The 72,089-nt window shown below is 40.9% G+C and overlaps 1 protein-coding gene across 2 annotated transcripts; it reads right to left on the bottom strand.

Annotated features, from left to right (window-relative positions):
* Positions 1-32,360: 32,360 nt before the first annotated feature.
* Positions 32,361-38,632, bottom strand: LOC147437999 (uncharacterized). 2 transcript variants are annotated; one of them, XM_086487386.1, is made up of 17 exons: positions 38,530-38,632; positions 38,443-38,461; positions 37,272-37,386; positions 37,147-37,172; positions 37,040-37,073; positions 36,797-36,877; positions 36,602-36,700; positions 36,329-36,526; positions 36,051-36,155; positions 35,723-35,791; positions 35,567-35,633; positions 35,357-35,467; positions 34,347-35,271; positions 34,102-34,267; positions 33,833-33,997; positions 33,602-33,754; positions 32,361-33,013 (listed from the first exon to the last, which is right to left on the bottom strand). In XM_086487386.1, exons 1-17 carry the CDS (start codon positions 38,630-38,632, stop codon positions 32,780-32,782), a joined length of 2,670 nt encoding a protein of 889 aa, XP_086343512.1. In that variant the 3' UTR covers positions 32,361-32,779. The 2 variants fall into 2 exon arrangements, with proteins under 2 accessions (XP_086343512.1, XP_086343511.1); XM_086487385.1 differs by lacking the exon at positions 38,530-38,632 and having other exon boundaries at positions 37,040-37,181; positions 38,443-38,475.
* Positions 38,633-72,089: the final 33,457 nt, after the last annotated feature.

Below are 72,089 nucleotides of genomic sequence, written 5' to 3'. Positions count from 1 at the left end.
ACATGGATTAAGTGATGTAATTTGTGGTTGATCAAGGATCAGGGGGTCAGGCATTGCGATCCATGTTCAACAGCATTATGGGGTGTTCCTATAGCCTATTCTAGCACACTATAGAAGTTCTTTTCAAATTTAGACAAGTTTTTCTCTTTTTTACCCAAGTTCTCAAGGTATGGTCTAATTTGCCAGACTTCTCCATAAGTGTTAATGGGTGGCCCTTTTGGATCCCTGATTGTAACTAATCTACTTGCCCTTTGGCTTTGTTGATGATTTGGAGTTGACGGTGTACCCCCACCCCAGTTACCTGTCTAATGAGTTGTGTCTGATTTGAAGCTGTTTTGGATATTCTAGGATTTCCAGCAAGTTGGAGTCCATTGTCAAGCAGTTTTTTGACATAACAAGTTACCAAGTTCCCTTTATTGTTTCGACTTGCTCAAGCCCCTACATTCTGTACTCTGCCCTTGACCTTGATTTCCCTATCACATAAGGTCCTTTGAGATGATAAAACTATCAAAAATTGACACATTTCATACTTAGAACCATTGCAACAGTTTTGGACCAAAATTCTGGTTAAACTTTATCTGGGGGTTATGGATCGCGATCATGTTCAACCACCTTTTTGGACAAAACCTGTAGAGTTACTTCTAGATACATTTTTCAACCTGTTGATGCACTTTTTTGGGGGTTTGAATCAATTTTTTCCATTCATAGGTGGAAATGAACATTTGTAGACTAAAATTTCTTCTTTCCCTGGTTTTTACTGTTTGCACTGCTTATTCTATTCCAAACTTGAGTGGCGCCTTCTCCAATGCACCTTGAACCCAACTCTTCTAAAAACTTCCTTTTTAAAAAAATTGAAATGGGGACATGGATCGCGATCCATGTTTTACAATGTTTTTGCTATGTGATTCCATGAGTGTATTGGCGATTTTATCACAATACTTCTGCCCAAATTTTCTTTGCAAATGGATGATGGGGGTCATGTATCGCAATCCATGTTCCACCCAATATCCAAGCAATCTTTGCATGGTTTTATTCAGTCCATTGAGAGGGTTAGCCTGATAAGCTTATTTTTGGATTTGGCCCTGGTTAGCACCCTCAAAGTCCCTCTGCCAATTTGGGTGATTGCCACTTTTGATTTGATTGAAATAGTTGTTGTGGTAGATTTTGTGCAGTGTTGACTATACCAAGTTGTTCATGCTCTAATAAGGATCATACCTTTTGTTGAGCCAGCAGAGGATCACACCCACATTTTTGCTCACACTCATCATTTTTGTAACCATTGATTGTAATAAATGTCTTTCCGACATTGATTTTGAATTGAGCCATTCATTAAGTAACGGGACTCAATTGAGTTTCCAGCTTGTAATCCCGAAGTAATTTCACTTGCCAATGTAATTAGTTAGAGATGATCTCACCTCCAAGGCTGAGGTATATAAGCCAAAGTTTTGTAACCTAAGGGGGATTCAGATTATTAATCAAAGTGAGTTTTTGAGCGCCGTGACTGTGTCTGAGAGAGAGAGAGAGTCTTATCTACTTGCTACGCGAGCTACGGAGCCGCCATTGGAGAAGCGACACCACCATTGTGTTAGCAACGGCGAGAGCTACGCACAGATACCAAGAGTGCGCGCTATCGGCTTCTATGTGTGGTAAGTTCCTACGAGCTTCTGTGTGAGTTTTCTTTCAACTCGTGTGTCGGAATAGAGCATGCAGCATATCTATAGAACCACAACGAGTAGAGCTACACATTAGTACCATCGGGGTCAAGTTTCGATCACCTGTATTTTTCGGCCTGTCTTCATACGCGTTTACCGCACGGAGTGGTTATAGGTTGATTTTGCAATTCAAGTCTTTAGGGTGTTGTTCTTACCTAGTGTATAGACTTCCCCTTGAGTTTGAGATCGATTCAATGATTCTAGATCCTGTTTCGTATAGCATTCGTTCGTAGTACGGATTTCAGTCACTTGCGTATTTTAGAACTTAGATTTGATTTCCTTAGTAGTGATTGTCATTAGAAGGTCGAGTAGGTGATTTGACACCCACCTAGTTGTTTCCATGCGCCTACGGGTCAAGCTCCGTCCTCGTCTGACAAATTCTGTTGTTGGTTGAGTTCTCGCTATTTAGCTTCCGCTAGCGGCGTAACCGCCTTAACATTTGGCGCCGCTGCCGGGGACGAGAATCCTAAGTAGGTGACCTTAGACTAATCCTACGAGGTCAGTCGTATAAACTACTTTGTATATGTTAGTTAGAAAAGATCTAGGAGTGGTGGACTCCGAAGATCTCGAGAGATACTAGGAAGTGGGGTATTCCTGGGTCTCCCGTGTTGACAGTATTTTTAGATTAGCTTAGATTTGTTTATTGTTTTGTTGGTGTTGAGTAGTTGTTGATAGAAGAAGAATTTGCTAGTCCGTGAGTGGCAGTGGATCTCTTTAAAATCACAATTACCAAACCCATTTTATGATTAGGAATAGCTTAGGTAGGACTTCATTTGATCCTGATCTAGAGCTAGTAATCATTGGAGTATTTGCTTGATATGGTTGATTGCATGTTAGATCACTAAACCGTCGAGTTAGTAGTGAAACTTGCAATAAACAAAAGTCAGAGAAATTTTTTGTGTATCTGGGAGTTGCTGAGCACTAGAGAAAGCTTTAGGAAGGATTCTGTGCCAAAAAACTGGAAATCTGCAACTTTAGACATCATACGCGTATGATGTCTAAATAACCAAACAGAGACCAAAACAAAAATTTTGACTTTACCAGAGTGTTCAAAAGGGGGGTTATACCCTAATTTCAACTTAAAACAAGAGCATTAACACTCAAAGAAACCCAAAAAGACAAGTCAGAGTCCAAGAAACGCAAAGAAGAGGAAATTTTGGATTCAGATCTTGTTTTTACATTCAAACCTGACAAAAACACTTGAAACTCAATTATAAACATTGGAGAAGGCTTAAAACCAAGAATAGTCAAAATCTGGGACAAAAGACATCATACGCGTATAATGTCTTTTGGCACATCCACTGCTTATTTTTTATATCTGACCTGACAAGATTGTTACAAGCACTGTAGGAAGTATAAATATCAAGTTTTGACCCAAATTGATGAAAAAGACATCATACGCGTATGATGTCTTTTACCTAATTTTGGACATATTTTGATACTTTGCCAACACAGATCCATTGTAATAGCTGTCTAGAGGTTATATTTCAAGTTTCATCCCATTTGCATCACAATTGACCCAAAAAACAAGTTAAAAGCGGAAAATTACCGAGAAAAGCCTAAATTAGCCATAACTTGCTCAAACAGAGTTCAAACTGAATTTTGTGAGTGGACAGAGCATAAGGGGGCTACTGAGAGTGAGTATAACCAAAATTGTCCAAATCTGTGAAAAAAGACATCATACGCGTATAATGTCTTTTTCAGCATAACTGCAACAAAATTCTCACTTGATGAAACAGAAGTTGTCCAACTGACAAGATTAAACAATTGACCAAGTATCAATCAGTTTGGATCAATTCTGACCACAAAAACTAGGGGAAAACAAATTGCTGAGACGAAAAAGTTAAAGTCCTTTAGGGGAATTGATGAATTTGAGATCGGGCAGGAACCTCCAGAATAACCAACCAAAACAAGGGGAACCAGCAAGTGTCATATCAACCGAGGGAAGTGTAAACCAAAGTTGGGTGCAACCATTAGAGCCGATCTTTGAAGGAAGTGTCTCTGATACTTCTTCGGAGAGATCTTACGAGATTTTCACTGAACACTTGGAACACTTGAACCTGAACAACAGAGAAAATATGGCAGCAGGATCATCAAACCCTTCCGCCACAATGAAACTATTGTTCATAAAATACCAGTACGACAATGAGCAAGGTGCCAAGATCTACAAAGATGGAATGGACCGCTATTGTGTAAAGATAGAGGAGAGACCTAGTGAGTTCAAGGACTTAGTGCCTGTGAGCTATAGCGGAGATAGATATCTAGATGACGAGGGTACCATGTACTTGGTAGTCCTAAACCCTAACATTGTGGACAAGTGGGGATTGATGGGCACCAAAGCCAAAGTAGATGAAGAAATTGAGGAGAAAGCACCAATAATGAACTTCCCTGATGCGAGGTTAAGAAGAGAGAATGAAACTACAAGGATCAACACTGATAACATCTATGTGGGGCTATACAAATATAATAATGGGGAGCAAGATCTCTATTATAGATGTGAAGAACCCTACACCGGAGAGTTGACAGACCAAAAAAGACTTTATGTATTTACCTACACAGAGGGATCGGAAGTGAAAATTGCCGCTTACGACAAGTATGGCAGGCAATACTCAACAATGGGCAAGAAAGAATTAGAAGGATATACATACTTTGGGGGACCACTACATCAGTATTATGTTACTTCTAGCTCACAAAGACCAGCACCAACAAATGGAGGGCAAAACCCAATGACGACAGGAGGACAAAGAACTCAGGCTGCTGACTCTTTCAGTCAACCTCAGTACTCGAAGCCCGGACCAATGGGATCATTACATTCCAGAGAGTCAATGGATACAAATCGAGGTAGTGCAGTTCCAATCCCTACGTATATCACTCCAGGTCCAAGGTTCGAAGCGGAACCATCACATTTACCTCCTAGTAGTAGATTCAAGGCGGGGGAACCGACAAGGGTAACCCATGAAGTCCATGATGCTAGAGAAAGCTTTAGCCGGGACACAGGAGCAATGAGATTGGTAGCAGACCATAGACGTATGAGACCATCTCAAGTAGCGAAGTGTATGCCAAAGAAGTATGGTGGTTCGGGAGATCCGTATGCACATGTGTCACTCTTTAAGCAAGTCTTAAGAGCTGAGCAGATAACAGATTTCCATACACAATACGAGGGATTTGGTCTTACTCTAGAAGGTACGGCATTGACATGGTTTCAACCACTGAACATAGGGGGATTCCATGACATTGACCATTTGCTAAGAGAGTTTGCTGAGGAATTCTCAAAACGAGGGATTAAGCACAATACGGTCTCACAAATATATGCTTTTAAACAGAGAGAACACGAAAAAGTGAAGGAAGCTTCACTTCGCTTCAAACAATACATTGAGAGATGTCCAGTACGTGAACGACCACAAGATGACAGACTATCTGTTCTCTTTATTGAGGGATTGAGAAACGACACTCTCAAGAAGGACTTGCACTTGAAAGCTTGTACAAGTTTCGAGCAAGTAACGAGAGAAGCATTGTACTTAGTGGATAACTGTACGGTTTATGGAGAGGTGTCAGCGGATACAGATTTTGCATCCAGTAGCTCTTCCTCCGCAGCGAGCGAGACTACCACTAAAAAGAATGTTCAAACAACAACCATGCCAAATGTAGAGCAAATGATAGAAGATGCTCTAAAAAGGATGGCACCATACCAAAAACCATTGCCAAAAACACTGAAATGGTGTGCTATTGAACAAAAATTGACAAACCATCCAACAGAGGAGTGCTATTACAACAAAGGGTATGTAAGGGAGCGTCAGTATGCACCTCCTGCTCAATTAGCACCACCTCAAGTACATCCAGTACCTCGATACCCAACGGGAAATGTACCAGGACCTATGGGGATAGAAAGACCGCAACCAGTATTGGGACAACAACCACCTTTACCAGGAGCAAGACCAGTGGGCATTAGATATGCACCAACCTTAGAGAATCAGGAAGAACAAGCCTTAGTGCATGTTCAAGCCTATTATGAAGAATCTGGTGCACACATGTCTCCAACTGTGTATTACCCACCAGAAGAACCCAAACAACCAGAAGCATGGGGCATGATTGGGAATGTTGGAATACCAACAGTTATAAGTGCTTCTGATGAAGAGAGATACAATTTGGACGCAAGAACATTGATGTTCATAGCTCATGGAGGGTTAACAGGACAAAGACCATCCTATCCACAAAGGACGAATCAAATGGGACCAAGACCAACACTAGGACCCTGTTACAAGTGTGGAGGTGACCATCTGATGAATGTTTGTCCACATAGGGAAATCATTAGAATTAACGCTTATTGCACTGAGTGTGGGGTTACTCACTTCATTGAGGATTGTTCAAAAAATCCAAACAAAGTGCAAAAGACGACATTGAATATGCTAGAAACTATTCCTACCAGTAGTGGATCTGAAAATGAAACTCTGATACCAACGCAAGTTGTTACTAGAGCTCAAGCTAAGAAAACCACTAGAGAACCTGAGAATGGAAAGTTAGCGACTGAAGTGGTTAGTCAAGGACCGCGGAGTCAGAGAAACACATGGAAAGCTAGAAAAGCACGCATGAAGTTGAGAAAAGAACGTGAAGACGCTATTCTAGCTGAGGAACTAAAGCAAACGAAAGATAGATTAGAAAAACTTGAGAGTCAAAATGGGAAACGAGAGATGAGCCCTGAAAGAACGAAACAAAAGAGTATCAAAGAAACAACTAGCTTAAGCTCAGGGGTATCAGTGCTAGTCGACAAAGTACACGAACCATTGGACGCACTGATGAGAGCTTACGAAGCTAGGTTAAAGAACAACCAAACACAAGAACAGAGGTGGATGACATACCCAAACGCGGAATTGGAAAAGCAGAGACTTGAAATGTGCCAGAGAATGATCGAGACTGCACAAGCCTTATTAGAACCACCAAAAGAAACAATGAATTGTGGAACGGAAAACCCAATTCAGCAAGAGACTATCGTTTCACGGGTAGCTGAAAAGACTCCCAGTGCACAAAAGCCGGAAAATACACACAAGGATGACCGCATAGTATTAAACACAACCAATCAGGAGATAGAGAGTTTTCATCCAGTCATACAGAGGTCTTACGGAAGAGATGAGGATTACAATGAATTTTGGAAACAAGTGAGAGAGGCAAAGTTTGCAAACGAGCTAAGTTGCCAAGCTAATCTGACAAATTGGGAAAGGGACATCAGGAATCCTCCCATAGTGGAATTTGAGGCAAGATCTCAAGTGGACTTGGATCTTCAATCTTACTGGGGAGATGGGGGCTCTGTTAGAACAATGGAGAGCAAACCTCATTCACTGAATACCTTACCTTCATACTTAGGAGAGTATGAAGCAAAATCCGAGATTAGAGCACTTCCCTCACGAAGAATCTCATAAGAAAAAGTCATGGACTCGCAAGGATTGATAGAGATCTTGTCAACACCAGTAACATGCACTATCACTCTAGCTGAGCTTTTGAGGCTAAGACCAAATATGTGGACCACTGTAGAAAAATGCTTGGAGAAATTTGGGATAAAAGACCCAACATCGAGACTGCAAGAGGGAATACAAGAGCTGAGTAAACCATAGAATAACGCTAAGCCTGTACCCTTAAACAAGGTCGGAGAGTATTGTGAAGGTGAAGAGGGGAATACAACCTTACCAGTTGAATTCCAAGGAGTGAAGACGATGGCAATACTAGACAGCGGAGCTGGGGTAGCCATTGCTACAAAAGAAATCTGGAAAAAATGGGGGAAACCAGCAATAAGGAAGACTAGGTTGAAACTCCAATTAGCAGATGGACACATGGAGAAACCTATGGGGTTATTAGAGAAAGTTGTAGTGACTTCTTGCGGCATTGAATACGAACATACTTTTGCTATTGTCGATTTTGGCAAGGAGAATAACTATGATTCATACTGGGAATACCATTCATGAGACAGTTGAAAATGGTCCAGGATTGGGGCTACGATCACATATACCTGAGAAATATGGAAACCACTACACGTGTGAACCTGAAAGACCATAGCTACAAAGATGTGAACCGAACACCGGTGGAGGAGTTTGATTCTGCTACTTTGGCGGGATCCGAATTTCCAGCTTGGTTAGGTAAACCCAAGGAGTTATGGATGTGTGGAGCTTCGAAATGTGGAAGTCTGAAACGAGAAGAATGTGTTTTAGAAAGGGCTATCGAAGACGAAACTTATATAGGAGAACCCTTTCCAGAGGACACGCTTGAACCATTAGAATGGACACACATTCTAGCAACCCTAGATGTTTGTGCAATTCCGGATGGTCCCACAACAAAATTTTGCGACAAGGACGGGTACGACGTGGTTCCGTACTTCATGTTGAGAACTGTACTCGAAAAAGAAACTGAAAAGAACGATACACTGGAAAAGGAAGATGAAGAGGAGGTGTTTCACGACATTCCCGATCATCCTGAGTGGGGAAATGAAGCAGACAACGAGTCAACGGACAATTCAAGCGGAAACGAAGAAACTATAACGGATGTCCGATTTTATGATTTTCCGAACCAAACTAAACAACGCCAGAAACGCTATAGAGCAAAAAAAAAAACAAAGGGGGTTAGAACCAATCCGATGCCTAGAATAAGAGGAAAAAATCAATTCCTAATGCTAGTAAAGGCGAAAATTGTGTTAAGGACAAGATTTCTGGAAGAATGAGAGGCAATGATCAAAAGAGCTTACGAAAAGACAAAAGAGGCTCAAGAAATCAAGTTCAAAGGAATGGAACGAAAACAGAAACAGAAAAAAAAGAAAAGAACAAGCGCAACAGAGAACACACGGAGTCCAAGTTAGAACGTAGAAACAAGTACAGAGAGCTCAAGAAAACTCTGAAAGAAGTTTGGACGACAGAAATTGAGAGTGGAGAGGACGAAAACGCCAAAATCAAGGAAAACATGGATGTTCCCTCTCACTATAGGAAATTCACAATAGAGGATAGGAAGGTGGTATTAACCCAACCTATTCGAGAGAGAAAGGAGAACGAATCTTATGACGGACCGGAGGATGCAAAAAAAGTTGATTTAGCAGCTCCAGGTGAGCCACCTAGACCGGTGTACATAGCCACAGATTTGTCTCCAGGTGAGGAAGAGAGACTTTGGAGTCTTCTCAGAGAGTATAGGGATGTGTTTGCATGGTCTTATAAGGACTTAAAGGGAGTTGACCCATCGATATGCCAACACACAATCCCACTGAAACAAGACGCAAAGCCTAGCAGACAGAGACCATACACATATAATGATACGTTTGCTAAGCGAATCAAAGAAGAGATAGATAAGCTAATGGAAGCTGAATTCATATACGAGATTGAACACACCGATTGGGTATCTCCGATTGTGGTGGTACCCAAGAAGAACGGAAAACTCCGAGTGTGTGTCAACTTAAAGAAAGTGAATGCTGCAACAATCCGGGACAATTATCCCCTGCCGACAACTGATCATGTTCTAGAGCGTGTATCAGGAAAAACAGCATACTCTTTTCTTGATGGTTTTTCAGGATATAACCAGCTAGCCATAGCACTGGAAGATCAACATAAAACAGCTTTTGCAACGGAGTGGGGAATTTATGCTTATCGGGTTATGCCTTTTGGTCTAACCAATGCTCCCGCAACCTTCCAGAGGCTGATGACGCATGCTTTCAAAGAATACTTAAGGTTGTTTCTAGAAATATACATGGATGATTTATGTGTACATTCTCTTCTGAGAGATGAGCATCTAGATTACCTAAGAAAAGTATTTGAGAAATGTAGGACATATCGCATTTGTCTCAATCCTGAGAAATGTGTGTTTATGGTCCGACAGGGCAGAATTCTGGGACATATTGTCTCACAAAACGGAATATCCACGGATTTAGAGAAGATAAAAGTTATAGTGGATATGCCTAGACCAACCAATGCGAAACAAGTACAGAGCTTTATGGGACATTGCGGATATTATAGACGATTCATTTACATGTACGCTATAATAGGCCAACCACTTTACAGGCTAATAGTGAACTTTGAATGGACAGAGGAGTGTGAGGAATCGTTCAAGAAATTGAAAGAGGCACTCATTACTGCTCCAGTCTTGAAATCACCAGATTGGGAGAAGATATTCCATGTGCACATAGATGCTTCGGCATATGCAATAGGATGCATTCTGGCTCAGCCAGAAGAAGGAAACATGGATTTTCCTATCTGTTACGCCAGTCGACAGCTCAACAATGCAGAGAAGAATTACACCACAACAGAGCGAGAGGGATTAGGAATGATATATGCTGTGAAGAAATTTCGGCATTATCTTCTAGCCAACAAGTTTGTGTTTTTTACGGATCACCAAGCCTTGCTCTACCTAGTGAATAAACCATGCAATACCGGGAGAATAGTGAGATGGTTCATTATCTTACTGGAATTCGACTTCACGGTAGTAGTAAAGAAAGGAAAAACACATCTTAGAGCTGATCATCTTTCGCGATTGACGAATGGAGAAGACCCTATAGGAGTAGATGACGACATGCCAGACGCGTACTTGTTCAACATAGAAATGATACCGAAGTGGTCTCAAAATGTCGTTAACCTATTAACCTATGGAGGAGAGTTCGATAGAAGAGAATACAACCAGAAACATATTGCTATTCAGCAATCCAAGAATCTTCAATTGGTTGCAGGAAGGTTGTATCAATTGGGAAATGATCATGTTTTACGACTATGCATCAATCCTGAGGAATATAATATATATCTGCGCGAAGCACATGTTCAGGAATGTGCATTTCATTGTTCAAGAAGGAACACATATAGGAATTTGTTACAATTGGGAGTCTATTGGCCAGGAATGAAAGAAAGCGTACATGAATATGTCACTGTATGTATTGTATGTTCATCAAAACCGCCAGCAGAGTATTCGACATTATATCAGATAATGATCGCTCCAGAATGGAGTCAGTATATTGTTGAATATCTCACAAATAGAACTTTCCCAGAAGGAACGTCAAAAGCTCGTCAGAAATCTGTAGAGACAGAAGCTAGAGATTACGCTTTAATAGGAGATCAACTCTATAAGAGAGGTAAAGACAACCAGCTTAGGATTTGCGCATCAGAGTCTGAGTATGTGATAATCCTAGAGCAAGCTCATGGAGGAGTAGGTGGAGGCCATTTCTCAGGTGATAAGACAGCAAAACTTGTCTTAGCCGCAGGAATATGGTGGCCAACATTACATATGGACGCTGAGGAATACGTTAAACGGTGCGATGACTGTCAGCGGACCAAAGTACCACTTAAAAGAGATGATATGCCGCTTAGACCAATGATGGGGGCAAGAGCTTTTGCAAAATGGGGGATTGATTATGTCGGACCCATTTCACCTCCTGCATATAAGACTCATGCACAATACATCATTGTGGCTACAGACTATCTAACAAAGTGGGTCGAAGCAAAGGCAACTCAAAAAGCAGATCCCAGGACCACGGCACAATTTCTATATGAATACGTCTTTGTACGATATGGATTGCCAATAGAAATTGTGAGTGATCGAGGCACACATTTTATAAATGAAGTGATAGAGCTCCTTCTAGATGAATTCATGGTAATCCATAGGAAATCAACCCCGTATCATCCACAAGCAAACAGACAAGCTGAGACAACAAACAAAACCATATGCACGGTCCTTACGAAGATTGTATCTGAGTCGAGAACTGACTGGGACCAGAAGTTGCATTCAACATTATGGGCATATAGGGTAGCATATAAAACATCAATAGGAACGACCCCATATAACATGGTTTTTGGGCTAAATGCTATCTTACCAATAGAATTCTTGATTTCAAAATTAAGGGTGGCTAAGGACCTGGACAGGGCATGAGCTTTCTGATAGAATAGATGACCTGGAAAAGCTAGATGAGCTTCGCCTAAAAGCAGTAGCTTCTATCTACGCTCAAAAAAGGCGACAAAAGGAATTTTTTGATAAGCATGTGCGGACTAAAGAGTTTAAGGTTGGGGACTATGTCCTAGTTTACACTCTGAAACAGCATGCTAAGAAGCTTAAAAAGCGAGGGATGGGACCTCTGGTGATTAAAGATCTATCACCAAGTGGAGCCGTCAAGCTTGCTACATTAGACGGAGAAGAAATGCCCAATTGGATTAGTGGATGCAGAGTGAAAAAGTATCTTTTGCCGCTAACCCAAGACATGCTTCTCAAAATACATCAAGAAAAGTTGCGTGTCCTGAAAAAGAAAATGATTGTGGAGGAAGCGCAATCCGAGGCGAAGGAAAAAATGGAGAAAAGAAGACTACTGCGTCAGAAACAGCGCAATGAAGGAGCAATACGAATAAACGCAGTCAGTATAACAGAAATGGATAATGACAAAGAAGAACCCATCATTGAATGCAAAGTAGGAACCAACCAAATCAAAGCCAGAGCACTATTGGATTCAGGAGCTCAAGCTAACCTACTTTCACTCAGTTTGTATAGACAATTGACAAATGACACTAAACTACAAACTGCCAAGCAAGAGTTAAAGAGTTACTCTGAGAATTCAATCAAAACTGTCGGATGCACAGTTTTACATATACAGATTAACCAATATGTGTATCCTCATATGTTTTACGTGGTTGAAGACCAAGCTACACAACATCCATTATTGCTAGGACAACCATGGCAGAAGCAATACAATGCAATGATTGACTGGAGTTCTAAATCAGTGCTTATCAAATACGAAGGTGAAAGTCAATCAGTTAAGTTCACCAAAGGAAACAGAGCCAACTCCAAAGGAAGAATCCAAGACAAAGGTAAACAACAACCAGAGAAAAAGAAGAAGCAATGGCAACCAAAAGTTTCTATACAACCGGATTACTCTTCGACGAGGAATTCTCAACAGTGGATAAGGAAGACAAGCAATAATATAACAGCTCAACCTTGGGAAAAAACGGAGTCAAAGTTGGTATGGAGACCAAAAAAGGTTGTGCCAGAGAAAACAAAGGTGGAAAACAGAGTCTTCAATACCAGACAACAGAGTGATTCCAGACAATCAAGGACAGTGAAACAGATCTGGATTCCAAAGAAGTTCATGACGGCACAAAGCTATAGCAAGCAAATTTGGATCCCAAAGATTTGTAAACAGGAACTCCCTTCAGTACAATCAACGGAAACTCCTAGGTATTTCAAGGCGAGGAAATCAACACAAAGAACAAAGCAGGTTTGGGTCGCAAAGAGTTTGTGGCAAGCACAAGCAAAGCGGAAGCAGATTTGGATTGTGAAAAAGAACAACAAAGTAAAGAAGAATCCATCTACTGATTCTACTACCGAAGTGCCAAAACCAACCCAAAACCCGACCACCAATCCTTCAATCAAACAAAGAGCAGCTTTATTGGAAAGACTGTTGTATCATCGCTCTACAATTGCACTGGGAACTTATGACCAAAACAACTACAATGCTTCGCCCACAGACACTTCATAGTCGTCCGGGAGGACTCAGACTAGGAGGGGGGGAGGTATACAGGTATACAGGAGTTACAAAGCAGCCACAAGCGCCAAAAACAAAGAAAGACAAAAAAAAAATTATATTACAAGGGCAGTGTCTTACATGATTTTGCAATTTTTATGTTTGATTGCGGATATTGATAATATTTATGCCCTTATATACCTTGTTTTGCAACAAGAAGAGATCAAATGATGAATTTGGGTCTCTAGACGTGTAAATATCACTAAATAAGAGTGTTTTTGGAGCTATAAAGTGGAAAAAAGTGGTAATCCAAGTCCAAAAATCACAAATAAGTGTATATTCATATACACAGGGTTACCAGCTATTTATCGTGTATGTTTGGAATTTTTTGGCTTCAATTTGCTATTTTCCCTTATTTTTTATGATTTTCTTAATAAAAATAAAAGAAAAATAAAAAAGCAGGTGAAACGAGATCGGAAAAAAGAAAAGAATAGACGGTGATGGTCCTAATGACAAGGGCAACCCATGGTAAAAATTGGGTACAATTCTGAAAAAGTTGCGGAAAGCCCGAAATGACAGAATTTTGGCAAAGTGGACAGATTTCTCAGAAACAGGTCAAACGGAGTCCAAATTGAGAAATTTCAAATCCTAAAGTGCATTTCACGACGAGATAGGAGCACATGTCAAATTTGGTAACAAGTGATCCGGGAAGTCCGAAGTTAAGTATTTTTCACTTCACTTTCAAGCTCATTTCCACTATTACCTTCTTGGAGAGAGCAAAGAGCACACAGGAGCATCCGACCTTCTACCGCCTTCTACGACTGCTACGAGAGCTCAGAGGACACCAGACATGAGAGGTAGACTCGTTGCCATAAGCTTTTGATGCTTATCGTTAACTTTTGTCGCGAAAACTGACCAAAACCAAGAAACAAGAGCAGACGGGGAATGGGGAGGAACGCTAGGTAGGGGCACAACCGCCTAACCAAACCTTGCAAGAACTTAGAGGTGGGTTACCCTAACATAGAAGATGGGTTTCTAACACTCAAAGCTCGAGAAAGAACGACTTGAAAAACCCTAGGTCAACAGAGCCTGCAAGAGGCAAACAGGAAAAAGTTGTCGAAACGACACAAAACTTCTCAGGAAGCTTAACAACATCGAGGGCAATGCAACCATGGAGTATCTCCAGGTTTGGATCACCAAAAGTAGGTCGGAACAACCGATTCGGCTGCGGACACACAAAGCGTCATTTTGGCATAACGGCTAAAATTGACGACCAAATGACATGAAACTTCACAAGCAGCTTCAAATATACATGGATGACTTATGTTTGCAAGCAAAACCCAAAAGAAAGCTGATTCACTTACCGATGGTGAAAAAGACGCTTTCGGGCAACCAAATGGAGAAAGATGGAGAACGGGGAGCCAAAGTCAAGTTCAACCAAATAGGTGGCTTCACAACATATCCAATGAGCTGGAAATGCAACTCTCGAGAAAAAAGTTGAAGAAATTCAACTCCAAGGCAAAAAGACGACTTCGGAGACTGAAATGCCTATAAGGGGGCTTTTTAGCTAAACTGATGACTTTTTAAGTTGAAAACTAGTTAGCAGGGCTTAGGGCACTAGCACAAAGCATTCTTTGCACAAAAAGACCAACATTTCAAGAAAAGACATCATACGCGTATGATGTCTCACAGCATGATTTTCACATCCATTTCAACATTTGAGTGCATAGCCTCATTCCACATGTTAATCACATCCTATGAACCAAGTATCATGAGAATTGGAGTTAGAAAACCCAAGGAAAACCAAAAAGACGCAAAGTAGGCCATAAAATTGATTTTTGGTCCTAATTTTGTCAAAATAACTCCAAACTCATTGAAACTTTGTAGGATTGTTGATTAACACATCTACAAGCTATCTGGAACCAAAAAGCACCATTTTGACACAAAAGACATCATACGCGTATGATGTCTATTTGCACTTACAGAGCCAAAACTGCTCATTTGTCATCATACATCCATTATATATATCTAATACATGCTACATATGAAGTTTGGAACCATTTGGTCAAGTGGATCACCCCATTAGCCCAATTGAGGGAAAATCCTTCATCCAAAGCCTATTTTAGCCCAAATCCAACATACTCAAGTCCAAACCAAGATTTGAGTAGGGACAGTCCTTCACTAGTACATGGGGAGTCCACAGAACCAATCCCATGAAAAATTGATGAAAAAGACATCATACGCGTATGATGTCTCCAGAGCCATTTTTAGCCCAAAATCTATCCAAAATTCATAAATCCACTGAATAAGCCTATCTAAAGCCATAATCCAAGCTTATAGAGAAATTTGGTCCAAAAATACACTAAAAGACATCATACGCGTATGATGTCTCACTATGTGATTTTGGCACCTCAGGGCTTCAACCACCAAACAGAAGTGATCTACATGCCATTTGAAGGTGAACCACCAAGTTTTATCCAATTTGGATCATAAAATCCAATTCCCTTTCAAAAATTTTGCCAAGAGCCTGAACTGGACTAAACTGGCCAAAACTTGACCAAATGGGATCCAAACTCAAATCCAAGCATATGATACTCATGTATACACTATCAGCTACAAGCACAACCAATATGAAGTCATTTTGACACAAAAGACATCATACGCGTATGATGTCTCCAGCATGATTTTGAGCCCAGTTTGCATATTTTTTCACCTACCTTGCATCCTTAGGCCCTGAATAGCTCATGTTTCAATTTTCAAGTCATTTGAATAGTTAAAAGCTTCATTTCGGCTTTCAGTACTAAAAAGACGCTAACTTCTGAAATTGGAGTTACAGGATCCATGGATTCCGCCAAGTCATCGGCAACAAAGAGAAAAAGACCGACAATCAAAGATGCTCTTGCAAAGCAGAACCCTTTGACATTCCAGCAGAAACCCTCAAGCCAACCAAAACTTGGGTGGAGGAAGCAGTACTGGAACAAGAGGGAATAAAGATCTACCAGGGGACTTTCAGAGATCCTCAAGGGCAAGCGGTGGATATACCGATGATCCCACAAGAATTGGTGGATTATAGCAGGTCAGAGAACATCAGCAGGTACCTAGAAAGGGCAGACTTGCATAGATTCTTCACCTCGAGACCATCAGGTGTAGATACAAGAAGAGTGTATGAGTTGGCAACCTCCATTCAGAAGGATGGGAAAGCCACATTAACAGCAATAGATGGAGAGAAAGTAGAGGTACAGATCACTCCACAGCTCATTGCAGATGCATTGAAGCTGCATAACAAAGGGAGCTCTGTCAGGGAAAGAAGGGAGGCTATAGAGGTTTATGGGTCCAAGAAACATAATGCAACCTATGGAGATATGGCAGACCAAAGAGCGGCAATCCTTTGCCGACTGTACAACCAGTTTCTCCATATTTGCAGTAAAAGACCGCAAAAGTATACGACACCACCCCATGCCATTGTAACTACCATCACATGGGCATTGAAGAGCAATATGCCAAAGGAGGTGAATTACGCTCAACACATCCACGAGCAAGTAATTGCCATGCACAACGAGAAGCCAAAGTATATAGGAGGAGCTGAAGTTCTGACAAGAATAGCTTATGAAGCTATTGGAGCGAGAGATCAGTGGCCAAAGGTTCCCTCCCAAAATGAGTGGCTTAGAGAAGCCAATGAGGAGGAAGAACAGCCCGAAGTATCCAAAAGGGCGTCCACAAGAGCACGCAGGAAACTAGAAATAGTTTCAGAACCTGTAGAGGATGTGGATGAGCCGCTTATGAAGAAAGCAAAGAAGAAGGTTGCTCCCAAGCAAACCAAAAGTCAGAAAGTGGCAAGAATGGAAAGACTGGTGGAGCAGTTTAGAGCGGAAAGATCTCTAAAGGGGGACTTCGAAGAAAAGTGGGTTCCAGACCCCACTAAAGTCGGAACTAGCTCAGCCAGGCCACATGTTGATCAATATGATCAATATATTAGAGCTTATGAGGAGTCAAAGGCTATACTAGAGCAGCAACCTGTCGAGCCATACACTGAAGAGGAAGTACAGCTTTTAAAAGCTGAGCTGAAAAAGGACGACAAGGGGAAGAAGAAAGTAGATGAGTCTACTGAACCTCAAGAGAAAAACGGACAAGCAACCAAAGGGAAAGCCAAGATGATTGAGGACAATCAGCCTTCCTTTACTGATGTACCAAGCCCGAAGAAGACGGAAATCATTGTGGAAGAGACCACAGTAGAGATGGACACGGCTGGTATGGAAAAGCCGGAGGCCGGGACCAAGGAAAAGGAGATAGATCCAATTCAGCAAAAGAAAAACGATTATGAGGATCTGGTAGCGATAGGGTACACTGAAGAAGAGGCCCTTGAGGCGGTCTATGGAATCCACCTACAAAAACAAGATGATCTGAGAGGGAAAGAGGAAAAAATAAAGAGTACAAAAGAGAGTGAAGAGAAACTGGACGAGCACAACGTACTAGAAGAGCCGAAGCCAGTGGAGGTGGTGGCCGAAAAAGCTTTAGAGTTGACAGATGAAGATGAAAAAGACATGCACATGGTGCATGAACTGCTCAACAAGATCAAAGAAAGATCCAAGGCAAAGGAAGTGGAGATTGGGACAGCCAAACAAAGGGAAGCCGAGTTGCAGAGGAAATTAGAGGATGCTATGAATGAATCTGAAAGTCATAAAGCATCACTCTACGATGCGGAAAACGAGAGAGACGGCTTGATACTCCAGCTAGCCGAGGCTTCAAGAGAAGTAACAAGTGCACAGGAAGCAAGGGAGCGGATGGAAGACGACTTGGAGGCGGCTAAAGATGAGCTCATTGAGCTAAGGGAAAGAGTCACGCTCCAAGAAAGAACAATCACTAGACTCAGGACTACCCCTAGAGCTAGCAGAGCAGGAACCGAACAAGAGGGAGCTCTTGTACCAGCTCTGGAAGACCAGGTCCGAAGCTTACAAAGAGAGCTAACATTAGAGCAAGTGCAAAGGTTGCACATTGTGGAGGGATCATTGGCAGCAGAGGAGAGGCTCACTTTAGAAAATCAAACACTAAAAACAGAGAATAAGACCCTCCGCAAATAGCTCCAAGATCTACAAGAGCAACAAAGAAGAGAGACAGAGACACCACAAGAAGAATCAGGTGGAGCAGTCATAGAGCTACCAGAAACTGGAGAGGCAACCACAATTGAAGATCCAGCCCCAGTTCACGAGGTGGCCTCGACTTCAAGAATCTCTGAAGAAGAAGAACAAAGACTCCATGACCAAATAGCAAAGTCAACAGAGGAGAGTGCCAAGGCAGAAATGGAATGGGAGAGGAGACTCCTAATCTCCATTAGACTTCAGGGATTAGACACAAAAGTGCTCCATGAAGAGTGGATGCAACCCAGCCTGCCTTTCCCTTTGATGAAGTTTGAAGTGATAAAAACGAAAAAGAGAATAGAGGAGGAGCAGTATGTCGCTCTTTACGAAGGCGACATCACAAAAGAGGAACAATCAAAGAAGATTGTAGATTCGCAGCCTAGATGGAGGAAAGGTTGGCTGAACAAATACCCAGCCTACCTCATCTACTTGGTAGAGGCACCAAAGGAGATTCGGGAGGATGCAACCTTCTGCCCGGTGCCAAGAGTCAGAAGCTGGAAAGAGCATGGCAGGATTGCAGAAAAGAAGCAAATTGGCTTAATTACCCCAGGATGGCAGGAGAGAGAGAATAGGTAAAGCCTACATGGTGAAAACCCTAACGGCACCATCAAGCTCTTTACTGGCTCTCCTGACCTTTCGTGTCAGATGCTCAAGAAAATCTGCAGGACTCTCTTAGCTTGCATTGAAGTGTTCGCGCCAGATAAAGCCACGACCTCGAGTCTACTATCGACGGCCGACACAGTGACTGATATGATGTATGATCTTTCATTGCAGCCTTCTCCAAAAGTGTTGCACCTCCTATACCAGAGGATTATGTTTTTGCCTAGCTTCCACATGCAAACATTCGAAGAAGCTTTCTACACCGGCTTTTTCACCCACGAAAGCAAAATATTCGGCCCAACCTTGACCATCGGCAACCTACGATACGAATCACATTTGCAGATGCTCAAGACGACAGGACTTTATTGACCAAGCATAAAAGTCATGTCAGGGACGACATGAACGCGGAGGGGGGGAGTGTTGAGCCAGCAGAGGATCACACCCACATTTTTGCTCACACTCATCATTTTTGTAACCATTGATTGTAATAAATGTCTTTCCGACATTGATTTTGAATTGAGCCATTCATTAAGTAACGGGACTCAATTGAGTTTCCAGCTTGTAATCCCGAAGTAATTTCACTTGCCGATGTAATTAGTTAGAGATGATCTCACCTCCAAGGCTGAGGTATATAAGCCAAAGTTTTGTAACCTAAGGGGGATTCATATTATGAATCAAAGTGAGTTTTTGAGCGCCGTGACTGTGTCTGAGAGAGAGAGAGAGAGTCTTATCTACTTGCTACGCGAGCTACGGAGCCGCCATTGGAGAAGCGACACCACCATTGTGTTAGCAACGGCGAGAGCTACGCACAGATACCAAGAGTGCGCGCTATCGGCTTCTATGTGTGGTAAGTTCCTACGAGCTTCTGTGTGAGTTTTCTTCCAACTCGTGTGTTGGAATAGAGCATGCAGCATATCTATAGAACCACAACGAGTAGAGCAACACATTAGTACCATCGGGGTCAAGTTTCGATCACCTATATTTTTCGGACTGTCTTCATACGCGTTTACCGCACGGAGTGGTTATAGGTTGATTTTGCAGTTCAAGTCTTTAGGGTGTTGTTCTTACCTAGTGTATAGACTTCCCCTTGAGTTTGAGATCGATTCAATGATTCTAGATCCTGTTTCGTATAGCATTCGTTCGTAGTACGGATTTCAGTCACTTGCGTATTTTAGAACTTAGATTTGATTTCCTTAGTAGTGATTGTCATTAGAAGGTCGAGTAGGTGATTTGACACCCACCTAGTTGTTTCCATGCGCCTGCGGGTCAAGCTCCGTCCTCGTCTGACAAATTCTGTTGTTGGTTGAGTTCTCGCTATTTAGCTTCCGCTAGCGGCGTAACCGCCTTAACACCTTTGAAATATGGTAGTATGTGGAGTCTCGAGGTGGGTGTAGCAAGCAGAATGCAACACATACTCTAGGTCACCGCCGCTCTCTGTCTCTCTCTCAAAGTGCTAAATGAAAATGAAGTCTATTTTTCCCTTTTTGCCTATATATGTCCGATTTACCTCGAGTCCATCTTGTACACTTACCTTCTTTTGCCACTCTTGCCTTGGCATATCACGTGCGACTCAGGCGAATTGTCATTCAGATATATGTTCATCGTTGAATTTGCAATTTTGGCCTATTTGGATTGGACCCAAAATTGGAATTGCTCCAATTCACCTTATTTTTGTCATGCTTGAATCTCTTGCTTTGTGGGTTTGACATTTGTTTTTAGAACTTGATTCTGAACTTCTTAGCTTTGATTATTAAATTTTGATCATTATTATGTTAAAAAGCAAAGAAAATTATTGAAAAATACTATTAATTGGCCAAAAAATTTGCCAAAAATTATTCCCCGCATGCATATGTACATACTCTCACTCTAGATATCTGGTTTGTCAAAATTTTGTCAATATGGCTTACTACTTTCCAGATAAGAGTAGAAATCTGCCAAAGACTATGAAAAAACAAAGATTTAAAGCATCAGACACACTTTATACATTGTACACATGATCTCTCGATCTGTAGCAGCCTATTATCTTGCAATGTGCTACATTAGCTACTCTAAGTGTTGTTGGTACTCCCCCCTTCCCATCTTGAGTCATCTCGGAGGAATGTTTGTTCGATGTGCATGGGCAAAAACATCATGTCTATGCATGGCCGTGTAACTTGGCCCTATTATGGTTAAAGAATATATGGATTGGGTAGCACCATGTTGTGCAAGATGTGGGTACTGAACCAAGTGTTCAATGGCTATGTTTGTTGAGGTTGCCTACTTTTTTTATCATCCAAACAAAATGAACATGGGCCCCCCGTTCCAAAATAGTTGGTCGTTTTGGTTGTGCTTGAATGGGCTTCCTCGCCATTGTTTTATCAGATTTCATTTTGATCCACTTGGGGTTGTGGTTTGGAGATTGCGTCATGGTTTTTTTCTTGGGTGGTTTTGGTCTCCATACCCATGTGACCTTATTTGGCTGGATTGGATTATGGGTTTGGTCTTTTGGAAGCCATTTGTAGGCTTTTGATTCTTTAAAGTTCTTTTGTTGGTAATTGGTTTTTTCAATGTGGCATGTGTTGTGTTTTGAATTGAATAATTGGTTAGCCAACATTGTTTTTGGAATCCAAATTTGTCTTGGTTTTGATGCCATCACTAATTCCCTGATCCAAACTTTCTGTACCTTGCTCTGGAGTTTACTAATTATTAGTGTGGCTGTTGAATCAAGCAATTCATTGTTGTTTCAGAGTCACTTAAATCCTTTTGTGCATCCCATATGTGGTCTGTTTTCACGAATGGCATAACATAAGACTTATCACCTAGATAATACTAAAGTGTGTCATCCTTCCAATTTGGAATAGCTCTATAAGTGTGTATCCAAGAAACTCCCAAGATGATGTGCTCATTGAGATCTGTATCTACCATGATATGAAACTTGTGTGGGTAGTGGTTTCCATCAATGTTAATTGTGACGTTGGCCTGTCTCAAACTAGCCATGGTTTCTTTGTTTGCATCTTTGAGTTCAATCTTGGTTATCTCAATTACTGTATCTAATAATTTGAGGTATGTTAAATACTACATAGCATTTACACGTGCTCCGGTATCTACTAGTTCTCTTTTCATTATGCCATCCGCTAGCCATACATTGACCCAAACATCCATTCCACCAAGCCAAGTTTGTTTAACTTGAACCACATTGATAGGAGGTGATTGTAAGGTCTCTACTTTTGAATTTCACACAAGTTCTATTACGCATTTGAATTTTTTTTAACCATCACTCATTATTTAAGATATTCGAGTTCAAATTATGAATCGTAGGCTGAGAAAACCTAGAATTTAAAATTTACACTACAAAATTCTGACATGTTTAGCTATATGAATCACTAACTAACTTATTGCAAGACTTATTTATTGATTGTAGAATTTTCTTTTACTACTGTAAAGTTAATATAAGACTGTAAAGTTTAACTTAAAAATGTAAAGTAAATTATCATTAAGGAAATAAATAAAATAATTATAAAGACAAAAGAATACACAGGGATGACAAATGAAGGCACATGGACTCACCTGGACTCACATAGGAGGGGACAAAGTGGGACACACTGTCACATGAAAAGGAGAGGCTAGTCTTGACTAATCTTAATGAGGGGGGTTGTGTGGCCTTATCTTTTGATGATAATGACAAAGTGGTCAAGCTAATGGGTACCACAAGGGTACCAAAACGCGGGTATGATTTTTGAGGGAAAAAAAATTTTGGAAAAAAAAAATTGGACGTTTTCTTTTCTGCTATAAATAGAGCATCCATGATCACACTTTAGACATAGAGATTGCCTCTATAGCGCTCACGAAGTGCTGCCACTTCTCTTATGCCACTTCTCTTAGAGAGAAGGCGTCCACAAACCACTAAGAGAGCAAAAACTCTAGTGGACTAATAAGGTGCGTATTAATTAAGCATTTAATTAACTTTAGGAATGATGTATGTGTGCTATCTCTTACTCTAATCTCTTTAATAGATTAATAAAATTCAATTAGCTATGTGTGTGTGTGTGCTATCTCTTACTCTAATCTCTCTAATAGATTAGTAAGATTCAATTAGTTTTAAGAATGATATGTGTGTGTGTGTGTGCTATCTTTTACTCTAATCTCTCTAATAGATTAGTAAGATTCAATTAGTTTTAAGAAGGATATGTGTGTGTGTGTGTGCTCTCTTACTCTAATTTCTCTAATAGATTAGTAAGATTCAATTAGTTTTAAGAAGGATATGTGTATGTGTGTGCTATCTCTTACTCTAATCCCTCTAATAGATTAGTAAGATTCAATTAGCTGTGTGTGTGTGTGCTATCTCCTACTCTAATCTCTCTAATAGATTAGTAAGATTCAATTAGCTATGTGTGTGTGCGTGCTATCTCTTACTCTAATTTCTCTAATAGATTAGTAAGATTCAATTAGTTTTAAGAAGGATATGTGTGCGTGTGTGCTATCTCTTACTCTAATCTCTCTAATAGATTGGTGAGATTCAATTAGCTTTAGAAAAGGATGTGTGTGTGTTCTCTTTTACTCTAATCTTCTAATGGGTTAGTAAGATTCAATTAACTTTAGAAAAGATGTGTGTGTATGTTTTCTCTTACTCTAATCTCTCTAAGTATACCTACTCTCTTTAGTTAATACATCTTCACTATTAACTTATGCATAGTTAATTGAAAGTTAATTCATAAGAGAACTCATCATATTCTTATTATACATTATGAAATTATCATTCAACAATTTTATTGTCAATTAGATTAAGTAGAATTTTGAATAATACTAAAAATTGATTTAGTTGAAGTATAGAAATAGAAGTTAGAATTGGATTGGAAATGTCATGCATAAAAGTAATGCAGTCCTAAACTTTCACTCGTAGTTTACACGCTTAATTTTTGATTAATTACGATTAGAAAATATTTGATGTATAGAAATTAAATGTAGAACAACAACACTAAGTGTGAATCCGAGTTGGTGAGGGTTCAAATTACAGACTCTCTTTGGAAACAAGGAGACTACTAGAGAAATTGATCAATTTAAAGTTCTAAGTGTATAACATAAGTGTAGTACAAAAAAATGGCTCCAAAGCATGCTCGAACCCAAGGCGCTAATGATCATGAAGCCGGTACAAGTAACGGTGGAACTCTTGCGGAACATGTTGTCTCCACCAATCGGACCAATCGAAGCTATGGTACAGGTTAGTATTGCAGTTTCAAGTTATGCATCATTGCATATGCGAGACCATAGGAATATATTATTTACCTTATGAAAAGAAAACACGGACCGAAACCACGGGGCTTGACCCCAAGAAACTCGGCATATGTTTGACAAGTAAGAAAGAATGCCTGGTTAAATTGGTTGCTATAGGAAAGAATGTTTGTCCAAAACCTTCAGTATGGTTTCTCTCAAGTCTCTCTACTTATTAGCGCTAGCATTATGTGGCAGTTGCCGAGGCGTGAGATGATGCCCAGGATGGCACCACTGACACTGTGGTGGGAGTACACCCAGATTAGCCCAGCTGGATACTGCAGTTTTGTTTTGCCGTGGCGTGAGGATGACGCCCAGATTGGCACCATTGTTGTTGTGGCAGGAGTACGTCCAGATTAGCACAGTGAGTACTTGTCGAGCGGTATGGGACGCTCATGAGGACAAGGGTTTTTATAAATAATGTATACACTGATCGGACATAATAGTGCCAGTAGAGATTCTTAAGTGAACCTAATCCAAGGGTTGTTGGTTTAAAATTGGACGACTTCTTGTTTGACTATTGTTTGTAATACTGATTGAAGTGCTATTTTAACGAACCAGTATTATAAATAAAGTAAAGGAACATGTATGTTTAAACAGTGTGGTAGTAATTAGATAACAAAAGAAGGGTGAGTGCGGGGTGGAAAGTGGGAGAATGATACCCCGACGGTATCATTCTATGGACGGGTAGACCCGATGAGTCGGGTAACTTTCCAACGCTAGAAATTATTCTTTTAAGTCATAAATCTTAAAAGAGACAAACCTTGGCGGCTGTGCTTCTGAAACATGGGAAACAAAGCGCACAGGTTGGTCACTCTAAGATTTATACTTTTAGGTATAATTGATTATAGATAGTTTTTAGATAGGGTTATGGTGGTCACGCTCCGCCATAGCGAGATAAGACCAATCCTTCACTAACAGTTCATGTCCGTGGCTACGTAGTAGCTAAGGCAATGTCCGTTGGTTTTTCCTTCTCAGGATTGGAGACCTATCAAAGGTACTCCGCTCCTCTCGACAAGGGGCAGGGACCTCACAGTGATGGGAGCTGTTTATTCTTCATCTTCAAAATCTATAATTTTGCTTTCTTTTGTGTTTGGTCTTTGACTTCTTGAGCCTTTTTTTGGCGCTTCTTTGCTAAATATATCCTTTCTAGCATGTTTGCAATGAGAGGTTGGTTATACTTATTCATTTTGCATCAATTTATTGAGCTAGACATTACCTCTCCCTCTAATATTGCGAGTTGGACAGCTCCACTTGGAGATATATCGTTGATCACAAAGGGATCATCACCTTATTTTTTAAGTTTCTTGGAATGTTGTTTTAGGATATAGACTAATACATAGTCACCCTTTTGAAATTCCTTGTTTTTCACATGTTGGTCATGGAATTGTTTCAACTGTTATTTGTGTGAGTAAATAGTTATAACTTCTTGAAGTCTATCTCATCTAATTGCATCAGTTGGTTCAGTCTATCAGACAACTCATGTCCATTCTAGTCCAAGTTTTGAGCTACACGTAGTGTAGAATTAAGAACTCTTTTGGCAGAATAGCATTTATCCCAAACACTAATTTGAAAGGACTTGTATTTTGTGGTGTTTTAAATGCTACCCGATATGCCCAAATTGCCAAATGTAGTTTCAGTTCCCAATCTGTTCTAGATTCACTAACAATTTTTATTAGAACTGTGCACAAAACTTTGTTGGTGCTCTCAACCTATCCATTGGCTTGAGGATGATATGGTGCTGATTTAGAATGAATGATCATGAATTCATGCAACAAGAATTCAATCATGTCATTTATAAAATGCGCGCCTCGATCACTCATTATTTCGATATGAAGGCCATAGCACGTGAAAATGTTCTCATATAAGAATTGTGTTGTGGTCCAAGCATCATTTTTTGGTGCAGGTTGCAATGGTCTCGCCCCCATTTTGGTTTCTTCCTTGAAACTCACACTTTTGGTTCCCTCGGCCATGTGGAGATACCACCTTTTCAATGAAGTATTTGAAACACTTTCTTTTGAGATTGGCTCTAAGATGGGTATGGTCCCTTGGTTGAAGCTTCCCTCACTACGCACAATAATGGAACCTCTACCACTCATACCATCGTAAATTCAAAACCCTTAGTTCATGCAAAATCCACTGCATCAAATCTACCACCTTGCACAAATGTGGAGATCTTGCAACCTTCACCAATGGTGGCCTAACCTCCACAATTGGCTCTTGAAGACCCACAACCTTTGCAACCATTCAATGGGGAGGATCAAACAACCATGAGATAAATATTCAATAATCTTCCACCTTTAAATCATGTCGCCCGCACGTGTCGGATCCACTTCCTTTCTACTTGTAACTTTACAAACGGAAGGAAGAGCGGAGGAGGAAAGAAGGGCCTCTAAATTAGAATATCGGAGCCCTCCTCTTAATGTGGAAGTACCACCCACTGACCCATATCCTACAACTTAACCTACCACGCAGGTTATACTACAAAATTTTGGTGCACACATGAAGCAAAGGGTCAGGAAGGTCGTATCGAGTGACCCTCAATCCAAAGAAAGAGAGGCAAAGTGAATAAAGAGAGTCAAGGAGAAGTGGAGAAAAGAGGAGGCGGGAAATAATTCCTAAAGAAGATCGAGCGACGACAGAGGGAGCAAGAGGAGTGGGAAAAGGAAGAGGCTGAGAGCGCTTACCTTGCCCATTTACAAGTAAGAGTAGAGGTAGAGAAGAAGGCAAAGGAGGACAGAGCATGAGCTGCCTAGCAAGGTGCTTTTGGGAGCTCAAACCCCACCACATTTCCACAATGCAAAGAAATGTGCAAATAAGGAAAAAGGAAAGGTGACGCCCAAAGAATAGCAAGAACAAGAGAATGGGAGGAAAAAGTACAAACATGACCCTCTTGAATGGGCTTGGTGACCAACTCCATTGCCACCAACAACACAAAAGAAAGAAAGATGGAGGCCAAGAATAGTGGCTCTTAAAGAGATTAGAAAATACCAGGAGAGCACTGAGCCCATCATCCCTAAAGTGGTCTTCTCTCAAGTGGTTAGGAAAATAATGGAGGATTATAGTGATTTAGTTACAAGAATATAACATGCTATCCAAATGGCCTTACAATACGCTCCAAAAGATATACTAGTATCACTATTCCAAAATGGAATTTGAGTAGATTTTCAAGGAACAATGAGACAATCCTGTCCTGGATTGGAATTTTCAACCTTGGAACATTTGCCAATGTACTACCTCATTATACTAACACAGTCTCTTACAGACTCTCCTTGTTTTTGCTTAAAGTTGTAGATCTATGCTACTGCATTATGCTTGATTCCCATTTTTTAGCATACAACAAAAACTCTTTAAGCTAATGTTGGTAAATATGTAATGGATCCAAGAGGTATGTCTTAAAAACAAGTCAAAGTGTTACCTTCTAGGGTCATTCCAAATCCTTCAAACTAAGTATGGAAGTCAAATATTCTCTCAACCCGTAGCACTTGCCTAAAGCTCGCTAAGTGGTCATATGGATCCCTAGATCCAATGTATTTCTTGATCCATTTCTAAAAAGCAGTTGGTATGACTCTTCCATATTGCTCACAACATTCGCTTTTCTAGCCGGCGGTCCTCCATCTAGGCCTTCAAACTAGTTGCTTGCTGGTCCACTGAAAATTCAAAATCTCAATGATTTATTTTGATCACCTAAGATGGAATCCACACACAACCCCCTTACTCAAATAAGAGTTGGATCCTTGATCATATAATAACCTCACATTGTCAACTCCAAAGATAATGAGTGTGCCAGCCAAGTGGCCCAAATTCCTTGTGTGTAAGGGAAAGCACACACAAGATCTTTTGAACTGGATTAAGAGAATTTGAGAAGATCAAGTAATGGATCCAAACTCCTCCAAACTTTTCTCAAAAAACATTGTATAGATTCAAAAGTGACCATAAATTGTGTCAACAGATACATAACTCAAGAATTCAACCGCATACTTTTTCTTTGTTGGGGTATACTATAGGTCCAAGAATAATCCTTCTTTACCCTCCAAGAAACCTATGAAAGGACCCTCTAATCTCATTTTTAAATGCAGCAATGCATGTTATAATCATCTTTGTCGACATGATACATGGACCTCTATGACTCTCTTGCCACATAGTGATCATAGTCATGATTGTATTCTTCACTTACTTTTTAGCAGGCTTGTAGTTTTCTTCTCAAACATGGACTCTAGGTAGGATCCATTCTTTTGTCCTAAAGAGGCTATCAAATAGAAGACTTTGTCATTGGTTGTTTTTATCAACAAACTGCCTATCCAAGTATGGTGATTATGCATAATCTTGCTAAACTCCCAATCTTTTAGTGGCACATTCTCTGCCACTAAGAGCATTAGTTGGTAACAGCTTTAAGCTAATCAAAAGTAACTCGCTCTTGAAGAGGGGACATGGTGTTGGGGTAAAGGTGGCGTGTGCCTTGCCCCATGATTGGACATCCGGTCCCCCCGATGCCCACCAACTTCACTGCCCACCACTGACCTTATTCTTTCTACATAAAAGAATAAGGGGGCTCACTCATTAGTAGTGAGTACTCCACCCACACACAGCCTATCACTCTACACTCATTGCATGTGCACCCCCACCACACAGCTTCCACGCTAGTGTACTCTTCAACTGGTATCACAAAAAAGGGGGAGTGGTGATAGAAACCTTGACCTTGCATCACGTAGAGCAAAGAAAAAACATGAAAAAATGTTTTTTGCAGCTCGATTTTGTCATTTTTGGGCTCTAAAACCCCATTTTTTACATATCACAAGCAATAGGAGTAAGGTGGATATGATCCAAGAGTCTAGATTGGGATTTTGGCATGTTCTAGCACAATGAAAATGTTTAATTTCTAATTCTATTCAAAATTATAGTAGGTACAGCAACTAATTTGTTCTACACTTTTGGGCCACAAAACACTATTTTGCCATATCTTTCACACTCGGATTCAAATCTCTCACACGTTTGAGTCTACCGCAAGGTTTATCAATTTTTTAGACACATTGGCAATATCATGATTTTGAACTTTGAACACCAATTTTTTTTGTAGCAACCTTCAATAGTTTCTACATATGTCAGACTATTTGACAATTGGACTGATCCTACAATGTAGAGTATTATGTAGCTTGCATCTTTGGATATGTATGTCACATTGTAGTGTTGTTTGAGAGATGTTTTACATTTCATTTGTGTATGCAAGTGTTGTTTTGGGATGTGGCTTTTGGATTGATAACACATCCAGATGCGGTTTTGTGCACATTGAGATTGTGTGGGATTTTAGAGAGGTTGCAACACTTGATTTAGTGCTTCTCAATTATGTATACCATTTGTAGATACATGTGAGCCAATTACAACTCACAAGTGATATAGATCCATAGGTATACGTGTTGCGGATAGGTAGAGTTTTCTGGAGAGCTATTTGAGTGGGTGTGAGCTTTGTTGCCATAGTTTTCCACTCGCTTTACACCCTCGGGTGTGAAGATTTACATTGCAATTCATGCACCTTTAAAAAATTAATCCTCATAAGATTCCCCTCCTTCCCTCGAGACTAAAGAACACGCGGTCTTAAATTACCCTCCAGATGGGATCCATGGAGGAGAAGTTCAGGCACAAAAGCAGAGACACTTGGGGCCGTCTGATTTGGGAAAAAGTAAACTCGAACAAATTTTATAAACTCGGACATCCGGAGAGTAAACTCAAACAAGCGTCAGTAAATGTAAACACACCCACTTTTTTATGAAATGTACATGCGCGCCCGGTCAGGGCATTGAGATGCCACAGTACCCCTCTAAATTCGAATCGGGGGGGAGGGAGGGGGTCGCTGCCAAATTTTTGCTTCGTTTAATTGTCCGCCGTCGATCCCATGACGGGGACTTCATTAAAGATCGTGTGCCATTTAGTCGTGACGCCTCCCTTTCCCCTCCCCCTACCCTACAAAGCTCTCATGTGTGTCGTGCTCTGTGCTAAAGGTCTTCGTCGACTCTCCACCCAACCCGCCTTCTCTATCTCCTCCACGTACATCTCCTGCACTATTGTTATTTAGCAGCTCACACACACAGGAAGGAAGGAGAGAGAGAGAGAGAGAGAGAGAGAGAAGGTAATTGAGCTTCACTACTATTTAAACACTTAAAAAAGGAAGCACCTCACTAAAAATTGTCAAGATATTTTAGAAATAAAACTTGCAAGTTTTCCAAGATGCTTTTTTACTTAATTGCCAAAGACACTTGAACAGTTACATGAGTATATGGAGAGGAGAAACAAGTACTCCAAGCAATACAATAAAAGGGAGAAAGCTTTTGTTACCTACCACCATCACCAAAAAAAAAAACATGACAATGTTAATGTTTAAAGGTGGAAGACAGGTGAAGCCACATGGAATTTACTCCAAAAAAGGTATTTAGTAATATAAGGGTGGAGAGAGTGTGTAGGCCCATCAATAAGATAGAGGGAGAGTGGGGGATTTTGTAGGAATAAAGATATCCCACTTCTCCTATGAGGGCTTACAAGTTTAAAAAGATTCTTTTATTAGCATAAGTCTTTTTTGGGGGCTTAGACTTAAGAAAATGTGAGTGAGAGATATAGATGGAGGAAGAGAGGCCCTCCACCACCCACACTAGGACAATATGATATGCCATTATTGGGGGGATTAGACACCCCAATAGGGGTCCTAGTGCCCTCCAATTCGAATTAAATCCAAAATGATTTGGGGGTTACAAAAATAAGCTAAGAAAATGTGAGTGAGAGATATAGATGGAGGAAGAGAGGCCCTCCACCACCCACACTACGACTATATGATATGCCATTATTGGGGGCATTAGACACCCGAATAGGGGTCTTAGTGCCCTCCAATTCGAATTAAATCCAAAATGATTTGGGGGTTACAAAAATAAGATGAAGGAGAGCAATCTCTAAGTAACTCTCTAATGATTCTCCATAGCTTTGCTCTTTCAAAGCCATTTTGGTAAAAAGCGTTAACTAGTTAATTTATATTGTTTGTAACATCTTTACAAAAGAGGATAGGTTTCAACTGGGACAAACTGATTTTATGGGCCCAACCTGATGGTCTATCACTCGACCTTTTTAGAAATTTTATCAAGGTCCAAAGAAGGCTACTTTCTTTATTGGCCAGAGATGGAGAGCTGAAGGTTAAAAAAAGTAGTGAAGGAACCTTCTATTTTCTCAATCAAGAGGCATTATGCTCGAAGGAGTGGAGGTTGCACCAGGGTTAGAAAAAAATTGGGGTACATTGTATTTGAACCGGCTAAAATCATAACATCCCAGTTAGATTTTGAGCTTGCCTTGAAGATCGAGACAAATTTTTACAAGTTTTAGTGTAAATACCGGCGAAAGCTTCAAATTCTGATCTGAGAATGGGTAGCATTTCAAGTTTGCACTTATTTTCTTAGGTTAAGGAAAATATATTTTTCTAACCCTAGGTTGCACCATAAAGGGGAGCATGCAAACCGCATAGGTATCCAGTGGGTTTGTTGAGAGACAATCCCAAAACATTGCACTAAAATGTTTTGGATGAGCCAAGTATTAACCTAATAAGCTCTACGACCTCTCTTACTAAAAAGGACAAACCTGATGATTTGTAAGGATGATTTGACCAAGAACCTTCCATGCATTTGGAGGGTAGCTTTTTGAAAGAGAGATAGAGAGAGAAGAAGAAGAAGAAGCGTTTTAACGTCGTAGGAAACTATCCCAAGTGAGAGAAGCTCATCCACTGTCGCCATTCACTTCATGCGTGATCCATGGCTTCGAGCAATTCGCACGCACATAGAGAGAGAGAGAGAGAGAGAGAGAGAGAGAGAGAGAGAGAGAGAAAAGCTCATCCACTGTCGTCATTCACTTCATGCGTGATCCATAGCTATGGAGCAACTCGCGCGCGCACACACACACACACACAGAGAGAGAGAGAGAGAGAGAGAGAGAGAGAGAGAAACTCCTTCCCTGCATCACGTCTACGTATTGCGAAGCCATAGGCATTCAAGATGAAAGCATAGGCGATTGCATATGAGAAAGGCCTTAACTTTGCATCCGCCCGGCATGTGGACTGCCGCCCAAAGAGACACATTTAGAGAGGATTGTCATGCAAAAAGAGAATGTCGCCATGCAAAAGGACTGCCCCGGGGGGGGGGGGGGGAGAGAGAGAGAGAGAGAGAGAGAGAAAGCGCATATGAATAGATTCTCGTGTTTCATTTTTCAAAATGGTAGGCACAATTCCTTTACAATGATAATTGTGAATAGGTGGTCGGAGGGGGTTTCATTAAAATCTACAAGAAATGTTAGCCAAAAATTGCCTCAACGGTCGCAATGGTGTCATAACCTAAGGGATAATTACAAAATTGGTCTAGGATTCCACTTGTTCCTTCAAGGTCTTTACCAGATGCATACCTTCAGGTAACAGACAAGCTCAATGAGATTTGCCTTCTTGGCCTTGATCATTCATTCTTTAAGGCTTTCGCAAAGAATGGAAGAAAGTATCACGGGCCTGCGCCCGAAGGTGCCTTGATGAACTTTGATATCTTTAATTCTTCATCAAGGAACCTCTATTATATAAAGTGGGTCAATTGGTTTTCCTATGTATTTTTGTTAGAGGACTACTTGGCAAGCTCTGACCAGAAGCTGGAAGGATAACCCTCCATTTCAAGAGCCAACTGAGAAGACAACTGCTCAGCTCTTTCGTCAAGCCCACCTGCAAAATTATGAACCCTGAATGCAAACAGAAACGCCTTGTACAGCATTTGGAAAGTGCCCTTTAGCTTATTCATGTCCTTGGTGCACGAGTACCCACCCCCACCCATCTTCACATTTGATGTGATCCTTTGGCTCTCCTGCAAATCAATAAAATGGAAATATCACATAATCCATTTGTGTGGTATACATGAGTGACATGAAAATTTGATCATTGGACAATGATGATACTCAGGTTTTGGGTCCACCCTAAGGGCAAAGGCCATAGCATTGCTTATCCTTTTTGGCTTAACTCAAATTCTAATCAAACTTGTCTACTTTCTACATGATTATATATTGATTGGTAAAAAATGAATCAAATAAATAGTGGGTTTCACCAGTGGACATTTATTATGTCCATAAAGACAGAAAATGTGGATCTAACACCCAATGCATTTGGATGTTCAGCGGGTGCACATTCATTGTGTTTGGAAGTTTCATGAATAGACATTGAGTTGATAAGTGATGCAAATTCTCTTTGCAGCTTGCTCGTAGTTTATCTCTTGGCAGGCCTCGTGATTTGATCACTTTTCTTTTTCCTGTCAAGAGTTTCAGTAGGATCTAACACGCTTTTAGTTCTGAAAGGAAAGATGGTCATCATTTTTTAATAACACCATAGTAGTCTGTTTTTAAGTCGATGTATTCTATTTCAGAGCTTGACTCTGCATATATGAGAAAGTATTACTTACTGCCAGGGCTGAAGCTAAACATTGAGAACATATGCCAACAATTGCCTCTTTGATAGAAATGATTGTCTCGAAACTGAATTGAACCTTGTGGCAGCTGAAGCGCTGACAGTCCTCATCTTTTGTCCTTTCAATTGCTTCTACTTCTGATTTCACCTGGAAACAAGAATACTCTCCAGTAAACAAAGAATTTTATACCCAAGAATGAGTACAACGAAATGCACATCTTCATACTTTGTCAAAGAAAGCGTTGACTTTCTCGAGCTGATCAGACATGGGAGGCTCAACAGACCATTTGTCAATCTGCTGAATCAAGGAGGTCAACTTGAGATGTAGAGATGCTGCAGCTCTTACAGTTTCAAGTTTTTTAATTGGAAACCCTTCAAAACGAGCCAAGACCTGCACAAAAGCACATGCCATATTTTCGACATGAGTGTCAATCCTTACCGGATTATCAAAATAAGTCTTAAACAGTATTGGAAACTCTTGGATAGTTTCAACACCTGAGATTCGTCCGTGAGTTGCTCTAGGTGAGCTTCTATCTCACCATGGAACTGCAGTAAATCATGCATATTGAGGGCCTCAAATGTCTCCAGTTTGGATTTTACTATAAGTATGGATTTTGCATGCTTATGCACATCATCTTCTATTTTTCTGAAGTAAGCAGATCTGAAAGACAGGTTGACAAAGAAATCATTAGGACTTGATTGTTTTAATAAGAAACACAACCCAATAATCAAAAACTTGCCTTCTGGTAATCTCTGCTAGAGCTTCAGCCATGCTCTGGCGAGAACCATTTCCTGTTCGACGCTGCACAGCAACATCTGTGCAGGGTGATTGACTAGATGCCATTCCTTCCATCTTTCTCTTCATCTCAAGATAGAGTCTGCTTATAGTAGGTGATTTCCTAAGTTTTTTTGATTTACTGGTTTGAAATGTTCTGCCTCTTGATGAATGGGATGGTGGCGGTGGTGGTGGTGGTGGAGGAGGAGGATGAGTACGTGATGGCAGCAACAGTAGTGGTGGCGGTGGAGGTGGAGGTGGAGGTGGAGGTGGAGACATTGGTGCAACGGACGGGATCTGTGCAGGTGGATGTGTATTGGCTTTTGAGCTTGGGGATAAAGTTTTCCCATTGACTGCAGTTGTTGGTGACCTAGGACAGGGAAAGCCTTGTTTACCCCTGATAAGTTTGTTATCAGCTGACAGCAGATCTAATAACCTGTTTGTTTTAGCACTTGCTTGAGCATCTTCTCGACACTGGAGCTCAATAGATGAAAACAAACTTGATAGCATGTTTGGTTTCACACTTGCTGCTAGGCTTTGGTTCTCAACATTTGGCTCTCTAAATCTGCGGTCATGCAAGTCGCTTGCATATTGGGCTGCCCAACAAGTATCAAGATTTTCTGATTGATCTTCACTATAATAGCCAGGTGTGGGTGTGAAAACTGTTGATTCTGGTATGATAGAAGTTGGTGTTGTTGAGACATTACTGGGCGAAAGTGGCAATGAGAGCGATTTACATCTTAGGTCTTTAGGTGTTGCAGTGTGTTTTGAAGATGGAGAATTCATTGCCCTTGAGCATGGCAAAAGAGGACTGGAAACCTCACCCACAGACTGGCTCGTTGATTTTGTTTGCCTGTTGATCTTTTCAAGTTTTCTTAGTATCTTATCAGCTGTAGCAGGTAAATAGCATAGGTAGGAAATTAAGATCAGAAGCTCAACTAAAAATACATTCAACAAAATGAAAAAGCCACTTACTGAGTTGATCTAGAGCCGAGGCTTCATCACTCAATTTCGTATGCCCGTTTTCCATGGCTTTCAATCTGATCTTTGAGCTTGAAGATTTAGTGCTCCATCTCAAAGAACTATCTGGAGGCATGCTTTACATGTTAGATTTACGGCAAGACCTTCAGAACTTATCATAGTGTTCATCATAGAGAAAAAGAACAAGAGAAGCATTGAAGCAACCTTTTTCAAGACATTTTCGAAGAGGTGATTCAGAGAATTGAGGAAAGTTAGGCATCTTCTGTGCATCCTGCTTACTATATTTCATTAGTTTACCAATTCAGAGCATTAAAGTGCCGAGCTTACATTAATGACATTTAGAAGAGCTAAAGTGTTTACCTTGGTAACTAAAGAGTGCACCCACATATCCTCAATGGCACAAAGTGTGTGATAAAAATGATGCATCCTCTGTTTAGAAAAGAATCCAAGTAAGGTTTTTGTAGTACACCATTGGAGAACAATTTAGTGTGCAAAGCTTACTTTTCCAATGATACTACTGACTGCTACTTAATACGCAAAGATGTCATTAATGGAGAAGCATTAAGTGCAATAACCATATCAGCAAACACTCAAGTACGATGATAATGTAAATCAGATATCTGTATTCAACCCAACCAGGTGATTGAAATATGAATACATGAAAAGGAGAACACATACAAACACAAACCTGAAAGATGGGCTTTTGTCTAGTTTTTGACAATGTGATTGTTGGAACCAAGGTCATTTTACTTGGACATAAATTATAAAGGTCTTCAGTTGTGCGAGCAAGCATCTGTGCCAAAACCCAATACCGATGTTAAAAACATGGTGAGACAGACAAGTTCCATAACATTATAAGAGGTAAAGGTTACAGTGTATATTAGTTGCACATGCGTTTTCACATGTGCTGGTTTGTGTAGATTTATCAAAAAACAGACCCCAAAAAAATGGTTATATGTGAATTACCTCATCAAGGTCTGCACTTTTACAAGGTGGAAGCTTTAACATTTCTCTGAATGCTACAATCCTGTGACGGAGCTTTACTAAGACAAGCAGTCCTCCAATCCAGCCATACTCGGTAATGCCAACGCTTTCCATGGCCTTCAGATGAGTTGTATTTATGTTCAATCGGGTCTGTAGAGGCAAATGCTGTGATGCTATTACCTGTCATATTGTAACATTTGGATTAGTTCACTTCAATCAAGGTGCCTTTCAGCTTTAAACTTTGAGTTTACACACCTCAAAAGCACTGGGTCCAAGCAGCTCTTTCAGTTGAGTCTCACTTTTGGCCACCATGTCTTCCAAATCTGCTTTCCTCCTTATATTTTCTTCTATTGCCTGACAGTAAACATGAGCAAACCATATAAATTGCTTAAACAGCGTGCAATTTTTAAACGCATAGGCTGTGCAGTACAAATGAAGCTCTCTGATCACCCTTTCATAAATGTTGTGTACAGCTACCGACACTGATTGCTGAAGCTGTTCGAGCCTCTTACTCTTATCATCTCCAATCTCCTGGCCAAAAAGAGAGGCATAGTCACAGTTTGTTAGTTCAGACAGTAAACTGCAGATTTAATGAACGTAAACAAAGCAATAATTTGCAAAGCAGGCCCCCCTTGTGAACATATTGACTAATTTAATCTCTTGAAGCAGTCCTGAACCAACAGTGTTTCTTACCTCCCAGACGAGCTGAAGCTCAGCTTGCCGATCCCTATGGATGCTTGAGGCATCATCCCAATACCTCAGTGAGCTGAAAATTGACTTGAAACTGAGTATTCTAGGACCACATTGTCCCATCATTGCTGCACACCTGCAAATTCTAAACGAGTATGACAGTGTTCAACACATCAGCATCCAACATACAATTAACGTCTCCTAGCATGACACTGTTTGAAAGAAGTTGCCACACCTTTTTCAAAAGGCAATCGAATGACTTGCATAAGGGTATTCTAACGATCGACAGTATTCCAACTTGCATCAGAGGGCTTTTTTGTTTGTAAGATGGAAACGAAGCTCTCTTCACTCTGGTTCAAGCCAATAGCCCAAAGTTCCCATTAGATTTACCATAAAAAAAGAGTATGTATCTTTACAAGAAAGAGCCATTGTGTGCAGCATGGTCCATGGTACAGCCTAAATAGACCACTACCTCGTGAGAAAATAACAGCTGTGACAAAAAGGGCTTAATACCTGCAGCCAACTAAAATGATGTTCTTGAATTAGGTGTAGATCTGACATACCACACATAATCCAGAAAATTTATTGGATATGGCGTTATTGAAAGGAAAAATAAGCATAAGCTTTATATAAGGTTTCAATCCTGAAGGAAAATGCCTCTTTTGTTGTGCGAGCTACAGAAACTCGAGCCTTAGCAATGCTCAGCGTGAAGACACTCACTGACCTTTGAAAAACGAGATGTGTTCTCCTTCCAGTAACTTTGGCAAAATTTCACCACTTTATAAATCTTATCAAAGATAAATTCTTTTCAGTTGCCTACGTCTGATCAGAAATTGGATCGCATTATGAGGAACGCACCTCATAGTCTCTCAGCACATAGATGCTCTCTCTCTCTCTCTCTCTCTCTCTCTCTCTCTCTCTCTCTCTCTCTCTCTCTCTCTCTCTCTCTCTCTCTCTCTCTCTCTCTCTCTCTCTCTCTCTCTCTCTCTCTCTCTCTCTCTCTAAAAAAAAATCCTATTCCGCTGCCTCCATTGCTCAATAGTGTCTATTCTGTACCAACATTGTAGGCTACAACAAGAAGAACGGCAATTAAACAGTAACAGCTACTAATCCGTTTCAGAAATGCATTCTACCATAGCATGAGAGAGATCTCAGAGAAGAATTCAAGGTTCTTATTAGCAGTATGATCAAGCAGTTAGCAACAATTCATCAGGCTATATGTGAGTAGCCTAATTTCTTCACGATGGAAGTCGGCAATGCCAGGAAAATGCTATTTATGAAGGAACGGCGGAGAGCTCCTGGAAATTTCATGTACACTACAATAGGCTCTATGGAAATGCTTTCGTTGCAAAAAGCCTTTCAGAATCGAGTTCGTTCGCCAATGCTGCTAGCGCAAAGACTCTTACCTCTTTCGCAAACGGTATCCTGCTGGAAGAGAAAAACGCCATAGCCGGAGCTACAATTTTAAGCGTGTCGCACCTCCTGCTGCGTACTGTTAGCGTCTATCTGGCTGCTCCTCCTACTCGCCCTGTCAAAGCTTTGCTTTGAATTCAAAAGTTCAGGCGCTAGGCGGGCTAAATCCGGAAGGTGGACCATTCGCTTTCAAATCTGGTCCTTCAGACCGGACTCGAACTTTTTGCCTTTACAAATTAAACTTTGTGGAGAGAGAGAAAGATCAAACTCTGTGAGTGAGAGAGAGAGAGAGAGAGAGAGAGCAGAATTTTTACCATTCTCATGGTAACACACTTCAACTAGAGTGCTTCAGCCTTCAAGCTATAGGTACATCCATTCAGCTAAACTAAGGGTGGGTTCAAACGAGCCTCGTAACAGCAAGTGGATGCTCTTTTCACCTGCCTCCGCAAGTGGGTGCACAGAAGACTGCCTCTTCCAAGGGGAGGGGGCTCGTCCAAGATGTGGTGGGTCCAGAAATGAAGTATCTCTTTCTGCACCGATAGGCATGTGCCAACATAGTGAATAAGGAGCTGCACATTGTTGTTACAAAGAGCTCCATAGACAACATGTGCCTCTCTCCTCTTGCTCTTCATGCACGCATTTCGTATTGGTGCCTTCAAGGGATGATAGCTGACAGTTGGCAAAGATGGTCTTTGGGATTGCAAACTCGAAGATTGGAGCTATGGAGCAATAGTGTAGAATGCAAAAAACTTTTTAGCATTTGTGTACCTTTTGTGGATTATGGAGCTAAAGCTCAACACAAATTTGAAAATTGTGTGTGTGTGCGTGTGCGTGTGCGTGTGTGTGTGTGTGTGTGTGTGTGTGTGTGTGTGTGTGTGAGAGAGAGAGAGAGAGAGATTACATAGCAGGTGCATTAGGTAGACCTTGTAAAGCAATTACACTATAGGAGGTCAGGTGGTTATTACTACAAGTTACTAACTTAAAAAGGCACCACACTAGAATTGCTCAACAACTCTATTAAAATCATAAAGCTTGCAATAGAAATGGTAGTGTTGGTTATCAAGACGAGTGTGTGACTCATCATCCGGACGGTGGGGGTGACGAGCATAGATATGCGAGTAAGCGGGAACAACAGTGAGTAAGAGAGACAAAGAGGTAGAGAGGGAGTGCATTGCTAGCTAGCTTTTCAGCTTGCCAACTGAACACTTTTAAGTAGTAATCCATCTTTGTAAAAAGATAAAAACTTAAGAAATGTAGTAATACATTACATGATCTTGGAGATGGCCCAGGAGCAACCTCTTTTGGAAATCACATTCTAAAGGCATTTACCATGCATTAATGCATGAGGCTAATTGGTCTAGCCCCCTCAACAAATTATGGAAGAGGCACTGGATGGAAAAACGGTGGGTGGGGGAGTCATGGAGAACATCTGGAAGCCAAGGTGGCCTCAGTATATGAAGATATTTCTGTGGAAAGTGATGTGGGGTGCGGTGCTCTGCCAACAGGCGTAAAGATACAAGAAAGAGGAATCGGGTCCAATCGTTGCTCGGGGTGCATAATAGCTAGTGAAGACCTAGCCCACCTTTTCACGGGATGCCAGGCAATCAGTGGCATGGCTGGGAAAATATGCAAGTGGATTCAAAGGACATGGAAAATTAAGTTCTTCAAGACTGATCTGTTCTTTGGTAGTCACAGGTTGGGAAGTCCTGCTCTTCTTGTCTGCACTCAAATAATCAGGTACTACTTCTTTCACCAAATTTGGCAAGCAAGGAACCACCGTGTGTTTGAGGGGGATCTAGCTATGGCAAAGAGAGCAGAGTGATAATCCACATGATCGGAGACAAACAAGCCTCAGAGGACTGGTCTAGAACAATACATGTCATGATGACATCTGGTAATAAGTAAAGCCTAGGAGTAGTTGTGGTTTCTCTATCGAGCAGAAAACTTGTAATCCTTTGACCCTCAAGGCTCGGTCTGAGCTCGAGGTTGGTGTATATTTCTGATGTTCTTAATACTATCCACTCACAATTGTGAGTTTTGCACACAAAAAAAGTAATACATTACATGAACTCAAAGCAAAGTACACTCAATCGACAAATGTGTAGTCATGACTCAAATATTGCATGCAAAGGAGCAAAGATGCTTAGAGAGATGTAAGGACGACGGGGGGAGGGGGCGCCTTTTTTGTGGTGGGCCGGGAGGGGAGGGGGGACGCAACGGCAAGAGAGAAAAAAAGAGAGTGAGGGAGTGTATCGCTAGGTAAGTTCTGGACTACCCTTGAAGAAAATTTATAAAACTTTCATAATTAAAGAAAGAAATAATTGTTTAGCTTTATTAATCAAATTGAATCAAATAAATGTACATGTACAAAATAATTACAAAAGGGAATGATCTATTTGGGTTTGTTGTATAATTTTTCCTCTAGTTCTTTCTTCCAATTCTAAAGGTTTGCATAGTTCGCAACTTCTATTTCGATCACATATTTCACAAGGCATGCTTGGTTCTCACATTTAAAGTTTGGTAAGCCCCTGAGTTTAAACCTAGTAATTTGAAAATTAAATTTAAAACTTTGAACCAATGCAACCAATGTACGGTGACTTTTACCATGTCACAAGGCCAAACATGTGCTATTGGGTTTTTAAAAAAATTATATGTTAAAAAAAGTTCCATCTTGGTAGATATTGTGATTTCATTCTACTTTTGAAGCACTATCTGAGGATAGATCACATGAAGGGGTTTTAGTTCAAGCAAAATTACCACATTATAAAATGGGAATGTGCATTATCCACTATATATGTCTAGTATAATATAAACTTCTCTATATTTGAATTGACAAAGTTTCACTCTACCACATTGCTGGCCTTGAGTTGTTAGGGTCTCTTTTTTAATGTGTGTTTATAAAAGTTCAAACTTGATAAAAATTATACATTTGCATTCTACTTTCAAAGCACTGTCCAATGAGAGGTTACATAAGGGGGTTTAGAATTAACAACCATGATAACACATTATTATTTTGGGATATGCCAAGAGAACACCTCTAAGAACTAATCCATCTTCTAAGAAGATAAAAACTTCATAAATGTGCCAATGCATTATATGAGTGCAAGTCAAGTACATTCAATTGACATTTGTATATTCTTGACTCAAGTATTGAATTCAAAGGAGCAAAGATGTTTATCAAGATATGAGGTGCACATTACAAAGATGTTTATTGAGATATGAGGAGCACATTACAAAGATGACACGTGTTGTTTAGTAGATTAACTTTGTGTATTCGTAGTCCTACAAAAAATTGTTCCAATCACTATGCATCCCAATGATGAAAATACTTGTTGCTTAGTTTTGACTCCATCCATTCATAATCCCACCAAAAAGTCACACAATCTTAAGACTACTTTGAGAACATAGAGGGTGATCTTAATTTGCGGTAGCAACATAACCATTATACTTAATTAACTTGGCATGAACAATAGTTTTACAAGAGAGAGAATTAGAGAACTTGACAACAATTGACAACAATTGAGAATTAGAGAACTTGACAACAATTGAGGATCAGATTTATGTGGAGCCGATCCCCCCTCCAAAAGCCTTTTGTATTATAACTTCTCCCATAAATAGAGACTTGATACAATACAAGCTTTGTGTTCCTTGAGACCTTGATGGTACAATGAAGATAGAGACCTTCATGCACCACAATTATGTCCATAATTTAGCTAATGGAAACCATTAACTTATCCTCGGCCTTAGTACCAAGACCTCAAACACCTTCGAAGGTGGAGAGAGCTAGCAAGGAATGAGGGTATGGAAGAGGAAGAAGAAACACTCATATGAGAAAGAAATAGTTCCTCACTTCACTCTTCTTGCTTAGCATAGTAATGAAGATGGAGAATATGGCAAGCTTAAGCATTGAAGCATGGCTCTTGGTTGGATCCGCATTCCATAGCCAAGAGTGTTGATGTAGGCTCTCAACTTCTCAACAAGCTTGGAGAAGGAGATGGAGTTCTTGCACTTTCACCAAGTGAGAATGAGCATGCGAGTGTGTGTGAGAGAGAGTACGCCCCCCAAGGACACCCCCAAATTGCTTTAGTCAACCCCTCCTTGTAGCTCATGCTTGCATTTGATTGGACCCCTGCAATCCTAGCCAATCACATGCATAGTGCATATCGAGCAACCATGGTAGCATTTGGACAAGTGTCCTCCTTTCCCTTTGAGAGAGTGGGCTTGAAAAATTCTTTAAACAATTAATTAAATAACTAAATTCTCATTGGACCCCTTTAGAGGTCAAACAATAGACTTTAGGTACCTTATGAGAGCAACATGGGGAGGAACTTGACATGTGTCCTTGTTGCCTCTTTATTGGCTTGCATGGAGTGAGTGTGCGTGTGTTCTCTCTCACACCCCTACTTGTAGGACTTGCCCACCCTTGTGTAGGGATGTGTTTGACTTTTGGAACACCTCAAGCCTAGTCATGAAGCACCTTAGTCATTAAGCACCTCAAGTACCTTAGTCAGCAAGCACGACAAGCACCTCAAGCTTGGGAATTCCGATCTCGAGCACAGCCGTAGCTTGCCTAAGGTCTGAGGTCTAAGGACTTTTAACACTAACCTTTGGAGGTCTTTAATGAAGATAACCCTAAGGTCTTTCAAGCTCCATTAGCTAGCATTGCTCTGTGACAGACCATCTCTCATTTGGACCCATTGACTTTGGCCCCGTGTCAACATAGATCCATAACACATGTCTAAATTCTAACTCTTGTTCATTGTTTATTCTCCCACATTAAATGATCAGTTTAATATGATAAAATCATTTGGGTTAGTTAGATATTAGATTTTATGACACTAAAAAACAATTTTCATATTCTCAAAAGTCCTCCAGAGAATCAATGCCCACATACACATAATCCTAACATAGAATCACATCTATATCTAAGCTGAAAAGGTGTAGGAAGAAAAACGTGCACTACCATTTATACAACCACTTTGTATACAATATTTTGAATAAGAATTAATCCATCTCTACATCATTATTGATGTTGTTTCAATTGCATGGACTGTAGACGACGGAGATGTTACCATATACATGTGGTAGTGATGTGTGTGAACACACTAGGACCGCCGGGGCATTTTTTCCCTCTTTAGGAGGTTTTTTCCCCCGTGCATTGTATATACGCCCATCACTCTAGGGCTATCTATCTTTCCATTGCGCACTAAGTAACACACTCTCTATTGTGTGCCTTGAGCTTCCTTCGTCTTCTCCAAGCTGTGTGTGTTTCTCTGCAACCCTAATTCCAACAATTGGTATCAGAGCAGGTCACGTCCTCCCGGGCTTAGTCGCCAGCTGCTCCAGCACACGCCTGCTCACTTTCTCCGATTTCAGTGAGCTTTGGCGAGCGTTCGCAGGTCGACAAATATTTTGGGGGAGCTCGAAGAGCTTGGTCTGCTCAGAATTTTGATTTGGGCTCATTTCGGCCTCCGTTTCCACTACGGGCAGTACTGCACAGGCTATTTCGTCATTTTGTGCAGATTTTCTGTCAGTGCCGTTTTCTGCATAACAGGTGCCTTATAGTCTTCTACGGTTTGTGCTATATAGCACAAGTTGTTCCCGCTCCATTTCTCCTATTTTCGGGCAGTTTTCACATCAGGTGCAGCATTTACCATGGCTGACAACAACAACACAGATGTGTTCAAGATGTTTGCTGCTGAGGACAGGTTGGATGGGGACAACTACCCTATGTGGGCTTATATGATGCAACATGTTCTTGTGTCAAAAGGTGTCTGGAACATTGTGCAGGGCATTGATGTACGTCCTGGTTCTGAAGATGTAGGCGATGTTGAGGGATGTTGCAGGTCTTGCTGCAAGGATTGCAGCTGTTAGAGTTGTTTTGCCTACAGCAGAACAAGCTCGTTGGGATGTTAAGGATGCGCAGGCTCATGCATTGATTGCGTTGTCTGTGAAGCGCACCATTGTTCCTCACATCCGTTCAGCAAAATCTGCAAAACAGGCTTGGGATATTCTAGCAGGTCTTTATGCAAGCCGCAATGAGGCTAAAATTGCTTTGCTGCGTAAAGAGCTAGAGTCGAAGATTATGCATGAGGAAGATGATATGGACACTTTCCTTGCTAGTGTCAAGGATATCAATGAGCAACTTATTTCTGCAGGTGAAGTCATTTCAGACAGTTCCCTTGTGCAGACTGTTCTTGATGCCTTACCAGATTCCTACCAGACTTTTGCTAGTACTTGGAGACTGATGACCCAAGGAAATCCTGAAGTTGTCAAGTTTGATGCATTATGCACATTGCTGTTGCAAGAGTCACTTTCTAGAAAAAACAGGACTAGGCAGCGTGCAGTTGAACAGGCTTTTATTGCTTCTCAAAGAAAGGGTGGTAACAGTAATGCAGCCACTTCTTATGGTTCTGCTGCGAGTGGCAAAAATTCTGTTCCTAATGCTTCTGCTGGCAGCACTTCGTCTGGCAATTCTGGTGATAAGGGCAAAAAGAAGATGCGTTGCCATTATTGTAAAGCCAATGATCACTTGATCAAGTCGTGTCCTAAGTTGAAGGCCAAAGAGGCTAAGAAGAAAGAGGGTGGTTCCACTGCAAATGCTGGTTCCACTACAAATGCAGCCATTGTTGAGTCTTCTGTGAAAGGAGACTGTGATGCTGATGTTGATGCAGAATGGGCTTTTAGCGCAGAGTGCACTTACAATCCTGCTGTCCATGATGCATGCTTGTCAGTTGCTGCAGATTCACATGTGTGGTATTTCGACAGTGGTGCTACAAAGCACATTACCTCACATCGTGAATTGTTTACCTCTCTCGAGTCTGTCCCTCATGGGAATTCAGTCACTTGTGCCAACAACGCCTCTTATCCAGTTCAGGGAGTTGGAAAGATTGTGCTCACTGCTGCTAATGGCAGTTCCTTCACACTTGTTGATGCACTTTATGTACCTGGGATCAAGAAGAATCTCTTGTCTGTATCCGCACTTGCTAGACTTGGACTTGTAGTCAAATTTGTGGATGACAGATGTACAGTTCATGATCTCAGTTTTGGTGATGAAATTGTTGCATCTGGGCTTTTGTGCCGTGGGCTGTATAAGCTCACTTTGTATGACAAGTGTGGACAAAATTTTGCAAATGCTGTTGCAGATTCAAGGGCTATTTCAGATGCAAAACTTTGGCATGCACGTTTTGGTCATCTGAATTTTGCCAGTTTGCTGCGTTTGCAGAAATCTGATATGGTTGCTTCTTTGCCGCCTCTTGAAGCACCTGTCAAACATGTTTGTGAAGGCTGTATTTTGGGTAAAATGCAGCGTTCTAAGTTTCCAAAGGATGGTTCAGTTAGGGCCACATGCAGGTTGCAGCTTGTGCATAGTGATGTTTGTGGGCCCATGCAAACTCCGTCCTTGGGCAATTACCTGTACTTCGTGACTTTCATTGATGATTACTCCAGGCATGCATGGGTATTTCCGCTTAAAGCGAAGTCCGAAGTTTTTATGTGCTTCAAACAATTTTTGGCTATGGCTGAAAATGTCTCAAAATGTACTATGGGCACCCTCCGTTCCGATCGAGGGGGGGAGTATATGTCTCATGAATTTAATGCATTTCTGGCTAGTCGTGGGATAAAACACCAATGTACAGTGCCTTATACACCTCAGCAAAATGGTGTTGCTGAGAGGAAAAACAGGTCACTAACGGAAATGGCACGATGTATGGTCAAAAGTCAAGCTTTGCCGCATTCTTTTTGGCTTGAGGCCATCATGTGTGCCACTTATGTACTTAACAGGTGTCCTACGAAAGCTTTGCAGTCTATTACTCCATATGAAGCATGGCATGATAGAAAACCTTCTATTGAGCACATGCGTGTTTTTGGCTGTTTGGCATATGCTTTGGTGCCACAAGTGCAGCGCAGAAAATTGGATGATAAGGCTGTCAAATGTATTTTTGTTGGTTATAGTGCTGAAAGCAAAGGTTACAGGTTGTATCATCCGCAAACAAAACGTATTCTGGTTTCACGGGATGTAGTGTTTGTGGAAGATTCTGTTCAGCCCTTGCTGTCATGTACTAGAGACAGTAATGTAAGCTCACAGGACATTTATGACACTTTGTTGCCTCTTTTCAGTGGTGGAAATACGAATGTAAGTTCCAATGAGGCAAATGTACAGCCTATGGGGGTTTCTGAAAATGTTTTAGAACAGCCTATTACTGATGCAGATGTACATGATGTACTTGATGAGGAAAGGGCTGAAAATGAGCAGGCTAGAGGTATGCCAAAATGGCTGGTGCACACTTTGCGTGACAGTAAATTGGATGCACCTTTATCTAGTCGTACTCGTTCAGGCTCTCGCCATGCATCTTATGCATCAGATTGTTATGCTTTGGCTGTGTCTAGTTTACATGATGTTGAGGAGCCTCTGTCTTTTGATGAAGCACAGAATTCAGAAATTGGATTGCTGCCATGAAATCAGAATATGATGCACTTATAGAGAATGACACATGGACTTTATGTGATTTGCCTCCTGGCAAAAAGGCCATTGGTACGAAGTGGGTTTACAAGTTGAAACGCAAGCCGGATGGTGAGATCGATCGCCATAAGGCTCGACTTGTTGCAAAGGGTTATGCACAACAAAAAGGCATAGATTATGAAGAGACTTTTGCTCCCACTTGTCGTATGACTACTGTGCGTTTTCTATGTGCATTGGCAGCTCATTTTGGTTGGGATGTACATCAATCAGACATTGTTACTGCTTTCTTGAATGGTGACATATTTGAGGAAGTTTATGTAACGCAGCCTCGCGGTTTTGTCATAAAAGGACAAGAGGACAAAGTGTGCAAATGTAAGAAGGCTTTGTATGGGTTGAAGCAATCTCCTCGTGCTTGGTATGAGAAAGCTGACACTCATTTGGTTAAACGAGGCTTTCGTAACAGTCCAACAGAAAGCACATTGTATGTAAAGCGTGAGGATGATGTATTTCTCATTGTGGTTCTTTATGTTGATGATTTGCTGATCACTGGACCAAATGAGAGACATATTGCTGAATTTAAGGCTGATTTGAATGCTACTTTCAAGATGAAAGATTTGGGGCTGTTGCATCATTACTTGGGTATACAGTTTAAGCAGTGTGATGGTGGTATTGCCTTGTGTCAGAAAAGTTACATAGAGACATTGCTATGTAAGTTTGGACTTGAGGATTGCAAACCTATTGCCACTCCCATGGAAACAGGTTTGAAGTTGAGTCTACATGATGCTGGCGATCCTGCTGATGTCACTCTTTACCAAACTGCTGTTGGCTGCCTCATTTATGTATGCAACACGAGGCCAGATATTCAGTTTGCAGTCTCGCAGGTCAGCAGATTTATGCATAGCCCAGGGTCTAAGCATTGGCAGGCTGTCAAGAGGATTTTCCGCTACCTTAGTGGCACTTTACATCTTGGCTTGTTTTATCCCAAGGGGGATCATTGCCGCCAGACTTACATGCTTTTTCGGACTCAGATTGGGCTGGTTGTTTTGACACGCGAGTGTCCACAAGTGGTTTTTGTTTCATGCTTGGCAGTTCATGTATATCATGGTTGAGCAAGAAGCAACCTACTGTGGCCACTTCGAGTTGTGAGGCTGAGTACAGGGCAGTCTTCACAGCTACGGTTGAGTGTGTATGGCTCAGACGCCTTATGGCTGACTTGGGTGTTGGACAGGACACTGCCAACACTATCTACACTGACAGTCAGAGCGCATTGGCAGTTGCGAGGAACCCAGTTTTTCATGCTCGCACAAAGCACATTGAGGTGCATTACCACTATGTCAGGGAGAGGCTCTCAGCAGGAGAGATCAGCTTGGCTTATGTGCCAACACAGGACAACCTTGCAGATCTTTTCACAAAGGCATTGTCTCGTGAGAAGCTTGAAGCTTTCCGCAAAGCTTTGGGCTTACTCCCCTTTGTGGACTGATCCTGTCCTCAGGGCATGGCACTTCCCTTTACTCATGTGCCAGCTCTCGTTCACCGCATCACTCCAGGGGGGATTTGTTACCATATACATGTGGTAGTGATGTGTGTGAACACACTAGGACCGCCGGGGCATTTTTTCCCTCTTTAGGAGGTTTTTTCCCCCGTGCATTGTATATACGCCCATCACTCTAGGGCTATCTATCTTTCCATTGCGCACTAAGTAACACACTCTCTATTGTGTGCCTTGAGCTTCCTTCGTCTTCTCCAAGCTGTGTGTGTTTCTCTGCAACCCTAATTCCAACAGGAGATAGTCTCAACAGGTGGGAATCATCTCCAAGAAGCCGAACAGCGGACCAGCCAATAATTACCATGGCGGTTACCACAGTAACCTCAAGAAGCTATAAATAGGACCCATTACATTGTAATCGGGTTGATTGTACTTTGGCACTGTTTGCACTCTTTGAATTCTTACTTCTAGTCTTTTGGTTCTAGTCTCTTCACTTGTAACTCTACTCTGTAATCATTAATACAGTGGTCCATCAATCTTCAATCTGTAATACCTTGTATCTATAAACTCTGAATCTGAATCTCAAACACTTTTTCAGTCATTCAGTCTGTTCCTAATTCCAGTAGAATATTTCAATTCAGAATTGTTCCAGCTCAGTTTCTATACTCCATTTCAATTTCATTAACTAAATTGACGACTTCCAGTAGCTGTAAATTCTAACACTGGAATCAGCTATCTGAAGAGATCAGCTCCAATTCCATTTTGGCGATAATGGTGGCTAGAGCTATTTGCGCATTGACCAAATCGCTTCTCCCAGTTTGAATTTTCAGCTGAAGATATGGCACCCAAACCTAGTCGTGGTCGAAAGCCATCCTACCGCGTTGACCCTATTCTTGAGGAGTCAGAAAGAGATTCTGATCTTAAGACTGAACCGAGGACTGAGACTGAGGCTTCGGAGGAGCATAGTCAAGCTGATGAGGCTAAGGGCTCTCAGCACTCCAGTCAAGCCCAGACGAAGGAGGACTGAAAGGGAAGAACGCAAGGCCATGAGTTCTCGGACCACACATGGGGATGAAGGAGCCAAAGGCAGTAAAGGTAGTCGTCACAGTTCCATCAAAAAAGCCAGGGAAGAGACAGAAACTGAGACTACAGAAGAAATTGATTGGGATGCAAATACAGATCATTACATGAAATCTTCAAAAAGGAGTTAGGTTCCTACGATGAGAAGAGGCAGAAACAATGCTGATCGACATGATTACACCTCTTCATTGAAAATTTCTTTTTCAGTATTCAAGGGTGGGAAGAGAGATGACCCAAATGTTCATATCCAAGCCTTCGAACAGTATGCTGAGTTGAAAAACATTGATGAAGATGATTGGGGGGAATACTTTCCTCAGACATTGAAGGAGGCAGCCAAGAAATGGTACTACCATTACCCAGCTTGCCAACTCAGATCATGTAACAAACTACTCAAAGCTTTCTGACTGGAATATTCAGATAACAGAGGAGATGAGGATATCCTCTGTGAACTAGATAAGATAAAGCAAAGGAAATTATCAGTTGGAAGCTATGTAGGGAAAATCAAGGAACTGACAAGGCAGCGACAAGAACCACCATCAAAAAAACGGTTCCATGCATGGTTTTTAAATGGTTTTCGTAGTAAGAAGCTGAGGGAACAGGAGGTACCTGCACCAATTAAGAAATTTAATGATCTGGTGTAGCGAGCCCTGAAGCTGGAACAACAGGCTAAGAAGGAAAGAAGTCATAAGAAAAGGAGGTCCAGTGATAGCAGTACTTCTACTGAAAACTCTGATTCCAGTAAGACCTCCAGTAGTTCTGAAAGTAGCTCAGATGAGAGGAGCAAAGACAAGACTAAGAAGGGGTCTTGGTCTAGGAAGATTGATGAGATGGCCAGTCAGATTGCTGAAATAAGCCAGACCAGACAATCAGTAAGAAGAGTGGAAACCTAGCGTTCAAAGTGTAAATCCAAAGACCATGTTTCCAATGAATGTCCACAGTATACTTACTGCAAAGCTTACGGCCATCTATGGAACAACTGTGGCATTCGTATTCATCATTTTAAGAAAAAAATCTAAGCTTCCTAAGTTCTGCAACACACACTTTTCGGATTGAACAGGTGCCATAAACTTGTGATGTAAAAGGAGAGAAGTTGGGTATTCAAAGCGGATGGACAAACAACACTTTGCTACTTTAGAATAGTTTTCCTCTTCAAGGATAGCAATAGGCTCTACAGTATCTTGATTACATTGCAATGCTATGTTCTCAGTTGTCCCAACATCCATGGCTTCAGAGTTTCCTTCATGTACATCATGCAAGCACTGTCTTTCATTCCACTCCAATAAGGTCTCAATAGTACTTTGTAGTGAATGCCTTGTTCTCTCTCATGCTATTTGGCATCTCACCTTTCATGATTCATCACATAGTCGGCTACATCGTGCATGACCGGGTGATATTATATATGGTCCAGATACCATCTACGAAATCAGGTCCAAATAGATATCATATAAGGTACTTTCTATAGTTTTAATCTAGATTTGACTACATTATTAATGAATCAGTGAGTAAAAGGACATTCTTAGGCATAATAAATAATCAATATAAACTGGAACATCACATTATCACCTCTAAAATGAACACAATTGACACACTAGGAGTGTCCAAAAAAGAAAAAGTTTGATGAAGATACAACACAACATTACATATTTCTTCCATTAGTAGGATTAGGTCGTTGAGAAACTTGATGTTGCTTTGGTCGAACTAATATAGCCAAAGCACTTAATTTATTTGAGGTAACTCGGATATGTGAAAGTTTTGAACCTTGAACCTTAGTCAAAGCACCCAGCTTGTTGACAGTACTTCTCAATCTTGGCATGATGTGTCATAGAGTATTGCTTTGAATTTGTCCTTTGATTCACGTTGACTCCTTGAAACCTCTTTTTTGAATATTCTCAATAGATGTCAATATCATCTTTTGAGAATCCTCAACTTGAGAAAGTTTCTCTCTCAAGTATGCCTCACTCTCTAATCTCTGCAAGTTTGTTGCTTTTGTCTCTTCTCGCAATTTCCAAAGTATCCCACTTTCAATCTCCAATGCAGAGCTTAAAGTTTTAACCACATCAGAGACATTGGTTTGCATTGTCTCCATCCTATTGGAAGAGGCTTTGATCTCTAGCAGGGTTTTGATAATCTTCTTTTTAGAATTCCTCTCGACATTTTGAGCTTCTCTTTTTGCCGCACACACATTACAAATAGGAAGAGATGACAATATCTCCTCTTCATTAGCTGATGCACTTGCAACTGTTTGAGAAGATATCAAGCCATTGGTTGCAATAGCAAGAGGAATGGCATGACTAATCTCCATTTTACTGTACACAAAAACTACAGTGTTTGCAAAGAGAAATGTGACAACCAAAGAGAAAGGTTTGAATGCTTGTAAATTAAAAAATAACGTTCTTAGAATATTCACTTTTTAAGTGATTGCTTTTTAAGAAACAAAAAATTACATCATCTCTATCTAGTTGTGAGAAATAACAAAGGATTGCATGAAAAGTGGCAAACAAACCAAAATGCTCATCAATCATTTTTGCAAATTGAATAAAAGTTATGCTCAATACATGATCAACCTCATCTACATTTGAAAATGGGAAAATAGCGTCTAGCACTGGGACGCTTGAAAGCAGTCTCTTTACGATTCTCTATCTTATCAAGGCCTACAATGCTCTTTAAAGCATTAATTTTCCTATAAGCTTCATGTAAAGTGTGAGCTTTGTCTTAAGGTGTGAATCAAGGAGAGGAGAGTGGATTTATCCCACATACTGTGAAGCAAGGCTATAGAGCTACTTAAAGTTCATTTCTTGAATCAATAAACAACAACTCATTTTGCACTACATGCTTGTCTATGGTGAGCTTGTGCTAAGCTAAGTCAATACTCAAGATTTATTTTATGAGTCCAAGCTAATCCTATCTTGGAACCTAATTCACTTGAGTGATAAGCTTGCTTACACACACTCACACACTTGCACCATGTTTCTCTTTCATCCACCATAGCTAGCACGATCCAAATCCTAACATTTGGTATCAGAGCCATGGTGTGCTAGTTAGGATTTTCATTATGCATTAGTGTGTGTTAATCATTAGCATCTCCATTAGATGGATTAGCATTTCATTATCACGGCCCATTAACACCCGAGGAGATCACCTAATAAAAATGTAACCTATCACGTGAGTTCAACAGAAGGGTATTTAAAGTTCTTAAAACTTACAGAAATATATATACATAAGGGTATTATTTTTTCAAATCTGAAAAAAACTTACAGATTTTAAAAGAAAAGGGTACATTATAGTCCTAACAAAATTCACAGATAAGGGGTTTTACAAACATGTCTTGAACGCACGTGATATGATAGTTTTACACATAGTGAACTCCTCGAGCATTAACATTATTCATGACTAGTTGCATCTCACTAATTAGGCCTTAATCTAGTTGTGTGTGGGCATGTCCTTGGCACACCCAAGAGGCCACTACCCTCCATGGCTAGATAGGTTTGATCAGGGAGAAGATTAGCATCCAATTTATTGCATTTCTAGTCATTTTGTGTCAATTTTCTAGTTGTTTTGCACCTTCAATTAATCTTCCCAATCTTGCACTTATCAAGCTTCAATCATCCCATCTTGAAGCCTTCCTTGCAAGCTTCGCATAGAGCTTTCAAGCTCTGCAAACCGAGCCCGAGAACTCCATTAAAGTTATCCTCAAAATTGCCTAAAAATAGGTGTGTGTGTGTGTGTGTGTGTGTGTGTGTGTGTGTGTGAGAGAGAGAGAGAGAGAGAGAGAGAGAGAGAGAGAGAGAGAGAGAGTTTGTGTGGGAAAGGGCATGTCGACTCGGCTTAAGATCTTACTTTTCGGAGGATATACCACAAGAGAGCCCGTGGGCTTGGTGGCTAGCTCAAATTGGCTTGTCTATTCTTGGCTTGAGTGGTTTCGGGGTCAAAACCCACTGGCTATTTCGGGGAGACTGGGCGGATCTGAAAATCCACTCCAAAACCGTTTTTTGAGCCGGGCGCATCCGCTGGAGAGAGTTCACGCGTGGAAGCTTTCAGCGCCTGCCCGATAATCTTCTCGGCTGCCCGCGCTTGCCCGAATGCACTGCCCGCTGCCCAGAATTGCCCGTGCCTTGCCCGGCCTGCCCGATTGACTGACTGCCCAAAAGGCGTCGAATGCTCTGTCCGGCAACACTTGGCCCGCTGGTGACTGCCCGACTGCGTGGAGCCCGTTCGACCTGATTCCCGCCGTCCGGCCACGGACTTCCCCCAAGTGCTCAACCCCATTTAACCTTTGTGTCGGGTCCACCCCTATTGGGGCCCCCTTCCCACGGCGAGCTTCGAGCTTCAAGCCCTTCATAAACCTACCCCCTTCACAGGGGCGCATTCCCACAGCCCGCTGCCCCAAGAGCCTCAAGGGCCTCAAGCCTCCGAGCACCTCCAAAAGGCCCAAAGCCCCAAGCTCATTACAAGGTGTCATTCCCACTAAGCGGCCAGCTGCCTCGAACCTCCGAAGACCCCTTTAAGGGCTTGCTCCCACCAAACTATAGCAAAGACCCTGCCAAGCTTCAAAAGCTTTTCCAAGGCAAATAAACCAAAGTTTTCAAGGCCTTCCAAAAGACATTCAAAGGCGGATATTATCATGCTTCAAAAGGCATCTCCAAGCCAAATACGCCAAGGTAAAACAAAGCTGTGAAGGGTGACTTCACCTCGAGTGAAGAGGTACTTCACATTTTTATTAAGAAGACATTAAAATTGGAATCTTGCAGCCAAGCACAACAAAATTCTTGCAATGTATGTAATTATATTTGTCTACATGGATGACATTGTGTGCTTTTGTAATGGGATAAACATTGGCATTGGAGAGTCTCCAAATTGCTAAAATCTCTCCATGTGTGAAGATTTTGTGACAAAGTGTATGAGAAACACCGCATGCTTGGGCTCTCGGAGTATGACCAAGAGAGCATTAATTTCTGCATAAACCTTTTCAAAAGATATTTTAGCATATTGTTGCATGTCATTATGACGCATGGAATAAAGCCTGATTATACCACAAAAAGGGGGACAGAAGTACTCGTTCAAGGGGAGGATACGAAGTCAGACCATGAAGCAGTTAGAAGCAATAGCAGAAGCAACGAAGGCAAGAGACCTGACAGAGGATCGGCTCACATAGTAGAAGACAAAAAGGATGAAGACGAAGGTAGCGTTTGGGAAGACCCATTTTGAAGATGCAGACTCTCTACTTGTAGGGGAGGACTTTTTCCTGTGTGGATACCACCTTATCATCCTGTGTGGACATCACCATCCTTTGTGGATCTTTCTTGTGTGGATTTTACCATCCTGTGTGGATATCACTATCCTTTGTGGACTTTACTTTCCTGTGTGGATATCACCATCCTGTGTGGATTTTGTTAGCCTGTGTGGATCATGCATCTTCAATATCTTGTCTTAGTCCAAACCTCAAGGGGAGGATTGTAAAGTGTGAGCTTTGTCCTAAGGTGTGAATCAAGGAGAGGAGAGTAGATTTATCCCACATACTGTGGAGCAAGGCTGTAGAGCTACTTAAAGCTCATTTCTTGAATCAATAAACAACAACTCATTTTGCACTACATGCTTGTCTATGGTGAGCTTGTGCTAAGCTAAGTCAATACTCAAGATTGTGTTTATGAGTCCAAGCTAATCCTATCTTGGAACCTAATTCACTTGAGTGATAAGCTTGCTTACACACACTCACACACTTGCACCATGTTTCTCTTTCATCCACCATAGCTAGCACGATCAAAATCCTAACACTTCAGATATAGAACAACAACCTAACTCAAAATCGAGATAGAGGGCATCTGAATATCCCAGCTTTACTTGAATTTGCAAAAGGTGTAGGTTGCAGAACCATTGACTGGGATCATTATGGATTCTGACAAACACCTGGTGAAAGGGTACCCCATCTCAAGTCATGGAAGTGTGATCGTAATGTTCTCCAAGCTTCTTCTACAGTAACACCCGGAAAGAAACCTCGAACAATGCTTTGAAAGAAGTCAACTTTCTTCTTCGGAGAGTAATGAATCATTATATGATCCCATTGCTTCCAATCCATGTCCAAAACATTCAGAATATACCCTAGGTGCCGTAAAGTTCCTAATGAAAAAAAAAAGAGACAATGTAAGTGTAGTTGCTCTAGGACTTTGTCCAAAAAACTTGACTTTACAATATGTCTCTTTAGATAAGTGCTCAAATCATTATAGATTTCTAGCTCTCTCTCCCTCTCTCTCTCTCTCTCTCTCTCTCTCTCCTGCCCCCATAGACAGGACGCTCACAACCTCTTCCTTATTAGGGAGAAGACAAAAATCCCATCTTGGTTTTTATTGATTTACTCCTGTCACTTAAGTTCAAGGCACCGAATTATAGTAGATTGTATTGCTATCTTGGATATTCGAGTACCCTCTTGATAAAAATATTCAGTTCAAGGCCCATACGATAGATGTGTAATGCCTCTTGGTTCAATTACACGCTCTCTGGGATTGCCTTTTGAGTATCATGCCTTGATTTAGATGTGTAATGCCTCTTGGTTCAATATCACGCTCTCTGGGATTGCCTTTTGAGTATCATGCCTTGATTTTAAAGACTACTCGAGAATATCTAAGGTCTATTGGGATTGCTCTAGGCATTTAAATCAAGCCCAAGATCTCTGAAAACTATCTCTATGACATTAAAATCTATGCCTATGTATACACGCTCATGTCCAAGTGAGAGTGTATGTGGGGCAGATTGGTTATGTTAATTGTCACTTGAATAGCATAGCTGGATTTTGAGCCCTACCATTAGATAGATCTTTCAATGCTTCCATAGAAAGGACACTCAAAACCTCTTCCTTATTAGGGACAAGACAAAAATCCCATCTTGGGTTTCTTGAATTATTCCCGTCTCTTAAGTTCAAGGCACCAAATTGTAGTAGATGTAGACATGTAGTAGTGTTAGTGTGTATACGCGCTTCACCAGGGGCACTTTTCTCCCACTGGGTTTTTCCCCTTGGACATCTGGTGTGAAAGGACACCTTATCTCTTAGGGTTTCATATAAGCTTTGTAGCTCTAAGTTTGTATATACTCTATTATTCTAATACAGAGAGATAGACTACAGAGATCTCGTACGCAAGCTCTGTGTCTTCTCCTTCTCCATCTTCTTCCTACTCTGAGTTGCTGTCTTCCTTCTGTTTCCTGTTTCATCATCTTCAACAATTGGTATCAGAGCAAGGTGATTTCCAGAGCCTCTACTTGCGTTTTCGCGTCCGCGCGCGCAATCGAAGTTTTCAGGCAGTTTTCGGAAAATTTGCTCGTGGGAGCATCCTCGACGTTCCGGGAGTATTCTAAGAAGGTGACCTGAGGTTTTACCCCCCTTTTGAAGCCGTTCGAGCCCTCAGAACTTTTTTCTGAGCAGCGTAGCAGAAGTTACTTTTCGGAGGCGTTTAGATCAAGAGGGTGTGCTTTTTGACAGATTTTCTTCAGGTAAACAGTTCTTTTGGGAAGCAGCTTGTCTTAGCTTTGTGCTGAGATTTTGTGTAGAGTTTTGCTTGGATTGGAGAGGAGATTTGTGAATATCTTGGAGGTTCTTTTGCTCTCTTGTGTGCATCCACAGTATGGCTCAATCTACGGAGAAAGAGATTTTTGGTGCGTTTACATCCGAAGACAAATTGGATGGTACCAACTATTCTCTTTGGTCTTTTATGGCCAAAAATGTTTTGGTTGGTAAAGGATTGTGGGATTATGTATCTGGAGATGAAGTTCTTCCAGGTAGCATTGCACCTGCCACGCCTGGTCGTGGTGCAGCTGTTGGTGCAGGACCCTCAGTCTTTGCTATTGCAGGAGGATCAATCACGTAAGAACAAGTCTTTACAGGTGGATGGTATGGATCATGCTCTTAATGTACAGAACAAAAACAAGGGTAAAGAGAGTGCTCATCACTCCAAGTCTAGTGCAGGACAATTTTCAGAGAAGTCTAAAGGTGATTCCGACAAGTCCAAGAAGAAAGGTAAATGTCACTACTGCAAGAAACCTGCTCACTACATTAGTGAGTGTAAAAAGCGAATTGCTAAAGAAAAGAAGAAAGAGTCAAGTTTGGTTGTTTCAGCTTCTGGTGATTCTTCTACAACTAAAGAAGAGTCTGCAAACTTTGTGCAGGATTCTTATGCTTTCATAGTATGTTCAGATTTTTCTGCTTACAGTGTTGACAAGACACAAATGATTTGGTACTTTGATAGTGGTGCATCCAGGCATATTATTTCAAGGAAGGATTTGTTTTGTTCATTGGATGCAACTCGAGCAGGAAAGAAGGTGACATGTGCAAATAATGCTTCTTATCCAATCAAAGGCATTGGTAAGATTTTGATTACCATTTCAGATGGTTCAGATTTATGCTTGCCAGATGTCTTATATGTTCCACGGATCAAGAAGAATTTGTTGTTTGTATCCTCTCTTGCAAAAAATGGTCTTCGGGTCATTATTTAGGATGACAGATGTGTTGTACGAGATCAAGAGAATGGTTATTCTCTTATCACTACAGGTACGTTGGAAAATGGACTATTTGTGCTAGATCGTTATGAAAAGCAGATTCAGGTATGTATTGCAGAAACAAAGACTTAGGCCATGCAGGATGCTGAGTTGTGGCATGCTAGATTTGGGCATGTTGGTTATGGCACTTTGATGACTTTACAACGTCATAATATGGTGCATGATTTGTCTTTATTGGAGATGCCACCAAGACATGTATGTGAAGGTTGCGTTCTTGGAAAGATGCACAGATTTGCATTTTTGCAGGATGGTTCAGTTAGAGGGACATGAAAGTTGCAGCTTGTACACAGTGATGTATGTGGTCCTATGAGGACGCCATCTATAGGAAACAACCTTTATTTTGTGACCTTCATTGATGACTTTTCTAGGTTTTTTTGGGTGTATCCACTCAAAGCAAAGTCAGACGTGTTTGCAATTTTTCAACATTATGTCGCCATGGTTGAAAATGAAACAGGTTGCAAAGTACAGACTCTTCGTACCGATCGAGGAGGTGAATACATGTCAGGTGCATTTAAGGATTTTTTGGGAAAGAAAGGAATTAAACACCAATGCACTATGCCATACACACCACAACAGAATGGTGTTGCAGAAAGGAAGAACGGGTCTTTAATGGAGATGGCTAGATGTATGCTCAAGGCTAAGAGTTTGCCTCATAAGCTATGGATGGAAGCAGTTGCTTGTGCAGCACATGTTTTGAACAGGTGTCCTACTCGTGCCTTGAAGACCATTACTCCATATGAAGCTTGGTATGACAGAAAACCTTCAGTCAGTTATCTTCGTGTTTTTGGTTGTCTTGCTTATGCTCACATCCCTCAGCAGTTACGTGGGAAGCTTGATGATAAGGCAATCAAATGTATATTTGTGGGGTACAGTAGTGGAAGTAAAGGTTATAGACTTTACAATCCTGCTACAAACAAGATTTTTGAAAGTCATGATGTAATTTTTGCAGAAACTACTGCTCAACCTATGGTTGATTTTGATGTACCTCATATGCAGACACATGATGTATTTGAAGATTTGCTTCCTTCTTTTGTGGAGAATCAAGAATCACAACAGGTTGATAATCTTGATCAATCTTTTGATTAGCATGTGACACCTCATGATGTAGAGGAAATTGTGCGTGAAGAGCAAGAAGTTCTCAGAGAAGAAAGAACCTTGCCTAAATGGGTTCAAAAAACTTTGCAGAATAGCAAGTTGGATGCACCGTTGCCACGAAAAACACGTGTTGGTACTACTTTTGGCAGAGAGCAAGTAGATTTGGCTTGCTTTAGCACTCTTTGTGATGCAGATGAGCCTGATTCATTTGAACAAGCTTTAGAGCGTGTTCAGTGGAAAGATGCAGCTTCTTGGTTACAGCGATTCAAATTGGGCTGGTGATTTTGACACACGACATTCCACAAGTGGCAATTTTTTTTTCTTGGGAAATGCATGCATATCTTGGCTAAGCAAGAAGCAACCCACAATGGCTACATCAACTTGTGAAGTTGAGTACAGGGCAGCTTTCACGGCAACATTTGATTGTGTATGGATACGCAGGTTATATGGCAGATCTTTGTGAGTGTCAACAGGCACCCACTACCATTTTCACTGACAGTCGGAGTGCTATGGCAGATGCAAGGAATCCAGTATTTCATGCAAGAACAAAGCACATAGAGGTTCACTACCACTATGTCAGGGAAAGGCTACATGCAGGGGAGATCACACTAACTTACTGTCCTACACAGGATAACATTGCAGATCTATTTACGAAGGCGTTATCACGAGAAAAGTTTGAAGCTTTCCGAAAAGTTTTGGGCTTACTCTCATACACATGATGATCTGCTACCTTGTACGGATTCACACTATCACTACAGGGGGGATTTGTAGACATGTAGTAGTGTTAGTGTGTATACGCGCTTCACCAGGGGCACTTTTCTCCCACTGGGTTTTTCCCCCTAGACATCTGGTGTGAAAGGACACCTTATCTCTTAGGGTTTCATATAAGCTTTGTAGCTCTGAGCCTTTTGTATATACTCTATTATTCTAATACAGAGAGATAGACTACAGAGATCTCGTACGCAAACTCTGTGTCTTCTCCTTCTCCATCTTCTTCCTACTCTGAGTTGCTGTCTTCCTTCTATTTCCTGTTTCATCATCTTCAACAGTAGATTGTAATGCTATCTTGGATATTCAAGTACCCTCTCGATGAAAATATTGAGTTCAAGGCCCATACAATAGATGTGAAAGGCCTCTTGGTTTATGCCATGCTCTCTTGGGATTGCCTTTTGAGTATCATGCCATGTTTATAGGCAAGGGGCCCCCTTCCGCCATATTAAAATCTATGCCTATGTATATGTATAAGTTTTAGATGGAATTGTGCGAGGACTCGAACACCCTAAGTGCACTTATAAAGTCTGCTTTCATAGGCATTTTTTAGCCCTAATTTTTCAAAAGTTCATATAATATTTTATATTAATTAATTCATTTCTCTCTCTCTCTCTCTCTCTCTCTCTCTCTCTCTCTCTCTCTCTCTCTCTCTCTCTCTCTCTCTCTCTCGTGTGTGCGTCTGTGCGTGTGTGTGTGTGTATGTGTGTACAATTCATATTTCTCTATGGAGTCTTTTGGATGTAGCCTCATAGTCTCAATGTGTACAGTGAGTGGGTGCTCATTCAACTTCAAGTCTTTTCTTTCCTTTTATCAGTCCCTCTCTTTTATCCTTTCTCCCACCTCCCTGTGTCTAATTCTGTCTTTCCCTCTCATAAATTGAATTGAATAAAAGATTCAATTAAATGAACAATTTAACAAAAAGCTTGAAGTCTCTCTCTCTCTCTCTCTCTCTCTCTCTCTCTCTCTCTCTCTCTCCCCCCCCCCCCCCCCCCCCCCCTTTCTATTCTAGTCTCATAGACCATTTAACCCCTCTAAGAAAGTTAACCCCCCTTCTCAATCTTTTTGAATGATGAAGTTAAGTGATTGATTAAATTAAACAATTAAATAAACAAATAATCTAAACTACATTTCATTTCATTGTCTCTCTCTCTCTCTCTCTCAATATTTTTGATTGATGAAGTTAACTGATTGAATAAATTAAACAATTAAATAAACAAATTATTAAATAATTACAAATGTAACCATGTTTTTAACAAAGCTACCTGGTTCAGCAAATTCACGCACTTGCTACCTACAATAAAAAGACAGAATGTTAATACATTCATACAATACATCAATTAATGGATTAACGATACGATCAAAACTTTTAAAATGTTACTTTGCTTCATGTTCACCTCGACTTGTGTGTGACTGCACCTACCACAAATACAATAGAACATTTCAGTTTGTTTCATTCTCTCTCTCTCTCTCTCTCTCTCTCTCTCTCTCTCTCTCTCTCTCTCTCTCTCTCTCTCTCTCTCTCTCTCTCTCTCTCTCTCTCTCTCTCTCTGATATGCACCGCTATGTATACGCGCGTAGAGATTCTAACAATATTAAAGAAAAATTGCGGTCTGTTTTTATGAGGTCGAAATGATCAAATGGTAGGAACTGGCTCAAAGGTTAAGGACGACTTTTCTCAATGCCTTTTATTTATCAACAGTTCTAAATTCCATCATTAGTTTTAATTGTGATAGCTAAGATCGATGCATACTCTATTTTCTCCTACGTGTATTGCCTTGGTGTGTGCAAATTTTTAAGAAAGGCTAAAGAGGCAATCGTTGTTGTTTTACAATTGCATGACGGACGGTTGTGCATGTAGAGTATAGCGGACGCTTCAATGTGTAACACATCCCTCTGCTAATCTAATACACACTCTCTAATCTACACATTTACAAAAAATCTCTAAGGTGGGTTTAGAGACGCCTCCAGGCCACCTGCAGTATTGTGGTGATGGAAAGAAGCCCTAAACTGGTGAGGGAGCTCGGTGCGCCTGCATGCAGAGCAAACATGCACACACACACACACATACACACGCATGCAATACTTTCCCATGCATGCATGCAAGAGACATAGGAATTGTGGTGTTGGTGCCGTCAACAAGAAACATCATGGTTCAACTAGGCACGACAGTGAGCAAGGTTGGGTGGTCGATCGCTCATGCAATAGCACGGTATGGCCAGGGGTGAAGGTCACCTGATAGCCCTTGGCAATCCAAAGCTAAGGAGATTACTCCAAGTGGACTCAATATAGAGAAAGAGACATGAGTAGCAACAGTAGCAATGCAAGCCGTCTCTACGTCCTACACTGCAGTTGCAGCTTTTGTAGTGCAACCAGCAACCCATTGTTGTAGAAGCTCTCCTAATGGAGTGTCCAGATCTACCCTTGCACACACATACATACACACTCATGCAATACCAACCCGTGTGTCCCTTCGTCGTTCATGGAGCTATGGGAGGAATATGAGCGAGCAAGAGAAAACATGCAAGTGAAGACCTTACATGCACACAAACGCAGTACCAACCCGTGCATCCCTGTGTCGTTCACAAAGCTCTGGGAGCAGGGAATATGAGCGAGCAAGGAGGAGCAGGGAATATGAGCAAGGAGGAGTTAGATTAAAAACATGCGTCTCTCTCTCTCTCTCTCTCTCTCTCTCTCTCTCTCTCTCTCTCTCTCTCTCTCTCTCTCTCTCGTGTGGGTGTACTTCACGGAGCTCTAGAATCACGGAATATGAGCGAGCAAGGAGTTCAATTTTTTATCATCACCAAGCAACTAAATGAGCTTGAAAGCTTGGCATGAACTTCAAAGCCTTGGAGAGCTGCCACCAAGTTGGAAAATATTCATTGGCTGACACACGTTTCTCTTTTTTGGATGTAGCCTTCAGCTCGCAGCTGCGAACATGTGGCAAGAGGCTCCCTTCTGCCATATTATGTTAGTTTAGATGGTCATCCGCTCATTCACTTTAGTCTTTAAGGGTGCATTCAGTCTTTAAGGGTGCATTTACCCCCCCACTCGCCTCAAATTCATGATGGACCACCCACTTGGTACTCAAGGTTCAAAACCTCAAGGGCCTATCCACACTACCGGCCATTCCATTTAAAATTTCCTCAGCCAACCTTGACAAACCTTTAGTCAGCCCACCAATTTTAACCCACACTTTTTTGGACGCTCAAAGGGGAATCCAATTGTTCATTTTGTATGCCTTGAATTAGATTTTTTGGTGGCTTCAAAAGAAACAATTTACACATTAAAAAAAAAGCATTCAAGTATCCTAGAGCTCGTGTTCGCCGTGGTTTTCAAAACCCCACCAGTACTCGAATATTATCGAGCTTGTAATAGATGTCACCAACTTACCTATTCAACAACAAGGTAAATCGATTTAAACTTATACATTTTCTTGATTTTCAATAAATTTTGCAGAGATCTCTCACCTTTGAGCACATTTTGTAGCCCAATTTGCACTCGGCTCCCTTGCTAACCAAATCGTACTTCTATCCATGATTTTATACAAAGTTTTATCAGATGACGTTGTATCACTCACTCTCCAGAAATCAATGGAGTTTTCTCTATTTGAAAGTTGCAAAGATGGCACCGAGAAGACACTGGAAGAATCCACTAAGCACATGTGTGTATTTGAAGCCATTTGGAGTAGTCAACCACCAACAATAAAAAATAGATCACAAACCCAATTACTCTTCAGTACAAATCCACTCGAGAATTGTGACCTCCAAAATCAGTAGATAAGTATCTAGTTTATAATGGCTTGCACTATCTATATAAAAATGCCTAATGCCAAGTTATTGAGTTATTAGTAAAATGACATCATTCCTTATTCACTACTAGTATGCTAACTCAAATTCTAAATACAAGCATATTTGTATCATGAAACATACCAATTACCTAATAATAGCCTTTACATATTTGATCAAGAAATGCAATGTAACACGTAGATAGGCTAGTGTATTTGGCAGTTATGTACATTGCAACATCAGGCCTAACTAGCCTATGAGGTACAAAACTTTTGGGTGAAGATTTGTTAAGTATGGAGTTTGATTTATCCCTTGTAATTTTATGTATAAAAAATGCACATTTGTAAGGCCCTCGTTATGAGGAGAAGCCATCGTGCGTGAAGAAAAATTGATCGTCGAAAACCAAAAGTTTCACGGCCACACGAATATTCCTTTTGGTCGAAATATTATGGCCGGACGGCGGCCGGAATGTGGTCCGAAAATGGCCGGTTGGCCGGAAGTCAATGGCCAGTAGTAGCCAATTTCATAGGCAGGCTTGTCTTCTCAAGGGCAGCCACACATGGGCGGATTGGAGGGTCCAATTTGGACTTGTCAACACAAGGGCAACTACACACGGCTGCCTCTCATGAGAGAGGGCATCCCTTTTGGCCTATAAAAAGAGGCCCAAGGTGGGAGCTCCAAAAGGGTATAATCCCTTTGTAACTTACTTCTTGTTTTGAAGTACTAAAGCCATTGAGTGGCTGTTTTTCCGTGGACGTAGCCCACATTGGGTGAATCACGTATATCGTGTGTGATCTCTCTCTCTCTCTCTCTCTCTCTACTCTATAATCTCACGTGTGAAAATTAACTCTCTCCATTAAGTAATCTACTCAGTTATCCACTAAGCTACACACTATTTCCTAACAACTGGTATCAAAGCAAGGTTTGCTTGTAGCTAAAGTATCTCAAGGAAAGGATTCCTTGAATTGAGTGGGAGTAATGGCAGAGGAAGGGAAGCTCAAGATCGAGAAGTTCAACAACAAAAACTACCAACATTGGAAGATGCAGATTGAAGACAATCTCTACCAGAAGCACCTTTATTTGCCACTAGACGGTCTTGCAAAGAAGCCCGCAACGATGGTAGATGAAGCATGGATTGTCCTTGACCGAAAGGCACTGAAAACAATCCGGTTAAGCTTGGCATCAATAGTGGCCTTCAATGTTTTGCAGATGAAGACCACGGAGGACTTGATGAAGTCACTTGACGGCCTCTACGAGAAACCATCGGCAAGAAGCTTCTACCAGGTTTGAAAGAAGTGGACGTAGAGTTCTGGTGAAGATTGTGTTTGGTAAACAAAAGAGGGTAAAATTCTTGAAAGCAAGAAATGAAAGAAAAAATAAAAAACTTGATTTGGTCCATTCTGATGTTGGGGTCCTGCAAGTACACCATCCCTTGGTGGCTCATTATACTATGTAACATTCATAGATGATGCAACTAGAAAAACATGGGTTTATGTCATGAAGAATTAATCCGATGTGTTTTCAATATTTCAAAGGTGGAAAGCCTTTGTGGAGAATGAAGTAGGTACCAAGGTTAAATGCCTTAGGTCTGACAATGGAGGCAAATATTGCAGCCAAACTTTTGAAAGCTTTTGTGCTAGCAATGGCATTCGGACCCCAAGGACACCTCAACAAAATGGCATTTTTGAAAGAATGAACATAACAATCATGGAGAGAGCACAAAGCATGCGGCTACATGTAGGTTTACCGCTTGAGCTTTGGGCAGAAGCTGTAAGTACGCATGTGTACTTAATCAACCATTCACCCTCAATGGCATTGGATGGGGGAGTTCTAGAATGTGCATGGACATGTAAACCGATGAATTATGCATTTCTCAAAGTGTTTGGGTGTGAGGCTTTCATGCACATAGATAGAAGCCTAAGGTTAAAGCTAGATGCAAAGTTCAAAAAGTGTTTCTTCATTGGCTATGGAGAAGGTGACTTTGGGTATCACCTATGGAATCCTGAAGATGGTAAAATCTTTAGAAGTAGGGATGTACTTTTCAACAAACAAAATATGTACAAAAATTACTTGGAAAGAAAAAAAAACAAAAAGAAGTTGTATCCCTTCTAATACGAGGAGAGACCAAAGTGGAATGCATGATAAATACTTTCTAAATTACGATATAGAACGTGCATGATACCTTGGGAGTATTTTGATTTTATACGTTCAAAATTTCACTTGAATATATAGCTTTTCTAGATAGGGATTTGATTACAAGCCATGAAACAATGCATACATCACAAAGTGCTTTGAAACTCATATATATATACACACACACACACACACACACACACACACATATACATACATATATATATATATATATATATATGAAGTAGTAACGTCATTACTATTAAGCATCAAGAATAATAAACACAATAGATGGAGTGTAGAGGAACTTATCAATTTATAGGTTCAAAGCCGGGTCTTTTAGTAGGTGTTAATCAACTTACTACCTTCTTTTGAATAGACCAAACCTAACCTATATAGGTGCATAACAAAATTACAACTAAAAACAAGAAACATAAGTCAAGGTGTATAATCAACAATAATAAACAGAATAGATGTGGTACATAGGAGCTTATCAATTTATAGGTTGAAAGATAAAATTCTTGTTGATTGCCTTACCCCTTCTTTTAGGAGACCAATATTGACAAGTTCTTACTACATACGACCTTGTGTCCTATCAAAGTCTCACAAATGCTTTCATGCTAGGTTGTGAATCAATATTTGGATTCTAGGAAATAGTTCCTATGAACATGAAACTTAGAATAAGCTCTAACTTTCCACAATCTTTGTAAACTTGTGGATTATTAGATTATAATACTTGTGGATTATTAGATTATAATTACAAAACATTAAGGCTTCAGCCCTTGTACTCTTATGACTATTAAGATGACACGTGTTTTCTTTTTCCTTTGCAAACATGAAGGACATTATACATACTAATCCTTTGGACTTGTTGGTGACTAAGGTTCTTAGATAGTCGTAACTGGCCAAAAATGCAACTAACCACTTTGAATCTATTTCCACACACATACGGTATGTACCATCTTCCTTTTGCACTAAAAGGACTGGAGAACAAAAGGGAGAGGAGCTAGGCCTCACCATCCCTTTGTCTACTGTGGGACGGGTGTCTAACCTCACTCTTTGTAGATTTAGCAAGAATCACGATTAGATTGTCAATCCATGGGACGAAGCTGACTCGACTAGTGCATAGAGGCTACAAGAGGTTGTCAATCTCTCGAAAAACAACAAACAAATCGCATCTAGCTCAGCTTACACTCAAATGACATAAATCACCAAAAGCCAATCGCTCATCGGCAAACAAATCACATCTGTTACAGCATCAAATGACATCCAAACATAATGAAACTTCTAGGACAATTTTATAAGACCTAAGCACATATGCTTATGGTCTCATATCCCACTTTAGGTCAAGTGCAAAATTCGTGATTATTAACAGACAGCATTGGATTTTTGACCTAGTCGTTTTTGACCCAGAATGCATCTAAATGCTTAGCAATGATGCCCCAATACTCTGCCTATACTTAGTTTTTTATTTTGAAGTGTAAATTCCTACTTATAATGAAATTAGGCGGCGGGTCGACGATGCCAAAAGCTACGAAATACTGTGAAATGCTTACGACAATGCGTAGAGCTCTTACCTGCAACTGCAATGCAACAAACACGACTGCAATGTGACATTCGGGGAGGGAGTAGGAAGTGTGAGAAGGAGAAAAGTGAGCGCCGTTAGCTCACGCTGTGTATTTCATTATCCAAAACCTAAAAATAACTTACAAAATTGGCTTTTATACCTTAGCCAAGGTTATTGGTGGTCAAAACTAATAATCTGAGAGCTCTAACTAAAGATGGATAATGACAGGTTGATACAATTTGGAAGCTTGTACGGTTCATCAATTACAAGGTTTATCCATAAGATAAAAGCTACAATATTCCCGATTTATCAAAATAATAAGTGTTTCTACAATGAGAGCTCCAAAAAATGATATCCGAGTTAGCTTGCTACTAACATTCCCCCCCTCCTCGCCTGTGTCGTCTCTTAACACAGCTTATGGGCTGAAATAGTCTTTGGGTTGACGGTTGGCGAGGCGGTCTTTAAGTGCATGTAGAGCTTTCTTGTATCTAATCTTTCTCTCTTTGTCTGGCACCTGCAAAAACTGCATAGTGACTCTATTTAAGCTCAATTGCGGAGTAGTCGACGAATCTTGAAGTCAGTTTGCTGATCACTGGCCCAAAAATCTTTGTTCACCAAGTGAAGAACCCTGTGTAGAATGCTTCCTCAAACGCCAGCATATTATGAGAAGGTAAGAACATAGAAAGGGCATAGAAGCCATAGAGGACTTCTTCGGAAGGTTGACCCCTGAGATCGTAGCATAAACCTTTATTGCCCTCGAGGAATGACATCCACGGGGCTCCTGCTTGCTCTGGCTCATGAAATACTTCAATGCAGGTGAGCAGCATTCGACAAGTTTTATAAAGCATTGCACATGATATATCAGGTAGGCTTTTGAAGAATGACATGGCACCCGTTAGGTTTTTCATCATGTATTCTTCTGTCGGCAATTCCTTTTCTAGAGCTGGCAATCTTGGATAATTCAGCCAGGTTGGCCGCTTCTTTGTTATTGCCTCATGTGCTTGCCATGTCCTTACTCTTGGTACGGGATAAATAGTTGGATCCTTTTGAAGTGCCGTAGGTGCTCTTGTGAACAGAATCAAGTATCTTGGATTCTTGTTCAACCTGATCTTTTTCCACTTAGGGTAGTCTTTATCTGCGCCTTCTACTTGCATATCTTTAAAAAGCCTTTCTTTGACCTGGAGCAACTCCAAATTTATCAAGGGATATGGCAAGGATTGTTGATGCCATTGTGCATTGATTTGATTGGGAGTGAGTTGAGTAACATTGATAGAGTGAAGAACTCGCAACTCCCAATCCATCGCTGCTTTCCACTACTCACCCGTCTCTTCTTCGCCACCTAGCCCTTCTACTGGTTGTGTTTCCATCTGAGCGAAAGAGACTGAGGGAATATCTATGTGTGGCTGCTTTGACGTGCCTGCTTCTTCTTGCTTATCTTTCCGTCCATCTCCAAGAAACTGGTTGACTCTCTTTAGCTCGGCTATTTCTTTGAGCAACTCTTCTTCTTGTTGCACCCACATTAATGCCAGGTCTCTGCGTTGAGACTGCTCCAGCTTTAGCTCTAGCTCGAGATCTTTGTTCTTCTTTTTTCTTAGTGCTTTGTACACTTCGTCTGTTCCTTTGATCGAGGCAACTACGGGATTTTCTCTAATTTGTTGCAAAAAGGTTGCTTGATCATTGATCCTCTGCTCTGAATATTGCAATGAGGCATTTGCTACATCTAGCTGCACTTGAATCTTCTGAGCTGACAGAGTTGTAGTTATAAGTTCATTAGTAACCTCTGTCAACTGTTCATCGTTGGTTTTGGCAACCTCATGAGAAGTTCACCCAATTCTTCCATCTCCTTTGCTGTTTGTTTCTTGCTAGCTGGTGTTGTTCAGCTTTAGCTTTCAATGCCTGGACTTGTCCTTGCAAATCTGTGATGACATTTAGTTTGTCTTCTAACTCTCCTTGGAGAGCGTCGATCACCATCTCCAATTCTTTAGCCTTTGTGATGTGGCTAAGTGTTGTTGATCGGAGTTTCTCTGTCATATCCTGCATTTGCTTTGCATATTCATTGACTTGCAGGATTACCTCATCATTGGTCTGCTAGTCTTCATTTCTTGTGAGTTGCCTAGACGTTTCAACAATCCCTTGTGACTCTCTCGGCGGGGTCATGGTGGATGTTTGTTCTTGCCCTTGAAGCTGTGCTTGGCCCTCTTCTGCTTTGTCATCTTGAGGCTTCGTGGATGCCTCGGTCGTTTCATGCTGGGTAGAGGTAGAAGGGGTTTCCTCTTTTTCCTTTTCCCTTGTTTGCTCAAATCCTGCTGACTCCTCTTGTATAGGACTTGCTTCTCTTTCCGACTCTGGTTCTTTTGCTTTGGCTTGGTCCTGAGTAGTGGCTGCCTTCTTTCTGTTTAGGCTCTTTTTCCTTAGTGGGCTCAGCTTGTGTGGTCTTATCTGCTGGTGGTGGTGGAGGGCTTGGCATGGGGTGGTCATGCTGTTCTGTAGCAAGTGAAGAAGGTCAGAGAGACATGTCACCTTGTTCATGTTGAGCCTCTCCTTGTGCGGTTGCTTCTTCTGCTTGTTTTTCTTGTTCGATCGCATCTGCTCTAGCTTTTTGTTCTACTTCTTGAGCTTCTTTCAGCTTCAATGCCTCTGCCTCCTGATACATTCTTTCTAATAGATCCTTTGGATCTTCTGCTTCTCTCTGTGCTGGGTGCTTTGTTCTTGGACCTTTTACTTCTATAGATACCCACTTCGCAGGGTCCTTGCCTTGAGCTTGGCGGCTTCATTCATAAGAGTGCTTCTCTCTCTCAAACCTGGTCTACTTCAGTTGAGGCTCCTCTTGATGTGCTGCCACGGCTTTTCTTTTCATTTCTTCGATACGCGCTCTTCTTTCCTCATTGTCCGAGCTTTCACTGCTATGCCATTCTGGAGAGCTCTTGGCAGATTCTTCATCAGATTTGTAAGTTCTTTTGGTAGATCTTGTGGCTCCAGGGGATGGTTGTGCAGACACGATCCATGTGTTTTGATCTGGGATAGGTGGCAAGTTATCTGCCATGCCGGTAGCATGGTAGGCAATTCTTATAAGTACCTTAAGTGCTCCCAGATATGTTATCTTACCCTCTTTCTTTGTCCCCTTCAGTGTGGACAACATGTACTGCGCGTGGTTGATGGGTTGCCTAATTGTGGACTTTAAAACTTGTGTAATTGTGGTCACAATCGCATGATTGGGTGTCGTGTATCTTGGCGGTCTCTTTGCGAGGAAGTGGAAGTGTTGGTGATATAATCTTGCAGTTTCTTCCACCTATTTCTGGATGAGATCGGCAAAGGTTGCTGCAGCGGTTTCCTTGGTGAATGTACTCACTGTCTTCCCGGCCTTCTCTGCTTCTTGCATGGCTTCTGTTAAGTGAATAGAATGTCAAAGCTAGAAAATTTGGTAGATTCCGCCCTGAAGTGTTCTTCAGTCTGAATGGCTGACAAATTGAGTACAATTTGCTTCAAATCAATTTTTGAACATGCATAGATGCATAAAAACATAGATGTTTTTATGCATAGATGCATAAAAACATGTAAAGGTTAAATTCATGAAGTCAAAACAAAAAATTGCAACAAAAATAAATAATAGCGTATTTACAGCTAAGGAATTTTTTCAACTTTTTGCAAATTTGACATTATAGGCTTGAAGTATATACCAAATAGATACTCTGAATGAAATATGGGCTCATTTGAGTGCACATGATAAAAATGGTGCCAGATTTGGGCTTTAGGTCTTTGAAATAGTAGATGTAAAGGAATTTTGAGATTTTGAGCTTCAAATTTGTTCAAACTTGGCTAGTGGGCTTAGGACATCATGTACTTTGGTCCTATGATGGCAAAGTTGCAAATTTCCCCCATCTTGGCTAAAAAGTAAATAATCGTGATTATTAACTTTTTCAGCGAAATGAACATTTTTTAGTGCAACTTGGATTTAGGCATGGTGTAGACCCTATGTATGTGATATGAGGTGATTTGGATCAAAAAATGTGACTCATAACTCAGAAATTGGTTTGCAAGGACTTCTTTGTGTTTTTTGGCAATTTTTCAAGTTTTAATTGATCATTTTGGCTCATACTTGAAATTTGGCATGTAATAGGTGTGTACAAGTGATAGATGAGGTGATGATACCAATTTCAAGCCAAAATATTACAAAAGTAAATAATCGCGATTATTTACAACAGTCAACTTTTTCTTGCAAAACTTGAAATTTTTGACCTAAACATATTCTATACACCTAAAACAAGTTCTAAATTGAATCTAGTAAAATTTGGTCTTGCCGGCATCACTTCGTGCTTTGTCGACTCTGAAATCACCGATTTTTGTGACTACTTGGCCTGTAAAGTTGGTTAGTCACTTTTGAGGCTATGGACTTGTCCGCTACATAGTCCCGAAGCAACTCATCCAATTTTGGCCCATTTGGAGTCAGTTTGGCCTCGTATGTCGAATTTGACGCTTTGTAGCCTTCGAGCCGTTTTCTGCTTTTTTAGGGCTTGGCTTGATTGATTTTATGAAACCAATCATATACAATGTATATAGACCTCGTATATAAGCTGTCTGTGGAGTTAGAATACAATTCTGGTAACTGCCAAAAACCTAGCTTTTCTACTTGGGACCCCCTCGGTCCTTGCCGAATGGTCAACTGTTAATATAGAAGTGTTCTATATTGTTGGGGCATGCTACAATTCAAATCTCATCCGATT

This window comes from Adiantum capillus-veneris, chromosome 17 (assembly GCF_014529385.1).
Source record: "Adiantum capillus-veneris isolate H3 chromosome 17, ASM1452938v2, whole genome shotgun sequence".
Lineage (NCBI taxonomy): Eukaryota > Viridiplantae > Streptophyta > Polypodiopsida > Polypodiales > Pteridaceae > Adiantum > Adiantum capillus-veneris.
The sequence above is the reverse complement of the archived record's forward strand: the minus strand, read 5'-3'. Positions and strand labels throughout refer to the sequence as shown.

What these genes read in the sequence shown, in the direction of transcription:
- LOC147437999 (XM_086487386.1), bottom strand. Translation starts at nt 38,632, where the DNA reads ATGGTCCACCTTCCGGATTTAGCCCGCCTAGCGCCTGAACTTTTGAAT. An exon ending in TACACAACATTTATGAAAGG is followed by an intron (nt 36,701 to 36,796) that starts GTGATCAGAGAG and finishes GTTTACTGTCAG; the next exon opens with GCAATAGAAGAAAATATAAG. An exon ending in TTGGACCCAGTGCTTTTGAG is followed by an intron (nt 36,527 to 36,601) that starts GTGTGTAAACTC and finishes ACAATATGACAG; the next exon opens with GTAATAGCATCACAGCATTT.